Source organism: Tinamus guttatus, unplaced genomic scaffold (genome assembly GCF_059628265.1).
Source record: "Tinamus guttatus ecotype Peru unplaced genomic scaffold, ASM5962826v1 Tinamus_guttatus_pri_ptg001266l, whole genome shotgun sequence".
Classification (NCBI taxonomy): domain Eukaryota; kingdom Metazoa; phylum Chordata; class Aves; order Tinamiformes; family Tinamidae; genus Tinamus; species Tinamus guttatus.
In genome coordinates this window covers 24471-96559 of record NW_028289800.1, presented here as the reverse complement: position 1 = coordinate 96559, position 72089 = coordinate 24471, and the positions used below count along the sequence as shown (strand labels likewise).

Genomic DNA, 72089 nt, shown 5'->3' with positions numbered 1-72089 from the left:
CTTTCTCCTTTCTCCTTTCTCCTTTCTCCTTTCTCCTTTCTCCTTTCTCCTTTCTCTTTCTTTCCTCCTGTTGTGTGATATTTGTGATTCCTTGCTTTTTTTCTGCAGCCTTTCTCCCACATTGTGTATGTCTAGCGTGCGTGCTCAGTGAGGAGTGGTCGTACCTTGGAGGCATGTAACTTTTTGCATGGAGGTGTGTGTTGGCATTATAATGAGGCTATAATGAGGAAAAGTTCAAGCAAAGTCCATCTGAAGGGACTGATCTGCCGCCATTGTTGCCCAGCACCTGACATCTTATTGTACTATGATGCAGCTTATCAGCTGCATGGCACCACCAGGCTGCCACCTCTGCAGTGAGTACAACAGTGTTTGGCTGCAGGGTCTCCATTCTGCTCCACTCTTTGTTTACCTCTTATTAGCATGTGTTAGGAGGGCAGACTGTGTTGCCTAGAGAACCGTGGAGGAGCAGAGTCTGTGCGTACCAACCATCTTAGATGTGGCTACTGTGTCTCACCCCAAGGAAGCCTCTGTAATGCCAGAACTTCTGTTAGGCCCTAGTTTTTCTCTGATTTCCCCTTCTCAAGTAGTTCTCCCACAAAGGGCTTCTTATTCACTTATTCATATGCCACTACTTAAAAATAGTTTATCATCACATCCATGAATATTCAGCCTGTCCAGGACATGAGAGGGACAATCAAAGTAAAATAAAATAAAATAAAATAATTATAATAATTATACATTTATTTTTTACTAGATTGTAGCTGAATATGTTTAGAAATTTAGCCTTTTGCTCACTTTGTCATAGCTGGGAAGACAGATCCCATGGGAGGATTCAGTCACATGTTGCAGACTGTGGCCCAATCTTCAAATTGGATGAGCCTTCACAGGACTTCCTACAGAAACTAGAATCCAGTCAAAAGCTGTTCTCTCTAAACATATTGGACACTTCTCTGAGAAAAACAAAAAGCAGTGCTGGTCAATTCCTTTCTAACTTGGAAACTCTACATGAAATATGGTGTCACATGATTCAGTCTTAAGACTTCTTATGTTAACCTTATGCTTTAAATGTCTAAATGCTTTAAATGGGATGGCTGTTAAGTTGACTACCGTACCAAATGTAAGAGAGCAATTATAAGACTCTACTAGCGCTTTCGGAAAAGCCCAATTTTATTTTTTATGCTTTCTCTTGCCAAAGTATGGTCTAAAATTGAAGGGGGAAAAAAAGTGGTTCATATACAACCCACATATGCTTTGATCAATATATATTTCTCCAGATGCTTAGAAGAAGACTCAGGCTTACAAAATAGTACTTCTACCAGAAGTGCAAGTTCTGCCATTAGGAGTTGTCATGGTGTAGTCTGGTTGGAGATTTTGCTACTTCCAATCAGAAGGCAATGTAATTCCAGGCTACCATCTTGATTTTTTTTTTTAATGGCTGTGCATCTCTCTGCATTTTACAAATCCTAGGAAGGGTGGCTGTTCAAGGACCTGTTCGATGTGACCCTCTCCATCCCTGGCTGTTATAATGATGCAGGAAGAGAATCCGTGTGAGATGGCCTCCACTGAGCCTTCAAAGGACCACCTGGGCTATTCCCCTGCCCCAAATCTGCTGCCCAGGTACTCGCAGAAGCAGCATTATCTTCCCTATGGCTTTCCTCAGAGATTTTACACTCAATTTTTACTCCCAATCACAATCTAAGCATTTATTTAAAAAATTATTTATGCCCTCAAAATGCTACCTGCAAAAGAATGCAACAGCATCCATTCTCCTAGACATTTTTTTTGTTGTTGTTTTTTAAAAGCCCATTTTCCCCAGCAACATTAAATCTCTTTAATTTAATGAACCTTGCAATATTGCAAGGAACCTTTTCCAGGTTTTAGGTGGCCTGTCCACCTTGTTAAGTCCAATTAAAAGGGACGCGTCATATGGGAAAATGATGTCATCTCCCACTGCCCCTATCCACCACCCAATGGGTAACGGTGCAAGGACCAGAACCGACAGTTCCAGGAGATCAAAGTATAATTTGGTCCCCTGGAAGGTGGGTCTGGCCGTTGCAGACGGACTAGATGTTATTGGTCGGGAAAAGAGGTTAATAACTTTGGTACGGAGCTGGGGCAGAAAGGTGTTAATTAGGGGAGAAAAGCCAATTACATATGCCAATTCTCACCCCCCCGCGCAGGCAGATGACTACATCTGCCTGGCCCGACTCGTGAAAATATGTATTATGTCTACAGAGGATAGGAGGGCCCTTTGAGAAAAGACCCTCGCTATCCTCTTCACGCGGCTAGAGGAGAGCCCAAGGTCGATTAAGAGTGTCTCATTGCCATCATACCACTTCCCACGTGCTCCTAGCGGGAAACTCACAAATTCAATCTCCGAGACAGATGTTAACACTCGGACTTCCTCAACTAGATGTTTATATTTGCCCACCTTTTCTGCCGCTGCGTCACTCAAAGTTGACAACCCGCTTTCATAACGGACTGTAACGTCCACTACAATCGCACGGATCCCCTTAACCAAAACCAAGTCAGGCTTAAAGAGTTTGTTGGATTTATCCCTGAGATGGGGCTCTAAATATACCACCCACCCCAGTCCTTGTGCCTCTTTAGACAACAAGCTACAAAGAATGTTATGCCTCTTGATCCGTGCCTCTTGAACCGCAGGGCAGTATCCAATTATGTGGGCACAAGTCTCCAATTCAGCAGGACAATGCCTGCACCCTCTTACCGCACCCTCACCCAATCCGCGGGCCAAAAACTCCCGAGTAGGGTATACATTAGCCCGCAGTTGGATGGCTGTTATTAATTTGCGATGTGGGATACCTTTATAATGAATTAACCAATCATTACTAATTTGGTCATTTTCGAAGTTCTTAATTCCGCGGCCCTGAGATTTTAGATTAGTCCAATTCTCAAATTCTCTCTTCCTCCATCTACAGGGAACGGGATAGATGACTCTTGGGGCAACCTTCTCCCACTCGGACGAGGGCTCGCCAGCCGTCAAGGATTCCGCAGCCACCATTGGGAATTCCTCCGTCAGTGTTGGCACCTTGTCAGGACACCCGCCCGCCGCGATCCAAACCTTCCTCACCTCCTCCTGGATCCCTTCCTGGCGGACTATATTCCGAATGAGGGTGTCCTCAGAGTGGGCAATCCGTAACAATCTGCGAGCTTGGATGTTAGGAATTTGGCTCGCAAGACGGGGAAGTCCCAGTCCACCATCCTTATACCCCACATAAAGGATGGCGTCGCATGTACTTGGCGGCAGATGTAACCATCCTTTAACGGCGGATCTAATCACCTGGTCTAGGGAATGGAGGTATGTGACGTTCACTCCGGCGTGATCGGCACTATACAGCAGCCTTGGGATTGCATAAGTCCTCAAGATATCCACTTTCTGAAGTGGCTTTAGTGGGGCTCCCCCGATGTTTTCAATCCAGCAAGCCAGTGTCCCTCGTAGTTTGGGCTTGGATATCCCCACCCAAGGGTCTATCCCCAGGCCTAAATATTTCTCCGAACTACCTAGATCTATCATATTCAATTGCGTTTCCGCAATTGACCATGGGTTGCAGTCATTGATGGTATAAGAGTCTTTAGTAGGCCTGATAAGAAACCCATGGCACTTAGGGGCCTGTACCCGCAGCCCGGTAAGCTGGCAAAATTCCTCAACCGCTTCAATGTTTTGTCTCATGCCATCCCAAGAGTCACTGAGTAATGCCAAATCATCGGCGAACGCCAATGATGTCACCACCTGGTCACCGTACTTAAAGCCCACTCCTCTACTTTCCAGACCACACAACAGAGGATCTAACGCTAGATTGAAGAGAACCGGGGACAATGGATCACCCTGCTTCACTCCCCCGAGGATCTTAATCCTTTCTGTACACCGGCCTCTCACCTCCACTCTGGTTCCACAGTTGGTATATAAGTCCTCCAGTAAGTCGATAATATGCTTATCGACTCCCTTTTGGGCCAGGACCTGGAAGATGTGCTGATGGTTAACTGTGTTGAATGCCTTAGCTAAATTGACAAACATGACCCCGAGAGTCCTATGATCTTTCTTGGCACTTTTAATCAGTGCCTGAAGGAGTTTTAGATTTTCCGAGCAGCCTGGAGCTGCTATGAAACCCCTTTGTCGCGCATTTATTGGGCATGTCCGCCGGAGCCTATTGCTCAATATCCGGGAGAACAGCCTTAAAATGACGGACCCGATGGTAATGGGCCGCCAGTTGTTAATGTCCTCCAGCTTAGTGGGATCCGCCGACTTCGGTATTAATACCGTTCTAGCCGCCTTCAGCTCGTCAGGGACCTTCCCAGCCAACAGCCAGAGGTTGAATACCTCCGCCAACTGGCTGCCCTGGGGGTCAATACTAAGAACATCCCCCAGGGAGAGGCCGTCCGGTCCTGGGGCGGAGCGCTTAGACATCTCCGCCACGTTCTTCCGGATCTCCCCCGCAGAGATCATGAGCCTAAAGGCAGTATTGTCGGACATTCCCACACTACGGAATGAGCTTAAGCCGGAAAAGGGGGTCACCTCTTCCCATCTCTCCCTGTAGAAGGCGTAAACGTCTTTGGTCGGGAGAGGGCATTTCACTGCCTCGATGTTATCGAGAATGATACCAGCAAGTTCTTTATGAGGTCTCTTTATTAACAGAAGTGCATCTATTAACATCATGTAAGACAGCATGAATTTTTCACACCCTGACCTGAACCTAGCTCACAGAGCTTTTTCATGTAGTTGTGGTATTAAGAAAGAGACATATTTTAGAAGCACATAACACCTGCAATTGGGTCCATTCTGCAAAAGGTCTCAGCACTATAAAACAATCATCTGAGTTCTTTTCAGTCTGCCCCATTCCTGGCAAGAAGGGAACCTTGATACTTTTGATAGAAGGTACAGAACAGAATTTTCAAGGGTAAAGTCAGTGTTTTTAAACCATATCAAAACCAGATATATCCCAGTATATTAGCTTCTTACAGATGTAGACTCAAGAAGTCCAAATAAATTGCACCCCCCCCCTCTTCATTAGGGCAACATCCCCATGCATGTATGTGGGCATAATGAAGAAAAAAAAAATGCTTCAGCCTGGAAACCAGATGGCCAAAGTATAAAACAGAGGTCTGTAAAATCAGAAGAGGTATGGGAGAGAGTGAATAGGAGGCACCAGCAGTCTGCTTGCTTTTCCAGAACAAATATTGAGAGATATTAAATGAAGGTAGGAAGAGGCTGAAAACAAAATGAAGTGGTTGCTCATAGAACACACAGGTAAGCTGAAGAGCTCTTGTCATAAAATACTGTGGATGTCGTAAAGAAGCTAGATAAATTCATGGCAGGTGAACACACTGATGGTGGCTAAAAACTCAGAAACTGTGTGACTCAGGAAGTTTCCAAGACAGCGAATGCAGGCTGGGGGCAGGGGAAAAGTTATATTTATGCCACTCATTATTTCTTAAGGATCTGCTTTTTGGAGACAAAACATGGCTGGACGGATAGTAATCCAGAATGACCACTCTTAATCTTATCATATGAAAGACTAATGTATCAGTTAAATTTGCAGGACAAGATGATACACTTTTACTTTTTACTGAAATCATGGAATGACATGATTCAAATTACACTTTCCCATGTATATTTGCAATATCTGGACATACACAGTTACATCCCTATTCTAGAAAATATTTTAATTATTAATGAAAACAAGTTATCCTTCCTACAATACTATATCTACTGCCATTGTTGGTAATGGTACACTTAGGTTAGAAGGAAGTTTCAGTTTGCTTATTGACAAGGGGAAGTTCAGAAAGGTTTGGTATTTCCCCAGGACCCACAAGTACTGTCATGGTTGAGTACTTTTTAAAAACTTCATCTTTGAAAGCCTTTTCCTTATTTGATAGATTTGAAGTCTTTTTGTATGAGTGATTAATGTTATTGCTGCACAACTTTACCTGAGGTTTTCCTTGATGGTTTTGCACTACAAGAAGCAAATAAAGGATATTTAAAATAGAAGTACAACAAGAATCCATATATGAACTTAGTAGCTGAATTTATATTAAGTGTAAAAGTTACAACATTGCAATTGCTTACAAATTTAAGCTTGGATTCAAACATCGTAATAGGCAGGTTTGACCTCGAAACAAACCAATAGCCTAGTTTGACTTCTTGGCTAACAGAAAAATGGGATTTCACTCTAATTTCTCCATCAAACCTAAGCCTTAAGCTAACAGAAGGCATACCTTCAAGAAAGCAAAGAAAGGTATTTTCATCTAAATACTTAAAAGGCTGGAGAAATACAGACTCCAGAACCAAGCTATAAAAATTCAGTATCTGGAGGCAGCACCTCCTTATGATTTGCCTACTAGAGTCTGCTACTCCATCTACTTTCCCATAAAGGCATAACCTTTCTTAAAAAACACACTGAGAGTCTACTCAGAGTTGTTCAGAGACTCCAAAATTATGCTTGGCCTCAAACCATATGCAAGTAAATGATTTGCTTATCCTGCTTTATGTTCAAGTAACTGCATTGCCCCACAGAAAAAAAACTTCCAATAATGTGCATAACATACAACATTCATAACTGTATGCCTTTGCATACTGCTGGAGAAGATATGCTTTATAATAATTTCAACAGGGCAAAATATGAATAATATATGAATCACAGAATATCACAATGACAGAATGGTTGAGGTTGGAAGGGACCTCTAGAGATCATCTAGTCCAACCTCCCTGTTCCAGCAGGGACACCTAGAGCACATGGCACAGGGTGGCATCCAGGCGGGTTTGGAAGATCTCCAGAGAAGGAGACTCCACAACCTCTCTGGGCAGCCTGGTCCAGGGCTCTGGCACCCTCACAGGAAAGAAGTTCTTCCTCACATGGAGGTGGAACTGCCTGTGTTTCAACTTGTACCCATTACCCCTTGTCCTGTCACTGGCTACCACCGAGAAGAGTTTGGCACCATCCTCCGTACATTCTCCCCTCAGGTACTTGTACATATTGATCAGATCCCCTCTCAATCATCTCTTCTCCAGACTAAACAGGCCCTGCTCGCTTAGTCTTTCCTCATAAGATAGACGCTCCAGTCCCTTAATCATCTTTGTCGCTCTATGCTGCACCCTCTCTAAAAGCTCCACGTCCCTCTTGTGCTGGGGAGCCCAGAACTGCACCCAATACTCCAGGTGCGGCCTCACCAGAGCTGAGTAGAGGGGGAGGATCCCCTCCCTCGACCTGCTGGCAATGCTCCTCCCGATGCAGGCCAGGATCCCATTGGCCTTCTTGGCCACAAGGGCACATTGCCGCCTCATGGGTAACTTCTTGTCAACCAGGACTCCCAAATCGCTCTCTGCGGAGCTGCTTTCCAGCAGGTCAAGCCCTAGTCTGTACTGGTGCCTGGGGTTACTCCTCCCCACGTGCAGGACCCTGCACCTGTCCTTGTTGAACCTCATGAGGTTCCTCTCTGCCCAACTCTCCATCCTGTCTAGGTCTCTCTGAATGGCAGCACAGCCCTTGGGAGTGTCGGCCACTCCTCCCAGTGTTCTATCATCTTCAAACTTGCTCAGGGTGCCCTCTGTCCCCTCATCCAAGTCATTGATGAACAAGTTGAAGAGCACTGGATCCAGTACTGACTCCTGCGGGACACCACTGGCCACAGGCCTCCAACCAGACTCAGCCCCATTTATTGCCACCCTCTGAGTTCTGACATCCAGTCAGTTCTCCATCCACCCTACTTTCCACTCATCTAACCCACACTTCTGGAGCTTCCCTATGAGGATGTTATGGGAGATGGTGTCGAAAGCCTTGCTGAAGTCAAGGCAGACAACATCCACGGCGCTCCCATCGTCCATCCAGCCAGTCACCTCATCATAGAAGGCTTTCAGGTTTGTCAAACACGACTTTCCCTTGGTGAATCCGTGCTGACTACTCCTGATCACCTTCTTTTCCCTGACATGCCTAGAGATGGTCTCTGGGATGAGCTGCTCCATCACCTTTCCAGGGACAGAGGGGAGGCTGACTGGCCTGTAGTTTCCCAGGTCCTCCCTCTTGCCCTTTTTGAAGACTGGAGTGAAATTGGTTTCTTCCAGTCCCCTGGCTCCTCCCCCACCCTCCATGACCTCTCGAAGATGATGGAGAGCGGCTGAGCAATAACCCCCACCAGTTCCCTCAGCACTCTTGGGTGCATCCCATCTGGGCCCATAGATTTATGGGTGTCCAGTTTGCCTAAATAGTCCCTAACCCAATCCTCCTCGACCAGCAGAAAGTCCTCCTCTATCCCAATTTTCTCTCTTGTTTCCAGACTCTGTAGTTCATGGGGACCAGCCTTAGCAGTAAAGACAGAATCAAAGAAGGCATTTAGTAACTCTGCCTTCTCTGTATCCCCTGCTACCAAGGCACCCTCCCCATTCAGCAGTGGACTAACATTTTCCCTAGTCTTCCTCTTGCTGCTGATGTATTTGTAGAAGCCCTTCCTGTTGCCCCTAACATCTCTCGCTAACTCTAATTCCAAACAGGCCTTGGCCTTCCTTGCTGCAGAGACCATCTCTGTTAGTATCAGGTCTAGCAGCACCCCCTCCCCTCGTTGGCTCATCTACCACCTGCATCAAGAAGTTATCCGCAGTGTTCTGCAGGAACCTCCTGGACTGTCTGCTCCTAACTGTGTGATTATCCCAGCAGACATCAGGGTGGTTGAAGTCCCCCATAAGGACCAGGGCCTGGGATCATGAGGCTTCCTGCAGCTGCCTGTAGAAGGCCTCATCCACTTCCTCTCCCTGGTCTGGAGGCCTGTAGTAAACTCCCATGACCATGTTGCCCCTGTTTGCCTGCCCTTTAATCCTCACCCACAGGCTCTCAACTCACGCTTCGTCCTCCCCTAGGCAGAGCTCCATACATTCCAGTTGCTCTCTCACGTAAAGAGCAACTCCGCGACCTCGCCTTCCTGGCCTGTCCTTCCTGAAAAGCCTAAAGCCATCCATGGCCACATTCCAGCCATGAGAGCTGTCCCACCATGTCTCAGTAATTGTGATGAGATCGTGGCCCTGCAATCTCACATGCATCTCCAGTTCCCCTAGTTTAATCCCCATGCTGCGTACATTTACATAGAGGCATTGGAGTTGGGCTCCCAATGCGCCTCCCATTCCAGCTGGGGCAGCTGTAACTTGACTATGTGGGCCTTTGGTAGTTCTCATATTTTGCCGTTTACCCTCTCCAGGCTTAGGGCGCCCTTCACAGGCTCTGGAGTTAGGCTGCTTTGAGTGGCACAACAGGCCATCGCCTACCTTATCACTTGCTTCCCGGATGATACCCCCCCTCCCTGCCTCGAATCCGGTTTAAAGCCCTCTCGATGAGCATTGCCAACTCATGACCCAGGACCCTCTTCCCCTTTTGAGAAAGATGAATCCCATTGAATGCCATCATGCCTGGTGACATGTGCTAATATAATGTTTCTGGTTTGTGGGGTTTTGTTTTGTTCGTTTTCAAAAACACACAGCCATACTCACCTATTCTCTTGGTAAAAGCAGTGAATGAATATAGAACCTTTCCCCTGTCCTGCATTTTCAGTTAAAACAAAGCAATATTGTATGGTGTGTGATATCCAAGAATCAAACAGAGGACAAAGTGTGGAAGCTAATAAATAATGTAGCACTTAAATTACATAAGGTAGAATATTACATAGCATAAAAGTAAATAAAAGTTACTTCTCAAAGATACCTGCAACACAAATAAGGTAACCCATCTATTGCGATATTTTAACCTACAAAATCCAAAATATTTTCCCATTTGCATCAAAATCTTGCACAAGATAAACAGACATTACACCGTCACATCAATTAACCACAGTTTTCTATGCAGGTAATAGGCAGAGGCAATAATAAATCAGACATAAGCCACTGAGGGTGAGTCAGTATTTTTCAGTTTCTTTTTTTAAATTTGTTTTATGTTAAGATCATTGTGTATTCAGAACAGTTTGTTTAAACTTGATTTTGATCAACAATTTTACTGTCTTCTTAAAAGCTTACTGTTACATACATACCTTCCTACAGGAGCCTACATACCTTCCTACATACCTTTCTACAGGAGCCTTTCTGTATGTTTTTCATGGGTGGTAGATTATTTGATTAGGTATGTTACCTAAGATGTCATATTGTTGCAATGAGACCACGGGAACTCTGTAAATCAGAATCAAGGCCAGAGAAAGGGGGATATGTCAAGACAGAATGTTTTAAGTCTGTACAGCTGAGAATAACCAGTCCTAGTGGGATGATAAGGGAAACACAAACCCTCCAAAGAACTTTATGAGTCAACAAAACAAGGATGGCATTCAATTTAGGATGACCTCTAACTCATTAGAGCTTATTAACAGATTGACTCTCGCTCTCCTGCCTGACTAATGAGCTGGTGATAATATACCTCCCCCCCAATGGCAATTAGCCAGGGCATTGCAACTGGTATGTGATGCAGTCAAAATGTAAACAATGAAAAGGTTTGTGTAAAGTCTTTCCAGAAAGCACATAAATAAATACCGAATGGGGGTAAGAGATGATATGCTAGCTTTGTGGAGTTACCACCTAGTACCCACCTCTGCGCAGAAACGGAATAAAATAGCTCCGTGTGTATGTTGGCTCTCTGCACAGCTGGTTAAGAATGAATCCACTTTTGGGACAACAATATCTTGACTAGTTTGTGGTAAAGATGAAGTTGGGGGACTCTAACAGGAGAGTGTAAGCACTAGCAAAGAATAAAGCCAGTTCGCTTACTCCTAGCGCTACACATGGCCTTTTCCTCAGGCCCTGGTTATAGGAAAGGAACCATTCCCACTCCACACTAGGAGCTTTGAGGCCTGGAAGCTTCTGCATCAAGTTATTTGGACACAAGTGTCATAGAAAGGGAAAAAAAAAAGAAAAAAAAAAAAAAGGGGGGGGGCTGGGCCTTAGTTTCCCCTCCAGTTGCCGCTAGAGCGACAGGACCTCTATTGTAGATGTCTTTGGAGTCTGCTCTGAGCTGCGACAGTTCTAAAGGCTCAAAGCCATCAACCCCTTCCGCACCACTGCTCAACTGCCAGCTAGCACTGCCTATCCCTGCGCCTCACATGCAGACCTTTAACCTGGCTCTAAACATGTGCAAAGCCCGAGATCTGCTGAGCATGCTTGGATGTGGTATTGGCCATGTGTCAGGGTAGCACATACAAATGCTGTTTCCCAGAGTTTGCAGCTAACTTTTACCCAAACACGTCTTACCACTCACAAGAATAATTCATCACACCTTACAACAGTATGACTGCAACATCACTGCCTTTTTAAGTGTCTATTGCATTTTTTTTTCTTCTTAGGAAAAAAAACCCAAAGCAAAACAAAACAAAACAAAAAAAAAACAGGCAGCAACCTACGTGCATCAGAGATATGAAAACCTGCCATTTATCACCAATTCAGCTACACACATTGTAGAAGCATCAAAAACTAGACCTCTCCCATAGCCACTTCCCTCCCTATAGCCTCTCCTACTGCCAATGCCATCCAGTGGCGCCTGAAGACACCCAAATGGCCGTTCAGGGGAGAGGTGTTGGCAACAGTTGGCATTTTAATCCCTACCGTACCCACACCTGTACTAACTAAAGAAAATACCAGGAGAAAACCTTCCGGCCCAGTCAGGGCAGCACGAGGTGGCTCCCTGCTTCGCGCAAGTGAGCACTCACCCAGTAGCTTCAGCACCCAGTAGGCGTCCCACTTGTCCAGGCACAGCTGTCGCTCTATCTTGGCACTGATGTGCTGTGAGTCCTTCTCCTCTGCAGAGACACAGGAGCTGGCCATGGATTGCAGTGTGCCACCTCCCACCACCTGAAGGGAGGGGAGGCAAGGCAAGGCAAGGCCAGGCCTCTCCCTCTCAAGGTGCTCCATGGCGAGGGGCCGCCGCCTGGGCCCTGAGGAAGCAAGGTGACCCCAACAAATGGCGCACTTCACCTCCCTTCCCACTGCACACAGGAGGGCCTAACAAGCTGGGAACAGGCAAATACAAACCTCCTCCTGGCAGTTAATGACTACAATCACAGCTAGGCTACCACTGCAGTGGGTACAGGCCTCCTACAGCATTCAAAGTTCAAGGGAGGGCCCCACAGGCTGCAGTGCAGTGACACAGCTGCCCCCAGAGCTGGCTGGTGACCTAGGAAGGGGAGAGCAAATGGTCCTGGTAAGGAGGAAAAAAAAAAAAAAACCCACGTGCACACACACACAAAACACCACACATGGAACAAGATTATAAAAGAATAGTATTTTTTTATTTCTTTGGTGGATGATTAATCCACACTGAATAATAAAACTTTTCTTTGAATGCAAAGACAACGACGTATTAAATTTTAATGAATATATGCTAAATTGCTTAAAAGCAGATTGATCAGCTGCTTCCAATCTCATTCAGTATATTTCTATAAAGTTAAAAGTTAAAAATCAATACATTTAGTGTAAGCACTAAAATATGTTGAAAAGGAGAATGTGGGAGTCATCGAAAGGAGCAGGGGCTTAAGGTTTAGGACCAGAAGCCATTTTATTGAGCATCAGACCAAACATATATTCTCTGAGTATGTGAGCATACACTGTCCATGCGCTCCCTCCAGCCAATTCCTTAACTCTATTGCTATATGGGTCCAATCCTGCTAACGGACAACAGGTAACCAACCAGAGACCGGTGCGTCCAGCCTGTGTTTTAGGTTTCTCTATCTGCTAATCTGTTATTCCTACCTTTCACAGTTTCTCACTCCTAACGTTCACCGTTCCCACAGCTTCCCACGGTTTCTCAGTTTCCCACATCTCCCCCTTTTTTGTTTTCTAGGGACCCAAAGTGCAATAGCCAAGGAGTTGGCTTTAGCAACACTGTAAAACCTCCCAACAGTTCAGCAAGTTCTTCTTCTTCTTCTTTTCTTCAACGGTGATGACTAAATTTGCATTCTTCTTTAGAACAGTTGTTATCGTGCTTTCCACTAAGGTACGTATCAATTGTATGAGACATGACAAATACATACAAGGGCTTATGATTACAGTTAGCACTATACATCCCATTACAAATATTCATTTGAGTCTGGTTCCCCAGGTGCACCAAGGTTACCCACACATTCTCTTGAGGTTGAAGCGGTGGTGCTGGCATTGCAGTGATCGCTTTGGTTGCAGCAAGTCCATAGAGGATTAGTCCTTCGATGATTGTTGGAACTCTTTCTTGGGATCTTCTCCTCTCTCCGCAGCCATTGGTGTTGATAATGCCGGCTTTATCCATCACGCTGGTACCCAACGGTTTTGTCCTGCAACGTGAATACAAGCATACCCTCGACCCCAGGTTATTAGAGGTACTCATTAATCTTACGTAGATCTTGTAGTAATCGCCATTTCCCGCTTTTCTTTTTAATGACAAACACAGGCGTGTTCCACGGGCTGGTGGATGGCCGAAGGTGCCCTTGACGTAGTTGGTCTGCGACAAGTTCGCGAAGGTGGTGCAGCTTCTCCGCAGGGAGGGGCCACTGATCCACCCACACTGGCTTGTCCGTGAGCCACGTGAGGGCGGGAGTCAGCTGCGCGTCAGTGGCCGCTAGGTAAAATGCAGTGTCCTCACGCGAGCACCCCCCCCCCCCCCCCGCGCTGCGCTTCCCGTTTCCCCCCTTAGGCAAAATTCGCCCATCTCGATGAGTTAAAGAGCGGCATTGATGTGCGTAATGCCTTCCCTTTTCACAGCGGGGGCAGGGTCCCGATGCCGCAGGCGGTTCACGGCCCCGCGGACAGTCTCGCTTAAAGCGACCCATCTGCCCGCACGCATAGCAAGCCCCGGAACCCGCCGACCGAGTCGAGGCAAGAGACGCATAAGCACCGGCAAGCATCTGCAACGGATCGCCCGAGTTATCTTCCATTTCCTGCCCTGCTGCCTCTCCTATATCGAAATCACCGTCCTGCAACGCCTCACGCCTAACCGTTGCCCACGGATTCTCGATTCTTTCCCTTTTACGATCCCCACTCGTCTCCACGGGTGGTGGCACCACAACCTCCTGCAATCCCCCGTCTGGGGGGAGGGGAGGCTGTGTGTGAAGACCCGAGGCTGGGGCGGATAAGTATACATTGGTGGATAGCAGTCCTCCGCAAAGGTGGCAAAGACAGCAAAGATAGCAGAGATGACAAAAGTGGAGGTCTTGAATTGCTTGGAGGGGGTGGGGGAGGTGGGGGCCGTGCTCGCTTCTATCCCTGTTTCTGATGTAATTGCATATTCTCGCAATGCCTCACATACAATACGCCACGAGCGCAACAGTGATGATGCTGTGAAATCCCCTCGGGTAGCCCAGTCCCACAAAACTGCACCAAACTCGTCCCAAGCCCCGGGATCACATATTGTTGTCTCACTTAAAGCGTTACAATTGTCTAATCCCCATTTTGAAAGACATATCAAATCCCCGGTTTGGATATCCTGACCTCTCCCAGACCTATCTAAAACATGCTGCATAGTCTGCAGCAACTTTTCCTGCTCCTTTGTCATGGATCCCCGCATTGTCCTCGACAGCTAGGCTCCCACGTCCCAGTGCCAGAGCTTGCGAGGCTCGCACTCTCACCAGAGCTTCCAAGGCCCGCAATTCCCAGTGCTGGAGCTTCCAAGGCTTGCACTCCCCCGTGGTTCAGAGCTTCATTACCGTTTATCAGTTGCATCCGCGTAGATGTTGTCCTTCGGCCGTCCTGTGGAGTTTTCTCCACGTCATGATCTTCCCCGTTCGCCTATCTCGGTCCCTGTTCGGGCGCCATTTGTGGGAGTCATCGAAAGGAGCAGGGGCTTAAGGTTTTGGACCAGAAGCCCTTTAACTGAGCATCAGACCAAACATATATTCTCCGAGTATGTGAGCATACACTGTCCACGCGCTGTCCATGCGCTCCCCCCCCCTGCCTCCAGCCAATTCCTTGACTCTATTGCTATCTGGGTCCAATCCTGCTAACGGACAACAGGTAACCAACCAGAGACCGGTGCGTCCAGTGTGTGTTTTAGGTTTCTCTATCTGCTAATCTGTTATTCCTACCTTTCACAGTTTCTCACTCCTAACTTTCACCGTTCCCACAGCTTCCCACAGTTTCTCACGGTTTCTCAGTTTCCCACAGGAGAACTGAATCTTTTAAATTCCAAATGAAATGATGATGTTCCTTGACTGCTACTATTTCTATTTTTAAATGTTCACAAGGTACTTTCTATCTCTTGAGTAGTTTAACATCCAGTATATTCTCATCATTGTAGTCTGTGAAACCAAATTTATTTCAAAGAGATTCAGAATTTACAAGGCGGAAAATTGCTATCTAATTTCAGGGACAAAGTTGCAATTATTAGCCACTAAAAAAAGCCAAAGAAACTCAGACTCCATCTAGTTGTGTGCGGAAAATCTCGCTGTCAAGAACTGAATGTCCAAAAAGGAGACAGAGGAGTCCTAAAACTCTATTCGAATAAAGGGAGAGTCCACCGGGCATATCCCTGTGGGGTCTCTCCAATTGCTGGGGGACGCAGCCCCCCTTTTATCCTAATTTCCCGACCGAGGGACGCCCTCTCCTTTTCCCCATTGGCCAAGGTACTCAGAAGTTACAGCCTTCCCGGCCCGCCTACACCGAATTCCAGCCTTCCGCCATCTGTTCTCACCTGAGCTCAGCAACTCCTTTGTCCCCCTTGCTGAAGAATGTGGGGGAATTGCCCTATTTCCCTCCTTTGTAAAGGCCCCATCTCCTTGCAGATGGCTCTTTTTGTCCCACTCGCTCATGGCTCCACTCAGTCTCCCCTCCCTTTGTCCTGCTCTTCAGCCAAACTGTGGAGAAACCCCCTTATTGATGAATACAGAAACTTGAGCATTCCGCTCAATCCCTCCTCTTTTTCTTTTTTTTTTTTTTTTTTTTTTTTTCCCAAACTAGGTTATTAACTAACAACCTGCAACCTGCATTCAGTATGTCTAGTACCCATGAGTAGTCTTCATATTCTCCTGGACTCCCACAGACCCAGCAACCCAGAGTTTATTTTCCAGACCCACTCCCAGCCAGCGGTACAGATCTACGGAGAGTTAGCCGGGGCTTTCCATCCTCTTCCTTCAACTGAGAAAGTCCAGACTTCTGGAGTCTTGGAAATCTTAACTCTGGTATGATGAGTCCATCCATGCTCAGCTGTCTTGATTGATGTTTCTGTGGTTAGTAATACCTGATAAGGTCCTCGCCACTTTGCTAGCAGTGGTGCTTCTTTCCATTCTTTGACCAAGACCCAATCCCCTGGTTGGATATCATGGACTGCAAAATCCAAGGGGAGGGTCTGTGCGAGCTGGCCTTCCTGTCGGAGAGACTTCACAAGAGAAAGTATTCTGGCCACATATTGCTTTAAATATATATCACTTATCTCCACCTCCTTGCCAGGTTGGGTGTTAGCAGGATAGGGAATCCCAAACATTATTTCAAAGGGGGACAGCTGAATGTCTCCCCTTGGTTTTGCTCTTATTCTTGCTAAAGCTAATGGGAGAAGTCGTGTCCATGGCATCTTAGTTTCTAACACCAATTTTAAAAGATGCTTTTTAATGTTCCCATTCATCCTTTCCACTCTACCAGAACTCTGAGGATGCCAAGGGGTATGCAAGTCCCATTGAATCCCTAGGGCAGTCATGACACCTTGAATGACCTTTCCTGTAAAATGAGTGCCTCTGTCTGAATCTATTGCCTCTCTCTTTTGTTACATAGATTCCTCTAGATGTTGCCCTTAACCGTATTGACACACATTCTTTCTCAATGAGACCCTTCTCAGTATCACTGAGATACTGGCACAAAACCTGACAAAGACTAGGATCTTCGTCCGACCCTACAGGGGGCCACCTAAATCCCCCTGGTAACTTATATTCTGGCCAAACAAAACAACAGTATTTTATCATTAGTTCCTTGGTTATTTCTGGGGGAATGCACACGTTATCCCAAACCCCCAAAAGTCTCCCCAAGGGACTGTATGGGGATAAGTTAAGGTCATCATTCCTTTTCCCAGCACCCTCTTTTGCCTTCCCTTCGCTGCTCTCCCTGGATGTCCATGTCGGGGTCGCCACCCCTTTTGTTCCCCACTGTCCCATAGTACTCACCAGTGAGATTTCAATGGTCCTTTCCGTCAAACCTGGTCCTTTCCGTCGGACTTTAGCGTCACCCGGAGGTCCTTTCCGTCAGACCTAGTCCTTTCCGTCAGACTATAGCGCTACCCGGAGGTCCTTTCCTTCAGACCTAGCCCTTTCCGTCGGGCTTAGCGCTACCCGGAGGTCCTTTCCGTCAGACCTAGCCCTTTCCGTCGGGCTTAGCGCTACCCGGAGGTCCTTTCCCTCAGACCTAGTCCTTTCCGTCAGACTATAGCGCTACCCGGAGGTCCTTTCCTTCAGACCTAGCCCTTTCCGTCGGGCTTAGCGCTACCCGGAGGTCCTTTCCATCAGACCTAGTCCTGTCCCTTCCGTCAGACCTAGTCCCTTCCATCAGAACTAGTCCTTTCCGTCACACCCCTTGAGGACCCCCTCCCGGTCCTACCTGCAGATCCCCCTGATCCGCTTCTAGTCTGTCTCCGGACAGTCTTGGGAACCCAATCAGTCGTCCGGTGCAGGCTGCCGTCGAAGGGAGTCGATCACCAAAAGCTATGGTGAGGCGCGCCGTCGACTCCAATCGCCGTCTGCCGTTCCCGGAAGGTGGAAGGATCCCGGACGAGCCCCCAATTGTGCGGAAAATCTCGCTGTCAAGAACTGAATGTCCAAAAAGGAGACAGAGGAGTCCTAAAACTTTATTCGAATAAAGGGAGAGTCCACCGGGCATATCCCTGTGGGGTCTCTCCAATTGCTGGGGGACGCAGCCCCCCTTTTATCCTAATTTCCCGACCGAGGGACGCCCTCTCCTTTTCCCCATTGGCCAAGGTACTCAGAAGTTACAGCCTTCCCGGCCCGCCTACACCGAATTCCAGCCTTCCGCCATCTGTTCTCACCTGAGCTCAGCAACTCCTTTGTCCCCCTTGCTGAAGAATGTGGGGGAATTGCCCTATTTCCCTCCTTTGTAAAGGCCCCATCTCCTTGCAGATGGCTCTTTTTGTCCCACTCGGCTCATGGCTCCACTCAGTCTCCCCTCCCTTTGTCCTGCTCTTCAGCCAAACTGTGGAGAAACCCCCTTATTGATGAATACAGAAACTTGAGCATTCCGCTCAGTTGTAAAACAACACCTTTCTGGAGATTCTTTGAAAAGACAAGCATCATCTGTATGTCTTTGGTTTTCTCAAAGGTAATAAAATGCCTTATATACTTGATATACCAATAGCAATGTATATGTACCTGTCTGATGAAAGATGTAAAATTGCATAGCCTGTGAAAATTGCATCTCGTGTGAAATTCTTCATGTCATTATTTATATATTGCATTTCCCTGTATTGTATGGATCAATTTTTGAATGTGTTTTATTTACTGACAGCCTCAAGATGAGCCTCACTTCCTCTCTTTGCAAAAAGCCTCAGATTTTACCTTTATATATTTCCAAAATAATTTTCTTTGTTTAAGTGGTACAACAACATACACTTTCCTATTTCCTTAGTCAGCTTGGCACTTGTCTCAACCGCTGATTAACCAAATTGTCCCAAAATGCTGAAACTTAGGCTACTGAATCAGCTGAGCAAGAGTGAAAATGAGTGTTATTTCCCCACAGTTTCCTGGCTCACCAAATGCCTGAGGTGACACCAGGGAGAGGGAAAGCACCGTGTAGCAGAGACCTGGCAACTGAGGAGGAGCAACAGGAGAGCTGCTTTTGACAGCAGTAAACTACCAGATTGGGTCAGCTGCCATACGCAACATCCCTGCTGCTGAAAGCATGAGCGTTACTGAAGAGCTGGCAACCAGGTACTCTGTGTCATACAACGCTTTCTCACTGTACAAATATTCTGAGCCTCCTAACTGCTTGGGACAGTATAGTACAAAATGGTTCGGCAATCAGGTGATGTGATCATAGCATGTGATGCAATTTTATATCATGGCTGTGCACAATTTATGACACAGATACAGCTCCTATATCTATTTCACATATCTAAATATCACAAATGACACTGCATTTTTGTTGATGTTATCCTCACTGAGACATAAAGGCAAAATAAAACCTTCCTCACAGATCCCTCTCCCTTACATTCTTCAACAGGAAAGAAAAATCAATAGTATTTCACTGAAGTCCTTACTTAGGCAAATTATTTGGATTCCAATAATCTTATTTAAACTGTTGTAATCACATAATAGAGAAGAGACTCGTTTTTGCAAGTAGCCTGAAATTCTATTTCTTCAGTAATAATGATGTGAGATCCATTGATTGTTGTTCAAGTATGAGACAGACTCTTGAAAAGCAACATGTAGCCACCTTTCTGTTATGCCTACCATCATGTAGGAAAAAAAAAAAGTCACAGAAACTGTCTGTTCTTGTCTACAAATCCTGAAAGTTTTTGCATTAATGAGACATTGGTTATTATTTCTTTTCCCTCATGCTTCTGAGTTTATTGTACACAAGTCAAAAAATCTTTAGCAATACTGTCAAATGACTGCCTTCACATTACTGAACCTGAAATGTTTTGAACTTTCTGGCTATAATAAAGATATTTAGGAAATTTTAATATTCAGACAATGAGGACAGAGTATATATAAATAAAAAATCAATTACTGGAATAACAAATCCATCCAGTATTTATCATAGCAAGAAATGTTCTGTGAGAACAGTAAGCCCAAATATATTTCAGAAAAGATAAATTTCAAGGAATGGAGATACTATAGTACAAAGTTATGGCCAAAAATACTGTATTTTTAACCAGCAAGATTTTTGAAGGGCAATATTTATGCATTTTTTTTTCAAAAAACTATTTTGTCCTCAAAACAATAGACAATGCATGACTTTAAATGTCACTTTAAGAACAGCAAATATTATCCTTGTTTTTTAAATACTGAAACTTTAAAAATGTATCTGACATCCCTCCCTAAATATATTGGTCAAGTAAGGATTTCCTGCAGTGTGGTAAATGACGAATCCAGCAACAGACTTCAGCTTAGAATATATTTTGAGAGAAATAAAAACAGCTTTACAGAAAATTTGATCTGGCTGACTATATCTTGTATTTTTAACACTATCTTCAGTATCAACTGTATCAACTTTGCCTGAATGACTCCTCTTTTTCTCTCTTCTCTGCAGCATGGCTACTATGAAAAAGTATGAGTGAAAGTTGTCATAAAATCCCTTTAGCTAGCTAAATAATGAACCTCAATGGGTGATTGATTACAGGAAAATTTCTTTTTTGACTGATACAACTCAAAATAATATATGTAAATAAAAGCCAAAAAGGAGATTCAATGGCTCTTCTTGCCAAACATATGGTTTGGCAAAATCTCTACTATAACAAATTGGACAGGGACAGATGACCTTAGTCGCTTAATGCATACTAAATTTTAGAATTTATGGTCTATGTCAAAAAAGGGATTGTATTTACAAAAGCATTAATGTCTAAAATACAGTAGTTAATCACCTACAACAGGCCATTTTATTTGTCTAACTTCATGATGGTACCTCTAAAACATATTTATTTTATTGATTTCTTAACTAGAGGTAGGTCATTTGTAGGCCTTGTTAATATACTGTAGACACTTTGTTAGTTTACTAAATGTAATCGTATGAAGGATAACCATGCACAGAGCTCCAAGAATATCAGCACATATAATATATATATATATATATATATATATATATATATATATATTTTCATGTGGGTCACCACGCCTTTGTTTTCTCCTATTATTTCATTCTTTTGTGAAAAATGCATCACAAGGGAAGGGTCATTAGGTTGAGTAATCTGAAAGTCTTTTGCACTAAGGTGCGAAAGGGTGGGAGTCTAGCAATGTCTCTCTACGCAGCCCTTTTGCCCCCATTTAAAGTTTTTGCAAATCATGCAGTCAATTCTGACTGATACTCAGCATAAAATGTCTCTTCTCCACTTTCAAACTTAAAAAAGTGATTCACAATCATGTGACAGTATGATTAAAAATTACAGTTCATACACCTTGACAACCAAAATTGTCTCAATTATAAAAAGTAAACTGCTGCATTATTCTATATATGTCAGGACAGTGCCAATTAATTTGTGAAAAAGGCAAGTTTAAGGTTTCAGTAAAACACACATTACAGTTTTCTTGTGCTGGTGAACACCTAGAATACACAGGTTCCCAAGACGTTTTCTCCTTCCCTCCTCCCCCATTTATGACATTCAATGAAATCACATAATTTTGGCAAAATTAAAAGAGCTTCTGTCTTGTTTTTATCTTAAGCTTCATGTTTGAGGCACACATTTCTGGACTCAAGTATTATAAGGCATAGTAGAAACCTCCAATTTAAACAACAACAAAGGCATATATTGCAAGTGGGAAAAGCTGTGTCATTTAAAAAGGAAATGTTTTTGTAAACTGTCACACTACAATGCTGTGTTAGGTGATTCATGTAAAGCTTCCCTTGGCATGTTGGATATTTTTTTTCAGAACATGCTCAAATGATCTAAACATTGCTACAGGTTCAACTTGCCTAAAATATACCAGAAGTAGCCCAGTGGCACACACTCTTGAAAACTTTTGCAACCACAATATAACTTTAAAGCATGAGTAAACCTCTGTTTTGGTTTTATGCATAACTTAAACCCACATTCCCTCCCCCTACCCCCAATATCCCATAACAAAACAAAAAGGAAAAAAAATCAAAACCTTTGTTAGATACCACTGACATCTGGTTTTTTTTTTTTGCTACAGTTCTACTAATAGCACTAAATCCAAGGTGGCCAATCTATTCCTGAATTAAAAGAAGGGATATTATCACACGTCCCAGAGTCAACAGTTGATACAGAAGCTCTGTTGTGTTTATAGCAAGATCGGGACCAATTTTATAATGCCATATATAACAAGACTAACTGCTCTGATCATGTACTTAGAATATCAGCGTTGGTTCTTATAACCTACATCTATCTGCTTTATCTTTATTGGATAAAATGCTCTGACTCCTTCAAACTGAGTCATGCTAGTGACTGTTGTTGTTAGATCTATGGTTTTGAAATACTGTTTAATTCATCTGATGTTCTGTATTTCTTCATGGTATTTTTAGGGAAACATACTCATTAGTACTTATGCACAATGGCTTGAAATGTCTCTAAATTCTCTTTTCTAATGAAAGCTATTAGAAAAGTTGAAATTAACCTAATGTGAATCTGCCAAATACAAATTAATTTTATATATAAGATCTTATGTTCCTATCCTAAATATCATGTCACAAATTCTAACAAAACTGGTTTCTACATCTCTATAAAGCCCTGACAAGATTTAAGCATTGTTTTGAATGGTGGAGGTCCTCTGGGTGTCACAAATTTACTTCTACTCAAGACTATGCAAATGATTTTATACAGCGCAGTGCTAGTACCATTCTGTACTACAGTATTTTTTTTTGTTTTGTAAATAAAAAAACAACAGCAAAACCCTAGTCAGAAAAACTGACAAAATTTACATTCTTCTCTCTTAAAAAAAGTAAATAAAATAACATTATTTAAAATGTAAATTAGCTATAAGACATACAATACAATTATAGATACATATCAATACAGCACATTCATTTTGCCAAAAAATAATGATTACAAAGCCAATATAGATGCTGCCATATATATATATATATAGAGAGAGAGAGAGAGATGTATGTACAATGATTATAGCATTCATAATTGCACTATACCTACAACCAGTTTTAAATTACATGTTATTTTATAAGGGAGGAAAAAACAGCAACTGTTCTTGTTCTTGTTGTTTTGGAGTTGGGTGGGTACTCTATTAATAAGCTATTCTTTTTTCCACCTCCCCTCTGCTGCTATGAGGCAGCAATTTCTGTGTTAAGTGCACTCTAGTGCTACTTGGCATTGCAGATAATCAATCCAATTACATGTTCGACCTTTAAGTTCTCTGTACCTTGCTAGCAATCACGTATCTGGTCAAAATATAACTTCTTTCAATCTAAGCTGCAGAATAAAGGCTCATCAATGTGTCCTGTATTTTTGTTGTTAAAAAAATGCACATTTAAATTTCAGGAGTAATTTTTTTCCCTCACCATTTCATTTACATTAATGAATCTTTCTAAAGAACATCAAGAGAGGCTATTTTGTGCAAAGCAAGAATCTGTTAACAAAGGTTCCTGAATGTGATCACTCATCAATAATTTCATGTTGTACAACTAAAGGTGCCTTGATATTATTACAGAAAACATTCTATGTAAACTCATGCCATCTCTGACATAAGGCGAGAGTTAAATTACCTTTAAATTAGTATACCATATGTATGTGCATGGTCCACCTAGTAGCATATTCATTCACATTGTTCTTTTGGGCATTAGAAAATGGAATACTTTCTAAAAAAAGAGAACATATGATCTGAAACTATTTTTGTTTATCATTTGACAATTAATCAGGTCAGTTCCCAATCTATCAATTTGGTATTTTAATCATTATCTTTTGTTTCAAGAGTATCAGTTTTATAAAAAGGCAGATTTGGCAACATTAGTTTTATACAATAAAAATATTTTTTCTACCATGGAAAGAAAAACACTTTTAAAAAGCCTTAATTTAAGAAAAAAAAGCCCACAACTGAAAAAGACACTGTTTCAGGCTGTAGCCACTGGGGAAGATGTAGTCTAGGACATTTTTGTTTGGCATTAATGAGTAAAAGCAAAGAGAAAAAAATGGCACGTGGCAATTAAAGACTATCATGTTCTATCATGTTCCATGTAAATCCCAGTTTTGTGTCTTAATATTTCATTACTGTCTTCTGCGCATCCTTCTGAGCTGCAAGAGTATGTTTAAACATAAAATCCATACACAATCGTAATTCTATTTTGTGATCAAATTATTCTAGTCCCCAATATGAAGACAGAATGAAAACACTCATGTCAAGAATTTAAAAATCACAGTATCAATACTCTTGATCCTTTAGAGAAAGTACATACTGTAAAATTAGAATGTCTGATGTCTTCAATTCTGATGATAGTATTTTCCTGACCAAATCACTCAAAAGAAAATATTTTACCCAGGAATGCAATTGGGAAAAAAAAGGCCATTGTACCTTTAAAATGATAAGAGGGGAGGGAAAGGAGGGAGAGAGAGAGAGTCAGGGAAAGAGGAAATCATCTTGATTTTGTTGCAATAGCAAAAAACTGCTATCCTTTGATCCTTCGTGGGTGTACAACTGAGAATTTAAAACATTGAGTCAGAAGGTTTTGCCTAAAACATGAGAAAATGTGCTGTGAATGTACTTCAACATCTTTTGGTTTTCCTCCATATAGTTTAAATAAAATCATAATATTAACTACAAACTCTGTGGACATTCACAGAGTCCAGGCCAACAATAAATTAGTATTATGCACATTGTTTTCACAGATAATACAGTCCCTCTTGTATATCTTCAATCACGCAAAGGTGGTCTTGGAGAGCTTCCTATGCACAGTTAGACCAGGTTGTACTCCTTCAGGTTTAACTGTAGGATCGTGTCCTTGACAGCAGCAAAGACGAAACGGATATTCTCTGTGTCTGTAGCACATGTGAAGTGGGAGTAGATAATTTTGTCACTGTCTGGATTCAGGTCTACGAACATCTTCAAGATGAACTCTCGTGCTGCTTGTGCATCCCGTTGTGGTCCTGATAATGAAGGAGAGTCAGTTTTTTTTAAGTCAATTCAATATTTGAGCTTCTTCAACAGGAAATTTAGGAGTAGAAAACAAAAGAAAGACTTAATCTATGATCCTCATATAAGAGAAGGAAGAACTTTTTAATAGTATATACTACCATTCACTGGCTATTTTCTTCCCAGTAGTAACTATTAAAAATAAAAATGGAAGGAAATTCCAGAACTTGACCATGTCAGAGGTATTCAACTCCTGCTGATTATCCCTTATAATGTTTAAAATGGAGAGATGAAATGGATGATCTATAACCACACAAAATGAGTAACAGTTAGTTACTTTATACCAATAAATATTTTAAATTGTGAGGACTGGCCATTTTTCAGTCTACATCACCTGAAGAAAATTATTTTAGCACTACAACATTTACTAATTTTATGAGTTTAATAGGTAGCATAATAAAGTACAACCTAAACTGGTCTGACACTGTCATCAATAGAACTTCATTTACTTTAGTGATAATAAAATACACATACTCTAGTTAAAGCTATTCAATTGCAAAAAGTTAATGTTCTAACAAACAAATCCATTATTATCTAAATTACATATGATAATGATTCTATTAGATCTAAATTAAGGCTGCAATTCTCAGAAGGACGCAGTCTATGTTACCAGACCACATGTTCAGCTTTACACAAGACAGCAGACAAAATAATGACTTCTGATCTAGAGGAGGAAGGATTCATTCATGTTCACAGCCAAAAGCGCAGCACAGAAGCAGGAACATTAGCCACAAGCTGTCATTTTCTTATGCTGCAATTCTATTCAACTAATTCAGTGTAATTTTCATAGGTCATTATCCCCTTGGCTCTCCCTGTTCTGGAACATAAATTTCTACACAACATGCATACGTCACTTTTTGCTGTGCTTCCTCTTGCTCTGTCTTCTCATTAATCCTGATCTTGTTACATAGCGATATAAAAAACACTGGTCAGCTGTTACATAGTTCTATCTTTTAGTAGTTATGAAATTTACTTTGGAGGTCAGCATGTGCTCACCTATCTTTCAATAATTGCATAATAAAACTTATGTTTTAATGCTTAAAACATACAATTGCTAACATTCCTATTTTGGATAAGGCTGCAAAAATTAAGTAGCATGGGAGGCACAAAAGGGAAATCACATGCTTTCTGGCATCCATCAGTTGCAAATCCTTGTGGAGGGGATAGATGATTCTGCAATATAGTGGTATATATACACAGACACACAGACATACTTATACATATGCACATACAAATGCATATATATGAAGACTACACATTTGCTGAGATGTAGAGAAAGGCATGTAAACAGATCATAATTTCTCTGACTAACTATTGCCTAACTATTGTTCACAATTTTTACAGCTCCTAAACACAAGTCTTTGGCCTGGCCATACAAATTCTGTAGAAACAGAAGAAACATTAAATTTCACTACTATTTTTTCTACTCTTAATAAATTTGCAATAGTTCTAAAGGAGACTGTCAAGATTTTCAAAGACTGTTAATGATTTTTTCAAAATAAGTCATTTACTGTTTTAATCAACTTCCTAGAATTTTGTTAAACAATTTTACAACCTACACTTAGGTAGTGCTTTCTCTTTCAGAATGTACCGCAACACTGCTTGTATCCAAATTTTCTTACCTAATAACAACCCTGCTGATTATCAGGTAAGTTAAATTTTTGTTTGACTGGATTTGAAGCATGTAAAATCGAGGTTAAAGGAAAATTTGCCATCTCGGGCATTAAAAAGAAAAAAAAATTAAAAAAAAGAGTCAATGTTAGATTTATAATGCAAAGTGATTACCATCTAATATGGAGACTTAGAAAAGAACTGCCATCAAGCCAGTAGCTTTGATGTCCATTGATCCCTATTTAGCAGTTTTCAAAGGGTCTGTCTACATGATGCTGTCAAGTTCAATGCAAAAAGTACTACAATTTGGCTTGGATAAACTAGTTTGGTGAGTGCATTCATTTTCTTTGGAGATTCAGGAGGGGAGTCTGCTCCCGTGCACTGGTACTTTTCTTGTCCTCCCAAGTGTGTCCCACTCTGTCTTTGCCCCTCTCCCTCTCCCAGTTCTTCATTCCAGTTCCAGGTTTTATGACATGCTTTTTATGACAAGCTTTTATGACATGCTGTGCAGCAGAGCCACTTTGTTTAATCTGTCCAATTTGCCATCCATGGCTAGTGATTCTCATCCCTATGCCACTCTCTCCATTGTGCTACCACACAGGAAATGGAAAGAGAGAAGCAATACAGCTGAAAAATGCCCAATTCTGATCAGTTCCCCAAATCTGCCCAACTCTCAGGCTCCCAAACAGGGCACTGGAACAGGGGACTGCATGGTAACAAAGGTGAGCTATGAGCTGTGTAAGCCCACCTTGCTATCTGAAGAAAGCCAACCAAACTGTAGCCTCATCTCTTGCATTCAGTCCAGCAAGATTGGCAGAATTGAAGTCAAAGACTCTTGAAGACTTTCAGGTCTTGACTCCAACTGCTCTACTGGTCCAAACACTTTTTTCCCCCAACCAGTGGCAAAGGACAGGAGGAAGAGGGTTTCTCTGAGCTCACTGGTTGAATTCTGTTTTATTTTATTTTATTTTATTTTATTTCATTTTATTTGTGGACCAGCAATTCCCACAGGTGTATCTCCACTTGATTGATGATAACAGAGAGGGGCTTGTAAAATCCTGTTTTCTGTATAGCACTGTCAAACTAACCTCACACTGATGGATAAATAAGCATGGTCTGATCCTGCGGGCTGTTCACTGTGAACAGATAACTTCCTCTTGAATGGGAAAAAAAAGCTGTAACTTTTTCTATCATTACTCTCCATTTTTGATAAGAGATTTGATCTTTTCTGCAGCTTTCCAATCTCCTGCTCACCCCCTGGTGGGACAAACAAGATTCAAAAAAATAAACAACAACAGACATATTTAGAGGTATTTCGTCCTTCATTCTTCTTATTATTTGAATTTAAGATTTTTCTTTCTCTGTTACCAAAGCCTTCACTCAGTTACCTTAAAATACTTAACATTTCACCTCAGGAGAACTTTCTAAAAGTATAGATTCCTTAGAAAGAGCTATGTGATCCCCATAACGTTTTCTGAGACAAGCACATTAAACTTCACATAAGTGACAAAATTAAAGGAAATATAAAATAAAAATGGTACAATGAAAGCATGGGAGGAGTGATACTGGCTTCTCTGAGTGTCACAGAGAACTTATAACACTTCTCTTCAGCTTTCCAGCCACAAAACAAAACTTCACAAAAAAAAAAGAGTATGTAAGACAATGTGTAAAAATGAGAAATGCATTTTATTTATTTTTAGCTTTTATACTTCAGTTCAAAATCTCACCCCTGGTTTTAATCACTTTTATCAAGTCCAACTTATGAACAAGGATAAAATGTGGCCCATTGCTAGTATGATAATATTTATCTAGGTTCAACAGCTTTACATGTGAGGTATTGCCATCCCACTCATAATTAATAAAAGTCTAAATTAAATCCTAGCAATCTAAAAGAGCCCCCAAGATTTCAGTCACATTTTGAAAATTTGGATTATTAGAAATTTATACTTTTGATTATTTTTCCTTTCATATATTTTATTTAAAAAAAGATGGCAAGCCACTCAACTACAAACTAACCATTTGATGTATTAAGCACATATTTGCAATGAATATTCAAAAAATGGGTGATAATCTTTGCCCTAAGAATCTCTAAGTGAAACTTTGTTGTTATTTTAAGCAAAATATACTGAAGGATCTGTCTGTCTATCATTTGGACAAGGCTATTACATTTTGATATTAAAGCAGTGTAAATGGAGCATGAGCTCTGGTGGCAATATACTTACCATCATACTCTGGGAAATAATCAACTAGATGGGAGTACATAATTTTCTCCTCTAAGAGATCTTTTTTATTTAAGAACAGAATGACTGAAGAATTCTGGAACCATGGATATGTGATAATTGTCCTAAAGAGAGCTTTGCTTTCTTCCATTCGATTCTGGAATTATAAAAAATGAGAGAAATTTATGTGGTAAAATTTAGAAAAAATATATGAAAATACTTTTTAAATACATTTTTAAATCAATGCATACAATTCCAATTTATTTGATAAACATAACCATTTCATCTTTTGAACCTTCTTACTGAAAGCATAAGGTTTAACTGACTCAATTACAATTCATAAGCAGGCAATTAATTAAATATGTAGGCAGTTTTCCTTTTGCAAGCTCAACCACTCAAGTATTCTTTAAAACACAGGTCATGAATATGAGAGCTATAACAAGTACTGTTGTAAAATCCAACAATTATGACCACCCAACAAATCTGTGGGTATTGAAATGCATGCAGTTCAAGGCAGGGGAACCTTGTTTGTTTTATGTGCCTTTCCCAAACTTTACCAGAAAAGAGATCAGCTTTAAAATAGTTACAGATGTTTTGGCATTTACCCATTGATAATCTGAGACTATTTCCTCAACATGAAAGGCTGATGACAAAAAAAAAAAAAAAAAAAAAGTACAAATGGTAAATTTGTTTCTAATACTGTTGCACTAGTCTTTACTTCAATTGAATAATTGCTCCTGAAAAGTACTTTGCGTTAAAGCTGAAATAGATATGAATGTTTGTAAGGGCTTTCTGACACTGCAAACTTACATTGTGCTTTGATGCAGTTCTGAAGAACTGTTAGGTTGACATGATGCAATTAGTACATAGTCAGAACATATTGAGTTCAGCACCAGTCTACTTATTTCGTTATTAGGAAAACTCTAAGACAGGCCTGATAACTACTTATAAATTTTTTTACAAACTGCCCTCTGAAAACAGCAGTTTGATTATCCAACAGGGCTCCGGAGAACAACAGTAAGGAGGAGAATCCCACAGATTCTAATGTTGCTAAGCCATGCAACAGTATGTCAGAAAACTCAGTTAATTTTGCAGTAAATGCTATCTTGACTTGCATTAATTTGCATTTTAAAGTGACCTGCATAAGCATGGAGATTAGGAACTCTAAAAGAAACCTAAAAATTCAATTTTGTAGAAGTTGATAGTTTAACCATCTTGTATCATCACACTATCTTAAGCAGTTTATCAAACTTTATAGCCTGCTGGAGTGATGGTTGAGAATAATTAGCCAAATTTCTGGATGGAGAAACTAAGGCAAAGGAATAAAATCCTTGCTTTATTGCAATCAGTTGTTATGATTTACTTTGATTTCAATGGTGCAAAGATTTCATCCAGAAAATAGAAAAATCAAAATATCAGCAGAGCTGAGCATAAAACCTAAGTCCTTTGATTAACTGTTAAAGAATAATCAGATCATGTTTCCTCTCAACATTCTATATAGACATCTTGTCTATATAATACCCTATACAAAAGCTATATAGCCAAGGTGATAGAAACTACATAGTGATAATTCTCACTTTGATAGCTTGATAAATAAAGACAGGGAAGACAATGTAAACTTACAAGCCACTGTTCCAATTCTAAATCTCTACCTGAACTCACTAACAATCAGTACCTTCTATTCTTGACATTCATAGAAAGTGAAAGAGCATCACCAGTGGATTAGCAGTATGCTCTTCTTTCATAGCAAATTTATGAGCTATTGAAAACTTCTCAATAAAAGTGCACAGAAAACAAAACCAGAAATTACTTCTTTCTGCAAAATCTCTTCGAGAGCTGCAACATTTTCATCTATAATGCTGATACTTCTTTCATATTCATAGCACAGAATTGCATGAATAAAATAAATATACAATTTTAGATAAATTTATGACCCTTATGTGAGAAAAGCTCCAGAAATTTGGTTTTGCATAGACAGTTATTAGACATGGAATGTATTTTCATTTTCTGTCTGGAATGAAAAGGCATGCAAACTAAATCCATGTTGATATTGTGCTTAAAACAATTTCTAGCATCTTATCAACTTCAATCAATCTTATCAACCTTTGTAATTGCTGCAAATCATAAAAATCCCAGGAGACATATACAATAAAGAACAAAATACTATGCATCTTCAATGTAAAAAGAATGTCTTGCATTATACATCAATTATGAATTCCATATAGTATGAATTCCATTCTATACCACATAATTACTTTTTTTCCTATTACATATTTATAAATGTTTCTAGAGGCCTTTCAGACTTGACTTCAGGCATCTGCTCTAAACCTCTCCTGGATAGGATATCTACCAAAGAGACCACTCAACAGATAGAGATGAAGCAGGTTTCCATGATTTCAAAGAGAGTTCAGTTAAGTCAAGACCAGTCTGAGATCCCAAGAAAGAAGACTTGCTCATAAGAAGGTGATATAGAAGATGTTCTTCTAAAAAATAATGTTATATTATAGGAAATAATTATTGCCTTGGGAAATCATTTAAATATATTTTTAGCCTCATGGAGCTGAAAGAAAGGCCGGTTGCTTTAGAAAAATACATAGTTCAGGATGTCAGTAATTGAGGTCAATAAAATTCTACCAGATTATCACAACTTCCTTCTCTTCATTGTGTTCTCTAGTTTAGTCATAAGCTTCATTTCATACTGAAGTCACTTGCCTTCACAAGTCACCCAGTCAATTATATTTCCAGAAAGCGTCAGGCTAAGTCTGAATCCATCCCCTGATTCTGGGAGAATAAGTTTTAAAGAGGCAGTAGGCAATAGTCCTAGCTAACTTTGTGTTCAGTTATCCAGTCCTAAACAAAATTACCAGGAACTCAGGGGGCTGTAAGAAATGGTAAAAAAGCATAGTACATTGCCAGAGTCCTCTGAAAGAGAATTATTTCCTAAGGTACAGAGGATCTCTATACAGTGATACCAGCAGAGGCTATTGGAAAGTGAGACAGTAAAGTCTTGCATATTAACTGGATAGCTCTCAGGAAATGTATCTATCTCAGTATAGGGATTATCTCAGGGAGCACATTACTATAGGACAGCCTACAGCATCTTAGGCTGCAAAATAAAGGAAACAGTACTGATTAAAACATAAGGAAGGCTGGAGAAACATTTTTGAAGGAGTCTGGCGAAGGGTGATAAGCTGTCTAAACCAGCTGAGAAAAAGGTCACTTTCCTTAAGATCCATAACTGAGAGGCCAATGCATTTCCTTAATGCTTCTAAAGGAAAAGGTCACACAATTCTGCTGTCTGTCCTTACAACAGAGGGAAGACTTCATATATCACCAGTTATCCTCTCTGAATACTGGACCTATTGCAATCATCTGCAGACAACTCTGCCTTCTCGAGGGATGTATGCAATAAGATGATAGTGCAGGAATGTCAAAAGGACAGCTCAATCACTTCCAAGGATTCAATGCAGATTTTGTATTATTTGTATATTTAAGAAGAGTGTCTTCCAAAGCCTTGTAAAGATATTAATTTTAAAAAGTACACTGCATGTTTTCTTGTATCAGCTGGTCTAATAAAAGATATTGCCTCCTCCTATAGACCTTGCTTGTTTTTGTGTTTGCATATTGTACACAGGAATTCTCTGAAAGAAAAGTGCTAGGTATATATGACAGTATCATAAATTACTGGGCTGTTATTGCAGTGATATGTCACAGTAGAACCATATTTTTCATTCTTTAAAGAGAAGACAAATGCTCTCTGTATATTGACCATACTTTTATCTTATCTTGGCGTGTAGTTTTAACAATAATAAACCCTATAGGACCTAAATCTTCTATTCCTTTTTTGAAATCCTCACCTTTAGGTGGGTGGGTCTTTCCAAAACTGGCCCCTCAGGAAGTGAACAAAATGTTTATCAGTTGCCTGAATTAAAGGAGATCTCACTGTCTTTTTCTCTTTTCTTGTCCTTATGAAGAAGGTAGACAGGAGCTTGTTAAATACATATTAAATTCCCAGCAATTTTTAAAAACTGTCCCAAAAGTCACCACTGAAAACCTGAAATTAAAATGTATCATTATGAAAGACTATTAGCCTCTGGCTTCTATGCAAAGGCCCATATACTGAAATAAAACTGGTTTTTGTAGTTTGTATTTGACAGAGGAGAGACAGAAAGCTTAACAGAAATAAAGGCACAACAAAAGAAGCATGGAGATGAAATGTTATAGCTTAAATACTAATATAAAGTGATGGATTGTCTAAGAAAATATTGCCATTTTATTTTTTTAGTTTAAGTACTCTTTTTGTTAAACTTTTCACTAAACCATTAAGCATATTTATAATGAAGAGCAAGTGCAGTAAATTTATTTGGGGTAGCTGATAAATATACAACTTAAGCTCCAAAGATAAATATTAGGAGATGCAGGCTTCTTCCATCCTGCTCTGTGCAACCTGATGCAGCCACTACTCCAATTCATATGCCCCATCATGTAACATGGACAAAACAAAATACAGCGGGCAGACTCCATGCATGAACTGAGAGTCGTTAGCTATAAGCAGATTGTATAATCTTGGACAATCTTATTCAGTGTCTTACCAAACATTAAGAAAAAAGGTTCTACTTAATCACAAATGATGACTGTCCAGTTTTACGACTAGAAACATGTTTTTATGAAACATATCAGCACAAATAAAGTAAAATTTCATTCTGCCATGTATCTCTTATTTAATAAAATATTTCATGCTGATATGTTTGTATATGACTGTTAAACATTAACACAAATATAATTAGTCAAACAAACCGTTTTCTCACATCTTTAGCCAAATCCAAACTCTTACTCTGCCTCATTTTTTAAAAGACAAGAAAAAAGTTTACTTGCTTCCACGTATTTTTTTTAATCCTGTATTTTCAGTCTCATGTTAAGATGACTGATTTCTATTTTGGATGCATATGTTAAAATTCTCTCTGCTATTTCTTGCTCTTCTTGCATTCTTCTTGTATTACTTCTGCAATTACAGAAATAACAGAATTGGTGTAATTTATTGTCATTTGCCTCTAATAAGTCAAATCCTGAGAAATACCTGAAAATGACTAAAAGAAGTATTTCAAAATTTTATCTACTGCTATCCACTGAAGGGACAAAGGAGGATTCCCAGTGCTTCAAGAGAAAAGACTGAGTACAATATTAATCTGAAAGAGCACAGAATCAGTAGGGGAACATTTCATGAAACTAGATGTCTTTTATGATTGTCTAGGTCAGCATCAAGTGGGCATACTGTAAGTAACATATAAAACCCAAAAATGCAGTTGTCATTTTTTATCATAAATTATTAGCAATCTAAATAGTTTCTGGTAACAAAACTATAACTTCAAGCATTTTGAGGGACAGAATTTCATTGAAAAGCCGAGAAATAACTCAATGAGATAAACAGAGATATATATTTTTAGTAACAAACTGGCACTATGTATATATCTATGTGCTGATAACAGATGAGTGCATCTGAGTGGCATTCAGAGATAATTGCAGATGAGGAAGAACTGACAAAACAGAGCTTCAGAGAAAAGCCCTCAAAGATCACAGGGTAGAGGCTAATATTTCAGAAGTTTAGCATCACAGGGATTCCCAGCATTATTTTAACCTGACAAAAGTTTGTGCATTTGAAACTTTGTGTGTGTGTATGTGTGTGTGTGTGTGTGTTGGGAAGTCTACATTCATTAGGAATGTCTCCATTCTCTAAATAAGGCTTCAAGTAATTACTTAAGTAGCAGCACTGTCTAGCAGCACAAAGATCCTACAGTCTGGCTAGAAATATAATAGGGCTGCTGGATGTAAAGCTAAATTGTGAAATAAAAGACAAAACCAGGAAAGTGATAGGTAAATGCAGAGATCTACACTATGTATAAATAAATAAATAAATAAATAAAAATCCAGTATCACGTGAGAGAGAACTGAAATGGTTGTATAAATATTGTAATGAATAACTCAGTTATGTACAGATCTCAGGAATGATTCCCTTATTCTCTTCACTTATCTTGAATCTTTCTGCAGACCAGCCTGATTAAAAGAACCACTGGTAGAAAACTCTAAAGATATCTCTGCAGCCAAGAACTGTATTTTGTACCTTGCAGAAGAACTCTAATCTATTCAACAATTAAAAGTTACAATATTTAACTTGAAAATTTATTGCAATTTTATGTACCCATCAGAGACAAAGACAGATCAAATGGCAGCTAAATTCCATTGAAATCAATATTTTTCAACAACCATCAAATCACAAAAATACTGCCCAAAAATATGGTGCAAACATTGCTGTCAAAGTATTTTTAAAATAAAAAAAAATGTTAAATTGATTTTTGATGAAATATCATGCATGCTGGAATAATGACTTTTTCATAAATGTCTACATATTACTGAGGAAAAAAAAAACAGGTTAAAAACTTTTAAAATAAAATTATCTTTGAATAGGGCCATTTTTGGTCAGTTTTGACACTGGTTACTGGGAAAAAAAAAGGCAGTCTTCCTCCCCAGCAGTCACTGCCAACAGTAACCTTTACCAAGAACACTTCTAGAAGCCTCTGCAAATGGTCCACACTCATTCAACCTCCCACTTCTATTGTGAACCGCCCATTTTAACATAGAGGACAGGCTCTGGCTCTTTTTTATGCAAATGCTTCTCAAAACCAATACTTTACATTCAAAAGCATCCCTCCTTTTATTCGTATTTATGAAGAGAAAGGCATTTCAAATCTCTACTTGAAAGATATTTTAATATATTATTCTTAGCAATTTTTCTCATATTTATGCACCAAATCACATGTTTAGCTATGTACAAACTAGACACATAGTTGAGAGAGAGAATGTCCTTTCTGATTAGTTTGTTAGAGGAGTTATAGTAAAAGTTTGACAGCCATGCATTTCTTCAGGTTCGAAATCTCCAATTCTTTAAATTGCAGATTTTTGTCACTGGGGCGCAGTTTGATGAATGTATCATTTAAGCGTCATTCTACACTGGGTTCTGAAAGACAGGCAGTCTGAACACTCACCTCATTCTCTATGCATAACATCCCTTTACAGAATAGTTATAATATATTCTCCCAAACTTTAAAAACTTTTAACTTCTCCAAGTGTATGAGGTCAGAAACAGTGCCCAACTCAAACTCACACATACTCAGTTAGTAAATGTCCTCGAGAGCCTAGTGAAATTCCTCAACTCACTGTATCCCCATCTGATTTATAATCCAAATGTATATCTCTTGAATAAGCAAAACAAGGATAGAAACAGATTTACAGCAGAAAGTCAACAATGCACTACACTTTGCACTACACAAACCAGAGTCTTAAGAGCTCTGAAACATTTTCACATGATACAGAGTCATGCATATAACAATGGATGCACTGAATGGCAAATAATAATTCTTACAAATATATGTTCATACATGAAATGAGATTAATGAAACAATGCCTTAACTAAAAGGAATCAGACAGATCATTAACAAAATGCAGCTTTCTTTGTAAAATCATACTACAAGGTAAAAGACTTCAGGCAATATCATGCAGTGGACTAGTAAGAAAAAGAAAGTAGGCAAGCTTACAAAAATCATACTGCTTAATCAGAGTATGAAAGCAATGCAAAGTGAGCAGCAGAACACTAAGTTGTTGAGTCAGATCTCTTAATGTGAGTGAGAAGCAAACAGATCAGATGATTAGATTCTATCATAGTATCATAATGATGTTATCCATAAGAAAGTAGGACATTTACACACTATCAGTTTGGCACTGGAATTTTAATACAATTTAAAGGTGATTTGAATTTTTGAGTATGTGAAAAAATCCCCCATGACTGAGGTGAGAAAGAAAAAATCCTATTTTTTCAAATTTCTAAATTTAAGGTGAGAACTAACATATTTAAAAGCTTCCCATACTTCCTCCACACCACCATTAAGATAAAATTGCTTTATGTGGAATATAAAAATCTATTATTCTCTTGTGCTTTTTGGGACTGGAATGCTTAGTGATACAAGGATGGGAATCACACAGTGGTTGAGGTTGGAAGGGACCTTTGGAGATCATCTAGTCCAAATCCCCTGCACAAGCAGGATCACCTACAGCATGATCACGTCCAGGCGGGTTTGGAAGATCTCCGGAGAAGGAGACTCCACAACCTCTATGGGCAACCTATGCCAGTGCTCTGTCAGAGTCAGGAAGCTTTTCCTCAAATTCAGGCACTGCCTTTGCTTCAGTTTGTTGATGTTGCCTCTTGACCTATTGCTGGCTACTACTGAAAAGTCTGACCCCATCCTCTTAGAATCATAGAATAAAAGAATCATTATGGTTGGAAAAGACCTTCAAGATCATCGAGTCCAATGGTAAGCTGGTAAGAGAGCCTACCAGGGGAGGAGCCCAGCTGGACCTGCTCTTTGCCAACAGAGAGGACTGGTGGGAGATGTGGTCATTGGAGGCTATCTTGGGCATAGTGACCATGAAATGACAGAGTTTTCAATTCTCAGTAAAGTCAGGAGGGGTAACAGCAAAACCGCTATGTAATTTCTACATGGAAAGAATAGTCAAGCATTGGAACAGGCTGCCCAAGGAAATGGTGGAGTCGCCGTCCCTGTCAGTGTTCCAGGCACTAAGGGACAGGGTTTAGCAGGCATGGTGTTGAAGGGTTGGACTTACAGTTGGACTCGGTGATCTTGAAGGTCTTTTCCAACCATAATGATTCTATGATTCTTGACACTCTCCCTTCAGATAAGTATACACACTGATAAGATGCCCCTCAGCCTTCTCTTCTTCAGGCTGAATAGGTCCAGCTCTCAGTCTCTCCTCATATGAGAGATGCTCCAGTCCCCCGATCATCTTTGTAGCTCTATGCTAGACTCTCTACAGTAGTTCCATCTCCTTCTTGTACTGGGGAGCCCAGCACTGGACACAGTACTTCAGATGTGGCCTCACCAGGCCTGAGTAGAGGGGGAGGATCCCCTCCCTTGACCTGCTGGCAACACTCTTCCTAATGCACTCCAAGATACCATTGGCCTTCTTGTCCAGAAGGGCACATCTCTGGCTCATGCTTTAACACCAGCACACCCAGGTCTTTCTCTGCAGAGCTGCTCTCCAGAAGGTCAGCCCTCAGTCTATACTGGTGCCTAGGGTTATTCCTCCCCAGGTGCAGGACCGTGCACTCACCTTTGTTGAACTCCATGAGATTCATCTCTGCCCAACTCTCCAGCCTTTCCAGGTCCCTCTGGATGGCAGCACAGCCCTCTGGGGCATCAGCTACTCCTCCCACTTTTGTATCATCAGCAAACTAAGTTGAACAAGACTGCATCCAGCCCTGACCCCTGGAGGACACTGCTAGGTACAGGCCTCAAAAGGAGAGGCCTTAACTCAGTGTTTTGGTAACAAACAAAATCTAGACACACAGGACACAGCTTACTGAAAGCCAGAATTAACCTGCCCAGATTCGTGCTTAGCTCCATGACGGGCTGGATCCATTTCAGAGCTAGCGGAACTTTGACTTTTGCTGTTTAGCATAGAGCATTCATTCTATCGATATGCTTTACTGGACCAACAAGTTGAATCCCCAAATATTTATATGAAAAAACACAAACTTCTACTGAAGTTCTCTAAAAATTCACATTTTAATCAATTCTTTGCAACATTTTAAATTTAAAATGAATTTTAGTGAAGTTATTTTTTTCTTTAAAATGGCTATTTTAGTCTGATATTTGCTTACCTCATTGTCTGACTCCACGAGCACTTGATCATATTCACTAAGGGCTACTAGGAACATGATAGATGTGACATTTTCAAAGCAATGTATCCATTTTCTTCTTTCTGATCGTTGGCCTCCTACATCCACCATTCTGGAATATTAACATCTATATTAACTCCATGAATAGCTTAACAGATAAACAGACATCCACATATGGATCACCAAATTCAAGAATTTAGTGTTTTTAAAAAAAATAGGTCTGTTTTTTCAGTATTATATGCTTTGTGAATTTAAATTATTATGCATCTCAAAGCCCTCAACATTTCTCTGAAAAACTCTCATGATTCTTAACCATGATTTTGGAATGTTGCAAAGTTCTGCCCTGTATATTCAGCAGAAAAAAACATGTGCACAGAATCAAGTTGGAGGTATTTGCTGGTAGGATGTACTCCCAATTCATCACGCATCTCAGTTTAACTAGACACTCGGGTGTCTAACTTGCAGTTGTAATTGCACAGTTATTTTTAAAGCAATGATATTCGCACTCAAAATGAGCTGTGGGGAAAAGTATTTGTTGGAATGATGTGAAACTTTTAAAATATCATTTCTATCTAAAGATCAAGTGCAATAGTTGTACCTTCGTATTTCATATTTTACATGAATTAGGAGGACACATGACTATCATCAGGTTATTATTCATAATGCAAATTTCATAAAAACATTTTATGGAAAAATGAATTCCAGTTTTCCCATCAGTAATATACCTTTAGAAAAAGACAAGTTTATTTGTCTCTTATCCTCTTGACATCTTTAAAATCAGTTGCTAATCATACATGGACAATACCACAATAATAAAATGACTAACTCTAAGTTTAAAAACATGGAATAATTTGTATTTATGTACTTTTAACCAATACCCTATACATGGTATTACTAATGTAAAAAGAAACAAAAGAAACAAAGCAAATGAGTTTCATAAATATTTTTCTACCTGAAAATGACGCTTTGTAAGTCGAATGGATATTCAATGATTCCTGTTGTTGGGACTCGAACTCTAAGCACATCTTGCTGAGTTGGCAGGTAGGCCAGGTCTGCGATGCGGTCCAAGTCATTAAGATAGCTGTAGACAGGGAGAAACAACAGGAATACGAGACAGTGACAACATAATCCCACTGAGGAAAAGAGCAGGGAGTTTCTGGGAAAGGAAATGGGGTGTGATAGGAAGGGCAGCAGAACAAAGAGCACTACCAGGCATAAAAGAGGGGAGGAATTATAAAGGTGTGCTCCTTCCTTCCTTCCTGTATTTTTTTCATAGCTTCAAATAAATTCTACAAAGGGGTAGCATGATTATTCCATTTCTCATATAAATTAGCTTGGCTTTCACATGTGGAATCACCAAAGATTCAGGTTTTTCAGCAATTTAAAGACAAATAATATGATAAAATGTGTGTAACATGCATTTCTTTATATTAACTCTGCAATATCTGTACAGATACATGACTAGATAAACAAATATCTCTCACATAATACTGAGAGATTTAGCAGAAATCATTATCAGTTACAAAATGGTAGAAAGATAAATAGCACTCTTTGTAGATTAAAAAAGGCAAAAAAAAACTCAACTCAAAACAAAGCAAAAACACCCACTGACAAATTAAAAAACTCTCTAGATCTTGTTATCATAAGGGAGTATTATGATCATCTAGTTGGATCTCTGGCACCTGAAATTCCTGCATCTGGACTGAAACTTCTGATCACGTTAATATGCTTGCAGCACATGAAATACATCCCAATCAGTTTGCAAATGACCTGAAACTACAATAAAATTGCTTGTAGGGGCTAGTTAGCTATAACACACAACTCTCCTGTTATTTCTTAATGGTGGTTTTCAACCATAAAGCATCAGCATAATGGAGGTTTTAATGAGAGAGTCCAGCACAGGGCTACGAGGATGATCAGGGGCCTGGAGCATCTGCCCTATGAGAGGCTGAGGGAGCTGGGCCTATTCAGCCTGGAGAAGAGAAGGCTGAGAGGGGATCTAATCAGTGTATACAAATACCTCAAGGGAGGCAGTGAGGAGGATGGGGCTGGCCTCTTTTCACTGGTGGCCACCAACAGAACTAGAGGAAACGGCCGGAAACTGAAGCATCAAAAGTTCCACAGGAACTTAAGGAAAAATTTCTTAACAGTGAGGGTGACGGAGCACTGGAACAGGCTGCCCAGAGAGGTTGTGGAGTCTCCTTCTCTGGAGATCTTCCAAACCCGCTTGGATGCAGTCCTGTGCCACGTTCTCTAGGTGACCCTGCGTGTGCAGGGGGTTGGACTAGATGACCTCTAGAGGTCCCTTCCAACCTTAAGCATTCTATGATTCTATGAAATTTCATAGAAGAGAGGCTTTAAAAAAGAGGGGTGACATAGCAGCATGTGATAGCCTGTTTGGATCCAGTAATTGCACATTACATGAATTTAGTGCACCAGTCAGTTTGATGTCTCACTAAGGTACATATCTGAGAGAAAGATTGCTGCAGAAAATTCAGTTTTTGTACATTTGGCTACTTCCAAGCACAATAATGACTAGTTGGCCAAAGTTAGCCATTGATAAGATAAAATATCCTAAGGCTGCCCTGATTCATTCCAAGAGAGGTAGCAATGGACTCTGTAATTTTTCAAACCACTACATATTCGAAGCTCTGAACACGTTCTTTTCTTCATGGCTCTTATTCAAGGTGCTCTATTTTAAATAAACTCAAACGAGGAATAATTAGACTACTTCTAGATGCTCTGAATAATTTGTTATTAAATAAAGTTACTTATGAACAATGGCAGAAACAAAGTGGTTTCGGTTCTACTTTATGGCAAAAATACAGAAGAATTAATTTGTTAGATCTTGGAGGGAGCCAAAAATAGTATCAAATTTTCCTCACTATGATTTTATTCATGAAAGATTAAGCTGATAGTAAATGTTGAATGTGAGAAAACTGCACATATTTAGAAAGATGCATTGAACTATATATCTGAGACACATTATCATATTCAGAAGCAGCTAGTCTGAAAATATTTTCTCAGAACACTAACTAGTTTCTGTCAATAGGAAAAAGACCTTGAGAATCATAGCATTTCATCTGTCCTTAGATGTTTTACACAAATGGACAAGCTGATCATCAATTTGTTGGGAAAAAAATGAATCAACAAATTAACAAAATCCATAACCACTACAACACAAAAAGCACAAAGACCCTGAAACACCAATTGGCCTCTTTATTCCTCTCTCATCTCAAAAAAAAATGGTTTGGGTTTTGAAAAAAAAAAGAGTGCAAAGAAGCATTGTAGGTCATTACATACTACAGTGGTACTCAGGAGAGCAGGAGCATTTCAAGAGAATAAATTTGTAGGTGGCTCATCCATACCATCATCTTGCTGCGTTCCTTTGGAAAGCTTCAGCTGTAGTCTCCAATGTGCAAGCCCAGTTATTGTACCTCTAAACCACAAGCACAGTAGTGCATATCTGACTGATTTTAGAAAGATAATAACTTAAAAGGGCATCATTAAGCAGTCAAATCTCATTTGGGTTACTGTTTACAGGGCAGATAAAGATTTTTCTGTCCTAATACAAATCACTGATGCTGTTAAGATCAAGCAGCACTAATTTATTCTTCAAAAATACATACCTTTTCCTTAATCTCAGGTAGGTCTGCACTAAACAGAAACCATCTTACTCATTTCACCACTAGCACCTTAAAGAGTCTATACAGCCCATAATAGAGCCTTTACACATCCTTACATAGTCTCATTTCTTTCCCTAGATGTCTTCACTTAACAGATGTAAGGATGTAGGGCTTTCTAAGAAATCTCCTAAATTATGCATTCAAAACCAGAATCAACGAAGCAGTGTCAAAAATATTAAAGGGAGCATGCATAAAATTGTTTTGAAAATCTTTGTTACTGACAAGTCATAACCAGTACCTGCAAAGTGAAAAACAGAACACATCATCTGCAATTTATTTTTGTTTTAGGAAAATGGCATTAGCCTCTGCCACTTTCTTTCTAACTTAACACTTAATAGATATATACATATCACTGCATTCATTTTTTAAATTGACTACTTAGGTTTTTGTTGCACAACCTTACTTTTACTTCTATTTTCATGTCTTGAGCATGGGGCAAATATTCAATTAAATTATTTTAAAATAAAAAAGAGCTTTCTCCTCCATAAGTTTTGCTTTGTTGTTACAGTTTTTTTAATGTTTATGTTGAAGAATACTCATGCTGAAATTCAGGTTTTAATGGAGTTTGTACAGTCTTCCTCTGAAGCAAAGGAATAGAGATTTATTTATTTTAACTTTCTTCATATGACCATATTTTCTGTTCAATTACTTTCAGGGTTTTGATGAAGATCAGCCACACTTCCTGTTACCATATTAGTACATATAGCTTTACATTCTTCTATCAATTACACTATTAAAATTATCTAGTAAATATGTTTCTGAATATCAGACTGATACTTTTGTGTATGCAATTGCTCCAAAACCTATTCCTGTCCAAGTGATTTGGACCAGTGAAGAAACACTATTGAATTTGTTCATATTAAGCCAGCTTATTTGCCTCATAGAGAAATGGAGCATGGGTGCAAACTGCCGTGGTGCTTCCCTGCTGGTGAGCAAGAGATAAACATGTATAAATATCTGAAGGGAGGGTGTCAAGAGGATGGGGCCAAATTCTTTTTAGAGACAGAGAGAGAGAAAGAGCACAAAAGCACGAGATACTGTTGCGTGCTGACCCCCCATGGGTCAGTATTGGGTCCAATCCTGTTCAACTTATTCATAAATGACCCCAATGAGGGGACAGAGTGTACCCTCAGCAAGTTTGTTGATGATACAAAACCAGGAGGACTGGCTAAGACACCAGAGGGCTGCTATCATTCAGAGGGACCTGGAAAGGCTGGAGAGTTGGGCAGAGAGGATCCCCTCAAGGAGTTCAACAAAGGAAAGTGCAGGGTCCTGCACCTAGGGAGGAATAACCTGGGTGTCTTGGTGGACAAGAAGTTAATCATGAGCCAGCACTGTGCCTTTGTGGCCAAGAAGGCCAATGGAATCCTGGGGTGCATTAGGAAGAGCGTTGCCAGCAGGTCGAGGGAGCTGATCCTCCCCCTCTACTCAGTGCTGGTGAGGCCACATATGGAGTACTGTGTCCCGTGCTGAGCTCCCCAGTATGAGATGAACATGGAGCTACTGGAGAGACTGCAACATAGAGCTACAAATATGATCAGGAGATGAGAGATTGCAGAAGAGAGCGAGAGAGTGCAAGGGAGCAGGGAAGAGAGTGAGTGTGCAAGAGGGAGGGCATGAGAGAGAGTACGATAGCTAGAGGGAGAGAAAGCGAGAGACAGTGAGAGAGAAAAGAACAAGAGCAAGAGAGCAAGAGCATGAATGAGAGCAAGAAGGGGTGAAAAAGAGCACAAGAGAGCATGAGAGAGAGAGGAGTGAGTGCTGGAAAGAGAGAGAGAGGAGAGCGAAAGAGTGACAGAGGAAGAGGGGGAGGAGAGCAAGAGAGAGGGGAGAGAGCACAAGAGAGAACGAGGGAGCACAAGATTGCTCAAGCAGGAGGAGAGAGAGAAAGAGAGCACATGAGTAAGAGAGAGAACAAAAGCAAGAGTGCAAGATCGAGAGAGCGAGCGAGAGTAGTGAGAACTGCTGTGTAAGACCTGTCGAGGCGTCAGTGGCTGGCAGAGGATGCGGTAGCAGCCCCAGCGCATGAAGGTACATACAAAAGAGTAGGTACATACAAAAAATTTAAGCACGTAACAAGCATGCACAGGATATTTTAGCAAAAAGGCCTAACAAAAACAAACAAAATTGCAAGCCCGCAGGAGCTTCACCACATGCATGCATACTGTGAAATGTTGCAGTTTGAAAGCCGTAGTGCTGGTGGGAGGGGAAGGAGATATCAAATCAGTATCAGATTGACAAACAGTCTGTGGACCGTAGGTCCGATCACTTTCCTAGGAGCGAATCGAGTTCTCAAATAGTGTGATCACCTATAAGCTCGACTCTGGCAGTATCGGATTCACGGACAGTCCGTCAACTGTAGGTCCGATCGCCTCCCCCCAAACAAGTAGTCGAGTTCACAAACAGTATGATTTATTCAAATGCAACATTTACAAAGCAGGTTTCAGATGTCAGTACAGGAAATGCTCTACTAGAGCGTGGGGTTTTTAGCTAGCCCTGATGGACAAATGTGCAATCATCACTCACCCCAGAAGATGGGAGAGGGCTCTCGGTCTTGAGTCTCCTCAGGCGGCGTCCCGACACAAGGATAGGAAAGGGGGATCAGCGCATCAACTGATCCAGAATTTATGATGGATTCTTCCCTCTCACTTCTTAGTCTCTTCAGGCAGCGTCCCAGCGCGAGGGGAGGGAAGGGGGCTCAGCCTGTCGACTGACCCAGGAGTTACGGTGGTTTCTTCCACCCAGACTTTTCATCCTTAGTTCACCTTTTATACTTTTCTTTACATTCAGGTGGAGCTTGAGTGACTAGAGTCATACTTAATATTGTTATTGATTGGTGAAAAAGTTTCTCGCTTTCATTTAAAGGTACAGTCAATCGAAAATCTAGAGCGCATGCTCAGTGAGGAGTGGTCATACCTCGGAGGCGGGTAACTTTTGGGAGGGAGGTGTGGTTTTCACATTATAATGAGCAAAGTTCATCAGAAAAGAGTGATTTGCCACCTTTGCTGGCTCAGCACCGGACTTGTTATCGTGTATCTCCCATTAGACAGCCACTGTGCGGCTTATCAGCAGCCCAGCACAGGGAGTGCAACAGAGTTTGGCCACGGTGTCTTCACTCCGCTCCATCCTCCGTTACTCCCCTTTGCAGCTGCGAGGAGGGCAGATTGCGTTGCCTAGGGAACTGTGGAGGAGCTGAGTCTGTGCGTACCAACCATCCTGGAAGTGGCAACTGTGTATCACCCCAAGCAAGCTTCTGTAATGCCATAACTTCTGTTAGGCCCTAGTTTTCCTCTCAGTTCCTGCTTTCAAACAATTCTTCCACACATATACGCACAAATTTGGTGATCAGCTTTTTTAACAGAACTGCCATTTCAGTATAAACTAGAAATTGCTAGACCCACGCACTCTTGCAAACAAACCAGAAGACTTCATATACTTGAGCTTTCACAGAAAAAAATAAGTGTTGCCAACAATTGTCAAAAACAGGTATCTTCTTTGCCTATTAATGTCAAAATTGAAAACCATAACAATGATATGGATATTGAGACTATCCTGGCAAATGACTTTTGGACAAGTCCAAACCCAGAAAACTACTTATTACTGATAAGTCAGTTCTGCAGTTAGCAGCCACTGTGCAAACAATTTGGATCAGAACTACATGGCACTGAATTTATTTTTACCATCTCCTAGCAAATGTCTTGTTTTGATGAGTCATATTGTAGCTATAGCCTCTCGCGCAAATGGTATTTACTCAGCTAAGCTTTATACAAAAGAACAAAACTGGGAAAATTGCACAGAATTCCTTAAAAAATGCATAGGTACAAGTAAATTTATAGTACAGACCAAGTTTAAAAATCTAATTATATCTGCAATTAGTTTTGTAAAAATGAACCTGAATGGCTGCTGAAGTAATTTTCAATAGGGTTGCTAGAGCAACTGGCACAAGGTTCATTGCCAAGGTAATGTGTGTGCAATGAGCTACTGACAGGAGCACTCTCCTGATGTCAGGGAAGGCTGCCACTGTATTGTAGCACACACAATCTGCACACAGACATGCAGCAGAGACAACCTTTTGTTTCCTATTCAGTGCTGAGAAAGAAGTATTTATTTTTAATGAATTATATATGCTCTATGTCAAGGGCCAAAACAGAAGCCAAACTTCAAAGAAGCTATGAGGTGCTAATGATATCCTTTCAAGACATGGTGTTTCAAAGGTACTGTTTGTCTGTATTTAAAAATAAGCAGAAAGAACAGGGTAATAGGAGTAGACTAAGTAGCTCTCTATTTTCTCGCATGTCTTTCTCATATAGTAATCAGGCAAAGAAGTGACAGGACTCCTAACCTTAAGAAACAAATTGGAATAGTTTTAGCCAGTAACCCTTGTCAGAAAGTTAAATATAACCCCTTTAACCATAATCTTGCAACTCAAAGAACTCATTCAGCCTTAATTAATTTTCCCAGAGTTACACTGCCTAATAAAGGAGGACCATCAAAGATTATTTCAAATTAGTTTGAATGAATTTTTAAAAGAACTTTAAAATGAACAAACATAGGCCAAGCACTTCAAAGGAGCACCCCCCTCCAACCATGAATTGCATGGTTTATGTAATGAACAGCTCTTCAACAGCTTTGAGATCAGATTTATGTTGCAAGTAGTCAAGTGATATCATACCACTTTCTTGGGAATAATTCAATCGGAAATTCTGTAATTCTAACCTGAATTTAGTATATAGCCTAATTTAAATATTGACACTAACAAAAGGGTCAGTCTAATATTAGTAAAAATGACTTGTTAGAACACAGTCAGCAAATAGTGAGACTTTTTCTTAATATATATGAGGAGGATGGTACTACAAGGGAACAGGGACAAAAACCCAAGAAACTATAAATTTTACCGTTTAACAAAAAGTTTTTTCAGGAGAGTTCAGTACAATCACTGCTACAAAAGGCAAGGTCTTACCAGTATCATTTCATATGCAAGTGGTTTCATTGTGTTCAACCACATGTAAATGCAGATACAGCATGTCTGACTTTTTCCAGACATGATAATAATAGTAAACATTTACATCTTTTCCGCCCTAAAGCTCTTCTGTTTAATGCAAAAATCTGTTTTCTTAAAGTTACAATAGTTTATAGGTGTAACCCTCTACAAAATGATCTCTCTCATATGCATGTAGTGACAGTTCAAGTGAAAATAAAACTCTAACCAAAGCTCATGACTAAGATTACTTAAGCAAAATATTTAATCAAATTTGCTCTATTTCTGCCTTTGAGGCCTGGATGTTCTAGAATTGGGTGGAGCTATCCTTACTTTTTTTTTTTTCTTTTATGTGTTGTTTTTTGCAGAAATTTGAAATAGCTGAGGAGACTGCCCTAAACTAGCATTAATTTTGACCATATGCTGGAAAACAATAAGCTTTGAAAGGGAGAAGGGTTTTTATTCATTTTTGAAAATACATATAACTTTCTTGTCTCCCAATGCCACATAAATAAAACATCAAAGCTGTTGTAGCAGGATTTTTCCTATCTCAGAGAGTTGCCAGAATAACTGAGACAAGTTCCTCTGGTAACATGCAACACAGTAAATAATAGAATCAATTTTCAGTGTACTAACACAAGCCATGTACAAAGCTAAATGTAAACAAGTATTGGCAGAATTTCCATGGAGGCTTGTGTTTCTGAGCCTCTATTCCACCGGCAAAAAGTTGAATCATGTTTACCCATTTCTAGGATTATCTAATCTTAGTCTGCAGTAAATATAGTAAATCTAACATTTTTGCAATGAGCGGGGAAGCAAGGTAGGAGGTGGAAAGAAGACTGCACTATGTTCTTTTTATTCTTATTCCATCCAAATCTAACTTCTCTTAATCTAACTGCCTCTCTCAATTTAGAATTCCTACAAGGCTAAGGTTAAAGCCCAACATTAGCAGAAGACAAAAAGCAAGTCATCAAACCCAAAAGGCTTTTGCAAACTTTTACAATCCCTAACCCTACCCCTGCACTGTGGTGTTGGTTTACATCTGTCTCATACTGCGAATGAAGCCATAAAGGGAAGTCATTTAGTGGCAAAATAAGTGGGTAAGTCACTCAGTAACATATATGGAAAGTGAATCATCTCTATTTACCTGATATGCTCTTCATTTTAGCATAGAAAAGAGTCTAGAAATTACTTTAAAAACAATATGAACACCTTACCTTTGTGATTCTGTGATTCTGTAACCTTTGGAGCATCCAATGGTAAAGGGAGAGAATGGAATATAGTTGCCGAGCTACCAAGAGGTTCAAATCAACTCCCACCTTTCAGGAAATTTTATTTCTTAGACACTATCCTCACATCTTCTAGTAAAAACACATCTAGATGTATTCCTCCAGTGTGGGTATAAAACATGTGGGTATATATGCAGTGGGTATAAAAACATCAGAAATGTTGCTAACAATGACAAAGCAGGTCAAAAGATGACAGAAAGTAAAAGAACAGGACATATTAGAAATTAGAAAGAGAATTCAGAAACAGTAGCAGAAACAGAAAATCTAGAGGAAGAGATTTAGAAGACAATGTACACTAATAGTGAAAAAAAACATAAAGCAATATAGGGAACAGATAAAAACAATGATACTGTAAAAAAACATGGTGGAAAAAAAGAACACTGAGAAGATGGACAGACTCACGTAAAGGATTAATTAAGACTAAGTGTAACATATTAGAACATATGCCTAAAAAGATGTAAAAGAAATCTGGTGGGCAACAAACTTTTGTTTCAGTTTTATACATTAATGTGGGAGGCCAGACACGACTCCTGAAGGCTTCAATATGAGTCTAACAGAAATCGCTTTATTCGCGTTACAGCACTCTATCTACTACATTTCTGTTAAGTCATCTAGCCACGTGTACATTGTAATTGGTTACATACTACTGTCCACGCGTCTTCTACTGTACTAGGTTGGCTGTAGATATCGGGGCACGCGTTTACTTGATTAGCCTGCACACAGTCCTCTATTCTGCACTGATAAGCTTGTTTACAGGTTCTTCCTCTCCTACTTCTATTCTTCCAGCTGGTGACTTTCCCACGATCTTTTCGCCTTGGTCTTAGTCCGGCTCATCGTATCCGTCTTCTATCGGGAAGCCTCCGTTACTTAGATATCCTCCCACACATCAAGTCAGAAGAAATCACTTAAGTCTCAATAAGTTGATGAGTAATGGGTGCTTCCTTCATTTTAATTGCTTTGTGAATTTTGTTTATATGAACCTATTATAGCCTATAACCTATATGAACCTATTATATAAAACAATTTGAAAGTATACTGTCAGCCTAATTTGTCCCTAAAATTTTCTATTTTCACACCCTAGAGATTATCACTTATATGTAATTTCCTATGATATTCTGTTAGTCTTTTTACCACTGAAAATAAAACACGACATTGTCTAAATGGGGAGCATGAGAACCCAATCAATAGAAAAGATTCCACTGCCTTTTACACCAAAATATGCATATACGAATAATAGACGTGATAGTTTAGGAGGGTAACCAGCTCCATGGGACAGTAAACTGCATAGGACAACTAAAATCCTGTACATAAGGCAGATAGATAGAGCACATGCAGAATGGGGTGTGGTAGTAACAGAGCATTGGAGCAAATCCGAGTAGACCTAATTTACGCACCGGTAACTCTCTAACTGCTTAAATTACATTGGCAAGATATTAATAAATTTGTCTTGCCTTAATCACATATAAAGGGTTGTGATACATAAGAATCCTCAGACTGCTGCACAGATAAATCTCATCCTAGAGCTGCTATGCTCCAATGACTTTAGTGTGAGCTTCAAGTTTATTCAATGTTTTTCAATGAAAGGCTTCCATTCATGCCACCCTGACAAATGGAAACTGCAATGATGCAATCAGATTAATTTTCATAGCTGATATAAAATTTACAGTGGAGACCATAGAAGTTTTTGACACAGCTTTAATAACCGTGCTGCCACACACTGACCAAGTTCCCATTGGGGCCAGGCACGCAGACTCCGCTTTGTTCACAATGCCCAACTGCTCCCCGGGCAGTAGCTACTCAAGGTTAGCGCAGCAGAGCTGAGGAAATAGCTCTAGTAGGTTTAAGGGGCCCTCAGGAACAACGAGTCGAGTCCCGCCTGGGCTCCCAACCCGTGCCTCCAGCAGCCTCGCCTCCCATCGGCAACCCCTCCTCACGCTTCCCGGGGCTCCTCGTGCAGTCGGTAGTGCGAGCCCTGTTTAAATAATCTGCCCCGTTTAAGCCCTCACGAGCATCTCTCTCCTCCAGTATGCGACCCTCTCTGGCCTGCCTTGCGGTTGGTCACAGTTGGCGCAGTCGACGGGACACCGGTGGGGAGATGCCTCTTTAGGGGCGAGAGGGCTTGGGAGAGGAGGGGCACCGCATTCCCCAGGGGCCCACTGCGGGTCGGTGGGCCCCTGCAGCTCACAAGCCGGCGGGGTGGCTCGCCTCTGCAGAATGGCCAGAGCTGAGAGCGAGCCGGGGGATGCCCAGAGCAGCTCGTGGAGCCGGTCGCCAAGCTCTGACTGAAAAAGCAGGGCTGGCGGTGCAAAAGGCAGCAGGATCTGGGGCGGATTCTGCTGACTGTGCTCCGCGGCCAGGATGAGGCGTTGCTGGGGCACTCCAGTGAAAGGAGCGCTTGGAAAGCGCCCTCGCAGCTGCTAAGGAGGCTCGCCAGCTGACCCAGGAGGTGGCAAGGGCAACCGCGTGTCGAGCCGAGAAGCTGCAGCACCGGTCTGCCCGCATTGCAAACCGCCGGCGATAAGCAAGGGCCGCGAGGGGTGCGTCCCTGGCGCTGCGAGCACTGGTGCGAAAAGCAGACTGGGATGCGGAAACTTGGGGCAGCAATGTCTGGGCCCCCGATGAGCCCCTCAGCTCGGAGTTGGACACTGAGCACGAGGGGGCAGAAGCTGCCCGGTCAGTGGCGGAGCAGCGGCTCACGGGACCGAGTGCAGCCCTTCTGCGAGGGACCACAACTCCTCCGATTTTAAAGCATCAGGGCTGCAGGCTGTGCTGGGATGCTACTGGCAGCAGCTCCGTGAAGGCTTGTTAGAGCAGCTGTTGAGGCTGTGGGATGATGGGGCAGAGACGGTTCATTTTCCTAGAGAGGAGCGCGAGAGGATGGGGGCTCTGCCCCAGGATCCCCAGCTGCACAACGCCCTCTGCGCCCCGCAGTAGCAGAGCCAAAACTTTTCCCCCTCCCTAAGGGAAGGGATGCTGGGTACGGCACCGTTAACCCGGCCGACCGCCACAGGTATCGATGGCGGGCTCCCCGCATGGACTGCTATCGTGGCAGGGCTAAGCCAGCTGCAGCCATCAGCAAAGGTGCCCGGAATCCATTCCTGCAGTTTACGGGACCGGAGCAGATCCCCACGAGCAAAACCATACGGACTAAGGTGCTGCGACCTGCCCCACTCCCTTAAAGCGATGGAGCTACCTGTGATTGGGGGGCGGGTGGGCACGGCAGGGGAAGCCGCTCGGATGGCAGAGGCAGCCTCTGTTAGCAGGGATGGAAAGTTGGGAAGCAGGCAGGCAGACGTGAAACGGAAAGAAAGAGCGAGCCGCGGCACTATGCTCCGAGACCTGCTGCGAGCTGATGTGCCGTGGCGGGAGGTGGACAGCAACGCACACCAAGTCTGAGAGCAGGGGAAGCCCAGCAAGCAGCCCGGAGAGCACAGGGGAGGGCCAGCGACACCTGCTGCCCCGCCTGCAGAGTACACGGAGTGGAAGCTGCCAGCTCAATATTGACAGGGAGGTGAGTCTCCCCGGCCCCCATCCAAATTAGACGATATGTAATGGGGGACCATTGCCCCTTTTATGACATTTGACATTTACTGGCCTAATGAGGGACAACAGCGAGTAATGGCGCTGGTGGGCACGGGGGCGGAGGCTACCATTCTGCATGGGATTGCATCCTGCTGGGGCTGCTTAGTGACTGCGAGTGGCGTCAGCGGGGTGATGTGCAAGCCACGCAATTAAAATTGGCTATGGGCAAATCGCTCCTGGCAAAGACAATCGTGTTGGTGGCCCTGATTCACGAGCATATTTTAGACATTGATATACCCCAAGGGAAAGCAATTGCTGCTCCGTGGGGCCCCTTTTCTTTTGGGTGGCCCTTATACATTAAAACAGCTACTACTATTTTGAGAGAGCACCCTATAAATGGGACCCAGTGGAGCTCCCGGTGCCTACTGCTGTTGTTAACACTAAACAGTACCGTGTACCCGGAGGGCATGAAGAGATAACAGATACCATCCGTGGCCTTTTGACCAGTAAAAAAGAAAGATGGGTCCTGGAATGACTGTGGACTACTGCAGCCTTAACAGCCTAACTCTGATGTTGACTGCAGTTGTGCCTGACACAGTGTCCATGATGGAACGATTGGCCACCAACTAGGACATTGGCATGTGGCAATATATTTGGCAAATGCCTTTTTCTCTCTTGCCATCGCACAAAAGAGCCAAAATCAATTTGCAGTTACCTGGGAAAGCTGCCGCTCTACCTTTATGGTTCTGCCACAAGGTTACAAACATAGCCCCACCATTTGTCACCAGCTGGTAAGTAAGGACCTCGACCGGGTCACCCTGCCCAATAAGGTAGCAATGGGACACTGTATTGATGACATCTTGCTAAGCGGTCCCACTGAAGCAAGCCTTGTTGAAGCAAAGGCATGTGTTCACCAATAGAGTGTGGGTAATGAACCCGAAGAAAATACAGGGCCTCAGCAATGAAGTCGTCTTTCTAGGCATGCTCTAGTCAGCTCCCCAGAGGAAAATACCACAGAAAGCCATCGAGACCATTCCCCTCTCCCTGAACCAACGTCAGTGGGTCAGGCCCTATCCTTCCTAGGGCTTGGGGGGTACTGGCGGACCTTTATCCCGCATCTCGGATACGTTCTACAGCCCATACAGACCATAGTAAGGAAGCAAGCTGCCTTTGAGTGGGACCCTAAACAGAAGGTAGCCTTTGCTCAAGCTAAAGAAGCTTTAAGTCAGCATGCACTTCTGAGCCCAGGAAGAAGAGGAACCCCTTTTGAGCTGGAAGTCACCATAGTAGGTGACATAGCCTCACAGGGTCTGTGGTGACAGGCCTGGACTGGTAAAGAACAATACACCCCAGTGGAACAGCTTCCCTGGCTGCAGCCTGGGCTCTTCAACAGACAGAAGCTATCACAGGTCCAGACCCAGTGGTAGTGCGGACTCCTTTGCCCATAATGGGATGGAGTCGAGATGAAGGACCACTACCTACAAATGGTACTGCACAAGTCCAAACTTTGTGGAAGTGGAAGCATTATCTGCAACTACGCATGATGGCTCCTAAAGCAGGCATCACAGACACTCATGTGCGCCTCTTAGGGGCTATCACCTTTGAGGAATGACCCCTCAAGGATAATTGGCAGTGTAGCCCTCTAGCCATGACCCTAGCATCCCCATGTGTAGAAGCTCCCCCATACAATCAGCTGACAGCGGATCAGCAAGAACGTGCATGATTCGCTGATGGCTCAACCTCATACAAAAGAGCAGAGAGGTGGTGGCAAGCTGTGGTCTTCAATCCAGCTTTCACAAAGAGATTCTGTATGAGATTGGCCCAGGACTATCAAGCCAGTGGGCCAAACTTCGGGCGGGCTATCTAGTGCTCACCAAGAATGAAGGGCCCTTATTTATATACACTGATAGTTGGGCAGTATGCAATAGTCTTAGCATATGGATGGCAGTACAGTATCCATTAGGATGGGCTATCCATGGCAAGCAAATATGGGGACAGCCCCTATGGCCTAGTATCTGGGAAGCCTGCACCCAACATCAAATTGCCATAAGGTGTGCAAATGCCCATACAACTAGTAATTCTGAAGAAGTCAAGTACAATGGTGAGGTAGATGCTATGGCAGCAGTTAGCATGCTTATTGCACCTGGGTTAGCAGATTGGATTCATCATAGAAGTGGCCATCTGGGTGGAGATAGGACCACTAGGGCTAGCGTTCGAGGTCTTCATAACACCATTGTGGTGCAAAAAGAGGCAAGATAGTGTTGCCTTCCCTGTACCCACCTAGCTCTGCAGTGGTTGCAGACCAAAAAGGGATATATTTGCAGAGGACAAAAGCCTGAGGAGGTGGGGCAAATTGATTATATTGGACTCCTACCAGAAAGCCAGTGTCACAGATATGTCCTGAGTGCTGTGGACACCTGCTCTGGTCTATTGTACACCCACTCTTGTGCCGCAGCTACCCAGGCTCACACCATGAAAGCATTAGAAAACTTGATTGGGTTATATGGCTCCCCGGTGGAAGTCTGAATTGATCAGGGCACTCATTTTATAGGGAATGACATTCCAAATTGGGCTGAAGAGTGAGGAACAGCCTGGACATATCACATACCCTACCATCTGCAAAGGTCAGGATTAATAGAGTGAATGAACAGGCTGCCTAAAGAGCATCTGTGCAAACTGTCCCCTGCTGGTACCCTCACCCAGGAGGGCAGGGTTGGGTCTGCAACTGCCACACAAATAAACAACCCTAGAGCCAGAGAGCCATCATCTTGTGAGTATGGGGTTGGCCACCACTACACCTCAAGGGTATTATGGTTGCCTGGTGCCCTGTAATAGTTGAGCTCTCTGGGAGGCAGATGTCATTGCAGGGACCATTGACTCAAACTACCTTGAGGAGGTGAAGGTTGTGATTCATTACACCAGATCCAAACCCCTGCAATATACACAGGGAGACTACAGAGCCTAACTGACATGTGAGTGGATGGTGGTCCCCACTATCCAGGAAACAGATTCCTTGCAGCCCACTCAGCGACCAGGTGGTTTGGGGTCTGCAGGACATACCGTGTGGGTGCATGATCCAACTAACTCCAATCAGTCAGAAGGGGAAATCATTGCCGATGGGCCAGGAGACACTCACCTGTTATGAAATGGGAAAGTGTCCCAGTCAATGTTCCCTCTAAGAGACTCTCGCCCAGAGAACTGTGACCTGATGGATATGCCAAGCGGAGCCGTGACATTGCTGCTCTCCATCCCAGCCTCATACTAGTTGGGACATCAACGGAACTACAGTAAGCACATCAAACCCAACACCCACAAGATAAAGAGCCTACTTCAAGTACCACACAACATAGGGTCCAAAGAGTCAGTGCAGGACAATCCCTGGCAGTGACTGTTATCGTGGCTGTCAAATGTAGGACCATGGGGAAAATGCATTATGCTCCTGGTTCTGGACTGATTCGTTTTGTGTGCATACATGTTATAATTTACTATATACATATATATACTCACTATGATTTAGTCATTTGCACACCTCAGCTGTTAGTTGGGCTAATACTGGAAAGGCATTTCTGAACCTTGTCCACACACTGGTGGCCCCAATACCATGTCTCTGTCAGTCAGGGGGTGGAGTGTAGTGAGAACTGCTGCAGGAGACCTGGTGAGGACCCAGTGGCTGGCAGAGTATGGGGTAGCAGGTTAGAACAGTTCTAGTAGATTTAAGGGGCCCTTAGAAAGAACGAGTTGAAACCTACCCATGTGTTAAACCCATACCTCCAGCAGCCTCCTGTCGGTGACCACCCTCCACCGTACCTAAAGCTCTGCATGCAGTCTGCAGTATAAGTTCTTTATTAAACTTATCATGTTTAACCCCTTATGAACCTTGAGTGCCTGTGTCTTCTGGTATCTAACCCTCTCTTGTCCACCTTGCGGTCACCGGGCCTATCATAAATCTTTGACATTATGCTGGAATCTGCTTCAAAGGTCCTTTAGCACTGCTTAGTATATCCATCTGATATTTTTAACTTTTTAAAAGAGCCTGAAACAGAACATAGTTTTGGATTCATTGGGCTAGGTGAAACAGCTGGGAGGGAGTAGAAAACTAGGGAAGTGTTATAACATTATTAAGAACCTGGGGGGAGTGAAGTTGATGGGCGAGTAAAGAGTTAACAACCAAAACTGCTGAATTGCACAAACTCTGCCAACATGGCAGAAGAGCGATGGAGAGACTTTGAGTACTCTCCCCAACAACAAGATAGGGAAGGGGGCAGTCTTGTGGAGGCAGGGCGGTCCTGCTTCGCTAAAATTTGCAAACAATACCTCACTGGCTAAAGAACTGATACACTTGCAAAACACCCAATAAGGGACCAAAACCCATTTCGCTGATGGTGCAAAGAGCAGATAATCTTTTGGAATTTGCCTAAAGATTCTGGAAGGATCACCTTATAAGGATGACCATAGCACAGTCATGTACTCATTCCCTAAGGATATAAAGGACAGAGTCTAGCATCAGTGAGTTGAGCAGGGATCAGTAACGACACTCAACCAACTCCTCCGGCTGGACCATGAGTATCCCTCCCTTTACCTGGGACGCTGGGTTACGGTAACTCCTTGCAAGGTTGAGAGGCCCCTGTACACTCAGGGTGAAGAAAAGCTCTAGCTTTTTTTTTTTTTTTTTTTTTCTCTCTCTCCTTTCCTGGGACAAGCAGTGTACTCTGTTTAATTGCGCTAATTGCTAGTTGCTATGTGCTAATCAATAATTCCATCCGTATAACAATCACGCCAGTCAATGGTGGATGTTGTTATCACAAAGATCTTACACCGGTGAATAAAATCAACTAACTAAAGCTCAGTGGTAAAATAATCCAGCCCCTCTGGATTCTTTTACTCTCTCCTTTAATGAGCTAGCACAGCACAAGTTCTTCAGAAACAAAAGATGGTAGATATTATTTCAAGTGTTTCATATATATTCAATACAATCCAAATTCAAACCTGAAAACAAAATAAATAAGGAAGCTTCATCTGCTACAGTAAGAAAACTCACATGACTCTCTGAGGATTCTGCAATACTGCTTGACCTTTCTCAAGATCACTTACTGTCACACCACTATATACTTACTATTTAGTTGAATCCGATAACTGATATTCCCGTCGTCTGTCATAACATTCCTGGATTCCAGGGTCATTCCATAAGCTTCTTATTGCATCTACATAGGGGTTTTCAAACATTGACACCTTCTCTACATCAACTTCTCGAACTAACTGTGCATGAGCCTAATTTGAAAAAAAAAGAAAACAATAAAATTTATTTTCTACAGTTAAAGATAGATCATATACAGTGAACATGATTATTAGGAATACTCTTTCAGACTGACCATCTCACCAATGTGAATATACAATTTGAAAATCATCTATCATTAAGAATTATCTATCATCTGTAAAGATGGAAAAAGAGACAAGAGGTATAGGGAATTCCAGCAATGAGAAAGACCAACATATGGTTACCTTCATGCCACTAGACGCTCAAACAAAATACCCACAATCCACCCTGTCAACTGAACCATCCATTACAACCTAAACCTGTGCTACTTGGACAACATAAAGATAGAAAATACAATGAAAATATAGATTATTTAAAGATGAATATTTTACCAAAATCTGTATTTGTGTGAATGAGCTTAATAATAATGCAGAAAAGAATCTGTAACATTCATTTATAGGGTAAAACCTTAAAGAAAATGGTAAATGAATAGAAATAAATAAAAATATTGAATAAACTATAAATAAGCAATGATAAAGTGTCTTCAAACAAAGAAAAATAGTAATGGGGATGATATGAGAGAAGGGGAATTGATAAATGGGTGCATGGGCCCGTATTTCCAGAGTAAGCTTATACTAATACAGTGTTAATTAGATGAAACACAAAATGGTCACATGTTTAATTAAGGTAATTTTAAAGAAAGCTTCCATTCACTTGGTTTCCCAAGGTTTGCCTAATTTGACTTTGAAGAAAATAGAGCAACAAGTAAATTTCAGGCCATGTAAGTAGAGAGACACACAGAGCGTTGGGTTCCAAAGTTATTGTACTACTAGTTTTAAAAAGGAGATAGTCTCAGATCATTACATTTTAACTTGTATTCCAAATGTTTCTGTTATAACCAAGCAACCATAGGTTTTAATCAGAATTTCTGATCAGGGAAATCAACGTTATGGCATTCACGTTCTGGTTCAGATAAACCCTTAGGATTCCCAGGGAATCACAGAATCCCAGAATGGTTGAGGTTGGCAGGGACATCTAGAGATCTAGTCCAAAACCCCCGCACAAGCAGGGACACCCAGAGCACATGGCACAGGGTGGCATCCAGGTGGGTTTGGAAGATCTCCAGAGAAGGAGACTCCACAGCCTCTCTGGGCAGCTTGTTCCAGGACTCTGGCACCCTCACAGGAAAGAGGTTCTTCCTTATAAGGAGATTAAACTTCCTATGTTTCAACTTGAACTTGTTACCCCTTGTCCTGTCACCGGCCACCACCAAGAAGAGCCTGGCCCCATCCTCCCTACAATCACCCCTCAGGTACTCAAACATGTTGATCAAATCTCCTTTCAGCCTTCTCTTATCCAGGCTAAACAGGCCCAGCTCGCTTAGTCTTTCCTCATACGATAGATGCTCTAGTCCCTTAAAATCATCTTCGTGGCTCTCCGCTGGACCCTCTCTAGAAGCTCCACGTCCCTCTTGTGCTGGGGAGCCCAGAACTGCACCCAATACTCCAGGTGCGGCCTCACCAGAGCTGAGCAGAGGGGCAGGATCCCCTCCCTCGACCGGCTGGCAATGCTCCTCCTGATGCAGCCAGGATCCCATTGGCCTTCCTGGCCATGAGGGCACATTGCTGCCTCATGGTTAACTTGTCAACCAGGACTCCCAAATTTCTCTCTGCAAAGCTGCTTTCCAGCAGGTCAAGCCCTAATCTGTACTGGTGCCTGGGGTTACTCCTCCTCAGGTGTGGGACCCTCCACTTGTCCTTGTTGAACCTCATGAGGTTCCTCTCTGCCCAACTCTCCATCCTGTCCAGGTCCCTCTGAATGGCAGCACAGCCCTCGGGAGCGTCAGCAACTCCTCCCAGTTTGGTATCGTCCGCAAACTTGCTGAGGGTGCCCTCTGTGCAGCAATTGTGCAAATAATTATAATACATAGAGACATATAAGCAATAACACCATTGTTTCTCAAGCTAGTTAAACCAGTTAGCAGAGAGACAACAAAAATGACAAATACTGGATTGCTTCTTAGAGTTACTCCTGTTGTAACTTGAGTAAAAAATCACTAAAACTAGCAGCAAGGCTTTCGACCCTGTCCCTCACAGCGTCCTCCTGGGCAAGCTCTGGCAATGTGGGTGAGATGAGTGGACAATGAGGTGGATTAACAACTGTCTGGATGGCAGAGCCCTGAAGGTGGTGATCAGCGGTACGGAGTCTAGTTGGAGGCCTGTAGCTAGCGGGATCCCCCAGGGGTCAGTCCTCGGTCCAGTCCTGTTCAATTTATTCATCAATGACCTGCATGAAGGCACAGAGTGCTCCCTCAGCAAGTTTGCTGATGACACAAAACTGGGAGGAGTAGCTGATACCCCAGAGGGCTGTGCTGCCATCCAGAGGGACCTAGACAACTGGGCGGTGAAAAATCTCATGCAATTCAACAAGGCCAAGTGTAAGGTCCTGCACCTGGGGAGGAATAACCCCAGACACCAGTACAGGCTGGGGAATGACCTTCTGGAGAGCAGCTCTGCAGAGAGGGACCTGGGTGTCATGGTGGACGACAAGTTGACCATGAGGCAGCAGTGTGCCCTCGTGGCCAAGAAGGCCAATGGAATCCTGGGCTGCATTAAGAAGAGCATCCCCAGCAGGTCGAGGGAGTTGATCCTGCCCCTCTACTCAGCCCTGGTGCGGCCACATCTGGAGTACTGTGTCCAGTTCTGGGCTCCACAGCACAAGAGGGACGTGGAGCTTCTAGAGAGGTTCCAGTGTAGGGCCACAAATATGATTAAGGGACTGGAGCATTTGTCGTATGAGGAAAGACTAAACGAGCTGGGCCTAATTAGCCTGAAGAAGAGAAGACTGAGAGGGGATCTGATCAACATGTACAAGTACCTGGGGGGAGCATGGGGCCAAACTCTTCTTGGACAAGGGGTAATGGGTACAAGTTGAAATCCAGGCAGTCCCATCTCCATGTGAGGAAGAGTTTCTTTCCTGTGAGGGTGCCAGAGTCCTGGAACAGGCTGCCCAGAGAGGTTGTGGAGTCTCCTTCTCCGGAGATCTTCCAAACTCGTCTGGACGCCACCCTGTGCAGCATGTGTCGAGGCTCACTCTGTCGAGTGTCGAATGTCGAGGCTCACTCCACGAGTCGGCGTGAGCAACACTTTAATATGAAGCGGGTTTAACTCGTGTCGAGTGCCAAAGCTTACTCCACGAGCCAGAGTGAACAACACCTCTATACAAAGTAAGGTCAACCCCCTCTGCTATCCTCTGCAGCAGAGCTTTATACCAGTGCATGTGGGCATGCGCTAAGCAGCAGCACTCTCATTGGTCAGCTACAGGTTCCCAGCTGATTGGTGCTCCTCCCGGTGCTTGGTTGCCAGGCGTCGGTCCAGTTCCCCATGAACACGTTCTTCTCTTCTAGGTGAATCCCATTACTCCAGTTTCTTATATTCTTACTAAGGCCCCAACATGGCCCCAACAAGCATGCTCTGGGTGTCCCTGCTGGAGCAGGGGGTTGGACTAGAGGATCTCTAGGGGTCCCTTCCAACCTCAACCATTCTGTGAAAGGCCGAGAGAGCTGGGCCTGTTCAGCCTGAAGAAGAGAAGGCTGAGAGGGGACCTGATCAGTGTCTATAAATACCTCAAGGGAGGCAGTGAGGAGAATGGGGCTGGCCTCTTTTCAGTGGTGACCACCGATAGGACTAGAAGAAATGGCCACAAACTGAAGCACCAAAAGTTCCACAGGAACTTAAGGAAAAAATTCTTGACAGTGAGGGTGACAGAGCACTGGAACAGGTTGCCAAGAGATGCTGTGAAATTTCCTTCTCTGGAGATCTTCAAAACCCACTTGGACACAGTCCTGTACCACATGTTCTAGGTGACCCTGTGTGTGCAGGGGGATTGGACTAGATGATCTCTAAAAGTCCCTTCCAACCTTAAGGATTCTATGAATTTAGATCCCCTAGAAAAGAGAACTTTTTTGTTCTTCTCTCAGCAGTGACCATTTTAAGCAATGGTTTATTTCAGCTCATCTTCAGAATATTTGATCCAAGTAATACTTCCCTGTTTACAGATTCATGAAGAAAACCATAGGGTTTTGCACTTAGAAATATATAGCTATCAGGATAGAATAAGTGAAGTGATCTTAGCTCAAAGTAAGTGAAAAATCAGAAGATATTTCATACATTAACATTCCTCTAGCGTATATTACATTGTAACACAATTTGTGAATTTGAAACAAAACAAAAACGCAAAAAACAACGATAAAATAAACAAACCCAAAAAAACCACTATATATTTTAGTACTTATTACTGTTACTAAACACCATTAACCAATATATGAGTCTTTCTGTACTGTAATCATTTAGGGAAACTCCCAGCCTGGTCAAATAAGAAACTCGGAAGTTTTTCCACAGTTCCCATTACTTGTTAAACGCACTGAAGATGGAGAATAAAGCTGCGCAGCTAAACATAACGTATAGCACAAAGAAAAACTTATTTAGTAGTAAGCATGATCTAAGCAACTTTTGAACACAACATTTAAAAAATTGCAACACTTTCAATGCTAGATGAAATAGTCTCAAATGTTGTGTTATTTTTCCAGATCCAAGTTTTCTGAAACATGAGTAAAAGATGTAATTAAAACGTCTATAAATTCCTCGTTAGAATGAAGCCTCCTTTTAGAGGGGTGGATGGGCTAGATAAAATCCAAGGTTTTGATGATGACAGGGAAAAAAAAAGAAAATAAAGAAGTCTGAAGCAATTTCTACTTGTCTTTTGGTGATTCAGCATGTGAAATGAGCCAGAAGAACCTGTTAGAATAACACAGTTTGGAATCAAGCAATTCCAGATACGAGTGCAGAATTATGCTCTTAACAAGAGCCTTTACTGTGGCAGGATCTCTTCTGATAGTGTAAGAAAAATGCCTCATGCCTATGTAAAGGCTAACTGGTAGCTCTTTCAAGTGTCTAAGAACATACTAAGATGTTCAAAGTCAGCAAACACCTGAAATAAGAGCAACTCTTGATAGGTGAAAGGCTGGTCATTAAAGATCTTGCAGGAGAACTAGGAAATTTATATAAATGTTGAAATAAAGAGTTTCAAGGAAATATGAGAACTACATTCCTTATTTGATAACATTTCCTATATTCTTCATTGTCCTTTTGAGAATATTAATCAGAATAAATAATTATTGAACTCTACAGCTGAGAAATGCCTATGTTGGAAGTATAATCACCTTTTAGGTCTACTTACAAAAAAGATTAGTCATATTAAATTAGTAGAGAGAGAAAACTAAGCAGGGTCCTATATTTGAACATAAATCACAACCATCTTATTTCTGTAGCCTCTATGCTATCCCTCTATTATTCCTTTCCATTGTTTCACATGTTTTCCATTGACCTAAATATTTCCTCTTTTATTCTCACCCTCTGTCCCTAGTCTTCCAACTTCTTGTAAGGTACTGCCCAAACTTGTTATTTGTGTTAGTCCCCATACTACCTATAAACACATCAGCTTTCAAAGGTTGCAGCTTGGCAATACAGAAAAATAGAAATCTGCATGGTAAAAGCATCTATAACTAATGTTTACCTACTGTGATACTATTACAACAGCATACTTTATATAAAAACTTACCTTTGATTTGTTTCCTATATTTTTTTTCAAGTTTGGTGACATAAGAAACTTATCTAGTCTGTGTACCTACATGTTGGAGATTGTTGCGCATAAGACCTTTTCCAAGTCTTTCTATCTTTGAACCTTAAAAATGAGGGGCTTCCAAGCACTTCCTGACAAAATTACTCTACATCTTCCTGAAACACAGCCTAATCTTACATTCCTCAGTGGGACAGAGCACTGGATTTTTTTTTTTGTACAAAATCTATCAAAACTTTGCAAGAATAACATTAGCTACATTTTTTTCAAGGAGTTTTCCCCCAGACTACTTCCTGTGCATACCAGCTAGCAGGCATACTTCTATAATGATTAAGCACCACAAGACTGACAATAAAGTGAAAACATTAGTGTTGTCTAACTGTATATTTTCCTTGACCTGTATATATGGTTTGGATCAATTTGCAGTATGTTCTTTGAAAAAAAAAAATAGAAGGCTACTTGTAAAAATGTTACCTCTTGCTTTCTCAACATTATTTTTTATTTTTGTAATTATAGAGAATCACACATAAATTTCATTTTTGCTGATGAAATATATAGACTCTGCTATTTGCCTGCAAATTAGTATGAAAATTAATTAATTTTACTACCCATGCACATACTGAACAACAATCTAACAATCAGCAAAATGACATGATGAATAGATTCAGACGTTTTCTCCTGAATCTTTATGCTTTAGTTTATACGAACTAATTATTTTTCCTCTAATTTCTTGAACATTGACTCATAAATACCTGAAGCCTTACCATAAATTGCACATGCTATGCAATTTGGAGATAATGATATGTAATGCTACAAGGCAGCCTGAAATACTGATCTTTTACTTCAATTGGAATCAGGTCCAAACTTTATCATTTGCCTTACTCATATAGCATGTAGAGCTGAAAGCATTTGCTGCGCTTTTAACTGATATAATCTGAGATAATGGTGACCTTTTCCCTCCCTTATCACAATAGTGAAAAATTTAGAACCAAATTAACATAAAATACTTTTAATAGAGATAATTTAGTATTAGCAGTTTCACCCACTCAGTTCCAAAATTACTTTAACCACAATTATTTAAAGCAGTGTGGGGAAAAACAAACAAACAAACAAACAGAGTGACTCCCTCGCTCCTTCGTTTGTAAGAAGATACACAACCGTTGATAAAAGATTTTCATAACAACTTGTAACTTCTCAGGAATAAGTTGCAAATGCTGTAATATGACATCCTCTTTGAAAAAGTGACTGTGAATGTCTATACTAATAAAGCAAATCATTATACAACTTCGAGATCACTGTAAATGAGTGTTAACAAACCAGAACAATCAAAGAACAGTAAAGCTATGAAGACTGAGATTACCTTTGCAGGTAACTATTTTAATCCATCTCAGCCTTTAATATCATACCTATGAACAACAGCTATAAAACCAGCTATGCTATCATAGCCTAACTGACCTGGAGGTTCCTGCAGAGCACTGATGGTAACTTTTTAACACAGGTGGTGGAGGAGCCAGCAAGGAGAGGTATGCTGATGGACCCGGTACTAACAAAAAAAAAAAAAAAAAAGACTAGTTGAAGATGTGAAGGTTGGGGACAGCCTTGGCTATGGTGACCATGTGATAGTGGAGTTCGGGATTGGGCAAGGAAGAAGAAGGGCAATAAGTAGGATTGCAACACTGAAGTTCAGCAGAGGAAAATTTGGCCTCTCCAGAGAGCTACTTAGAATCATAGAGCCATAATGGTTGGAAAAGGCATTTCAGATCGAGTCCAACCGTAAGCTCCTCAACACCATGCCAGCCAAACCATGTCCCCAAGTGCCTCATCTACACGTTTCTTGAACACTGACAGGGATGGTGACTCCACCACTTCCCAGGGCAGCCTGTTCCAATGCTTCACCACTCTTTCCATGTAGAAATTCTTCCTAATGTCTAACCTGAACCTCCCCTGGCACAACTTGAGGTCATTTCCTCTTGTCCTATTTTTGGTAGTTATTCTGGAGAAGAGATCGCCCCCTGCCTCACTTCACCCTCCTGTCAGGTAGTCGTAGAGAGCAATAAGGTCTCCCCTGAGTCTCCTCTTCTCCACACCAAATAACCCCAGCTCCCTCTGCTGCTCCTTGTAAGGTCTGTGCTCCAGCCCCTTCACCAGCTTCATTGTCCTTCTTTGGACACGCTCCAGAACCTCAGTGTCTTTCTTGAAGCGAGGGGCCCAAAGCTGAACACAGTATTCGAGGGGCAGCCTCACCAGCACTGAGTACAGGGGAACGATCCCTTCCCTGCTCCTGCTGGCTCCACTGTTCCTGATACCAGCCAGGAGGCTCTTGGCCTTCTTGGACACCTGGGCACACTGCTGGCTCGTGTTCAGACGGCTCTCGACCAGCACCCCCAGATCCTTTTCTGCCGTGCAGCTCTCCAGCCACTCTGCCCCAAGCCTATAGCGCTGCATGGGGTGGTTGTGACTGAAGTGCAGGTCCTGGCACTTGGCCTTGTGGAACCTCATATGGTTGGTATCAGCCCATCGATCCAGCCTGTCCAGATCCCTCTGCAGAGCCTTCCTACCCTTGAGCAGATCTGCTCTTCCTCCCACCTTGGTGTCGTCTGCAAATTTGCTGAGGGGGCACTCAGTTCCCTCATCCAGGTCATCGCTAAAGACATTAAAGAGGACAGGTCCCAACACTGATCCCTGGGGAACACTGCTCATGACCAGTCGCCAGCTGGATTTAACCCCATTCACCACCACTCCCTGGGCCCGGCCATCCAGCCAGTTCTTCACCCAGCGAAGAGTCCACCTGTCTAAGCCATGAGCTACCAGCTTCTCCAGGAGAAGGCAGTGGGAGACAGTGTCCAAGGCCTTTCTGCAGTCTAAGTAGACCACGTCCACAGCCTTTCCCTCATCCATTAGGCGGGTCACCTGGTCACAGAAGGAGATCAGGTTGGTCAGGCAGGACCTGCCTTTCAGGAACCCATGTTGGCTGGGCCTGATCCCCTGGTTGTCACGCACATGCTGTGTGATCGCCCTCAAGATGATCTGCTCCATAACTTTTCCCAGTACTGAAGTCAGGCCTGTAGTTCCCCAGATCTTCCATCTAACCCTTCTTGTAGATGGCCATCACATTGGCAAGTCTCCAGTCATCTGAGACCTTCTCTCTTGACCAGGTGTGAGGGATGTGCACCTTCCCCAGCTCAACCTGACTTCTCGCACATAACACCTGAGTAGGGCTAACTACCACATTATCTGATGCTGGTAGTTGCCTCCGTGATTTCTTCCCCCACCCAGACATTAACCATCAATAACAGTACTGATAGCCCTATCCTGATGGGGAGATAAGGCTAATTATGTGTACACCAGCCAACAGTCATTTCTGAATTGAAAGAATGACTATCAGTCAATCTTCTTATCCCATAAATATGGGGACACCCCAAGAGCCCATTGAGCTCTCCTGGCACAGCAGTGGGCTGCACACCAGGATCTTCCCTTGAGCAGGGACCCCCTCGAGGATATTCCTCAGGGTCAAGAGAACCTTCCCACTAGAGATTTGTGGTAAGTGACTATAGTGCGCTCTCTTTCTGAACTTGTAAACTTTACATTGTAACTGTGCACAAAATCCCTTAGTCATAAACCGTTGACCAGGTCTGGGACTAGGACCGGATCCAGCCGCACTCGGACTCCTCTCAGGAGGAGTTTGGAAAGCAAGGGGGTCCAATCTGAAACTTGTGACCCAACGGGAGGGTATCCTTGGTAATTCTGTGTATTTCTTGTCCCCCATGCAGTAAATAAGAAGTGACCTTGCCATAGAATATCGTGAAACCGTTGTCATTATCAATAAAACCTATTACTATTTCTTTCCCACGAGTGAAGTGCATTGTGTCACTCACCCCCACCACCACTCGTTCCGTGACACCAGGACCGCTGATAGATGATGGACAGCGGCTTGGCAAGCACTTCCACCAGCTCCCTCAGAACCCTCGGGTGGATCCCATTTGGTCCCATAGAATTGCAAGTGTGTAAGGGGAGCGTGGGTTAAATGAGTGGACAGCAAGGTGGATCATGAACTTGCTGAATGGCAGAGCTCAAAGGGTTGTTATCAGGGATGCAGAGTCTAGTTGGAGGCCTGTGGCCAGTAGTGTCCCCCAGGGGTCAGTACTGGGTCCAGTCCTGTTCAACTTGTTCATCAATGATTTGGACGAGGGCACAGAGGGCACCCTCAGCAAGTTTGAAGATGATACCAAACTGGGAGGAGTGGCTGACACTCCCGCGGGCTGTGCTGCCATTCAGAGGGACCTGGACAGACTGGAGAGATGGGCAAAGAGGAACCTCATGAGGTTCAACAAGGGCAAGTGCAGGGGTCCTGCATCTGGGGAGGAATAACCCCAGGTACCAGTATAGACTGAGGGCTGACCTGATGAAAAGCAGCTCTGCAAAGAAAGACCTGGGTGTGCTGGTGTTGTGCATGAGCCAGCAATGTGCCCTTGCGGCGAAGGCAGTCAAGGGTATCCTGGGGTGCATTAGGAAGAGTGTTGCCAGCAGGTTGAGGGGGGTAATCCTCCCCCTCTGCTCAGCCTTAGTGATGCCATATCCAGAGTACTGTGTCCAGTGCCGGGCAACCCAGTACAAGAAAGACATGGAACTACTGGAGTGCACCGAACATAGAACTGCAAATATGATCGGGGACTGGAGCATCTCTCCTATGAGGAGAGACTGAGCTGGGCCTCTTCAGCCTAATGAAGAGAAGGCTGAGAGCAGATCTTATCAACATGTAGAAGTATCTAAAGGGAGGTTGTCAAGAGGATGGGGACACACACTTTTCAGTGGTGGCCAGCGATAGGACAAGAGGCAACAGCCACAAACTGAAGCACAGGAAGTGCCTGAATTTAAGGATGAACTTCTTGACTGTGAGGGTGACAGAGCACAGGCTGCCCAGAGAGGTTGTGGAGTCTCCTCCTCTGGATATTTTCAAAACCCAACTTGACGTGATCCTTTAGGTGTCCCTGCTTGTGTAGAGGATTTAGACTAAATGATCTCCAAAGGTCCCTTCCAACCTTAATCAATCTGTGATTCTATGATACTGCTTGATTACCTATATGAAAGTTTAAAAGCGAAAAACAAACAAAAAACAAACAAAAAAAAAACAAAAAAAAGAAAAACAAAAGAGAAAAACAAACACACACAACACACACACACACAAAAAGAACAATAAAAATATATCAGAGACAGCAGCAGTGAATTCCTTTCCACAGTTTTCAGCCCGAGGCCAACACAGCCCACTATCTTCCCCTCCAAATTACTGCCTCTGACATTAGTCTCACAAGATTAGTCTAGATTCAAGGCATTCTCCTCCTAATTTCTATATGGCTCCTAAGTCATCACTGAAATTGAGAGTGTGTGAAGTCTAAATGCTTATTGGAATCTAAACAAAGAGCAAGCAGAGCTAATATAAATGCAGATTGAGTTTGTGAGCTCAGGAGATGTGTACTTGTTAGTGAAATGCCTCTGCTATAGCATTTACAGTGAATAGAGATTAGGCATGAAGAGAAGCAGTTTCATTGACGCTAACAATGTAACAGGTAGACACAGTTCCACAGACTTGATCTATTGCTAAAGCAACTGATTCAGAGGAACAGTGAAATGACACCATGAACACCTCTGTTCCTGACAATGTCTTTATTTCACAATTTATATAACAGCACCCATTTCTTATGGTGAAAACCTGTTAGATTTGTAACAAGTATCAGCCACTTCCATAACTCCCTTGAATTGCTTGGCTTAGTTCAGTTTTCAAGGCTATTTTATGAATAACTTGAGCTCTAAGCGAAGTACTATTACTCTGCTAGCCTCCTGCTTTTATATTTACAGAAATAAGAAGCATGACTTGCATGCACACTGAAACAGTGCTGTCTTCCTGAGTTAGTGGCCAGAAAGCCGAGTTGCTTATGCTGCTGTTCCTAGCCCTGTTGAATACCAACAGAAGGAATCCACAAGTTTATCATCAGCCTCACCATTGCCTTTCCATCAGTAGCTGTTAATAAAAAAACATAAAATAAAAAGTGCTAACTGCAATTACTTAAGGGAAGCTCTGAACTAGAAAATTGTTCTAGACCAGAGCTTTTAAGGAGGAAGAAAATCTAAACTACACACCAAAGCCAACCAGAGAGAGAACTTCCTTGGTTTGCTGTGGAAACTACAGTTGAGCAGAACTGCAACAATCATCACTTCATAATCAGCACTTATTATAAAGGGGACTCCAAGAAATTCCAATCTAGCACCATTACTTGCCTAACACCTCCAGCAGCTCTTCACTAGGTGTTGTCAAGATGTTAAGGAACTGTGGAGATATATAAATATATAAAATCTAATTCTGGTTAGTTAATTTTAGTTCTCCTGCTAGGTGGAAAAAGTATGAAGAGTCCCAAAGATGACAAAGTTGAAAGGAACTGGTACATAAATGACTGTGACATGAAAGTTACGTCAATTGTCAGAAAGAGTATGTCTGCCAGAAAGCAAAAGATTAGCTAGACAGTGACTCTCATTAACAAGGCTACACATTAAATAACATTAGCTATTCCTAGCTTGCCTAAAATCAAATATTCAAACCAACAGCAGAGGATATGGATATTATTCTTTAACCAATATATCATTAGTGAAAAACTTCTATAACAAACTACATTAATCACTACTGCTCATGTAAACTTAAAAAGCAAAACAAAACAAAACTCCCCCAAAACTCCAAATCCTCAAAACACACACACAAAACCTCACTGTTAGCAAACATATCTATAATTTCCTGGTATCTTCATTAAAATGAAAACATTTCAGCAGTTACAACCTTGGAAGAGGACTAAAATTAATTAGTTCCATCTTGATTTGAGATGCTAATTTTTCCCTGCTTCTTGAGTAGTACAGACAAAGGAAAAGAGGGAGAGGGAGAGAACAAGCACAAGCATAAGGACCAAACCTCAAAAAAACCCACATTAATATATTAGAGTCAAACAAAAGCCACAACATTCCGCTGTCAAAGACAACACTAAGTAAACTGCAATTACTTACATGTAGCAATAACTCTCTGGATATTTGTTCCATCCTTATTTTTCATTTTAATAAATGAGACATTCAGTAACATCAACAATTCTTGTTCTTCACTGCTTTAGCAAAGAAAAGCCTCAGAAAATGGGCAGTATCTTACAAAAACTATGTTCATCCAGCTCATCAACTAGCTTTGGTCTGAAGCAGAGAAAAACTCTTCCTAGTTTTAATTGGCTACAATATAGTAAACAGACTAGAGAAACAAATCCACAAATTCCTTGAAGTGAACTGAGTTCTTGAACTGAGATTTTTTAACTGACACTGCTCTGCATGCTGAGGATTGAAATTTAACTCGAACACCAAGCATTAAAAAAATTAAATCAATCCTAAGTAGGACTTAAATGAGTCCTATATTTTGGGAGAGGAAGATAATCAGTTACTCACCCTTTATATATTTCAAATATACTGAGCCTGATTATGCAACCTTCATTCATGCTAATGAATCCTTACATGAATACTCTGTTATCAGTTTGAGCAAGTGCTCATCAAGATGATCAAGAGGACAACCACTGGACTCATCATAAACAATGTTGAGTCACAAAAGCCTTCAGGGGAGAAAGAGAATAACTACAGACTAAATCTAGTTAAATTCATACTAAAAACTTTAAAGATTTCCTCAAGTATTTGTTCAAATTACATTTTAATAAAAAGATTTTTACATGACATCTTCCACTAGACTTGGAGGCATGCTTGGAGGGACCCTGATGTCAAGGGGCAGCCTGCCTGAAGAGTGAACACATGGCAAAATCCTTCATGTTGTTAGTTACAATATTAACTACATCTTTCATTTTCATTGTTTTGTCAAGGTAAATGAGTAAGAAAGGCTTTGACCATCCCCTTCTAACCTAAAAGTATTGGGGCTTCTGGGTGAGCGATCAAACACTCAACTGCCAGGAAACATCTCATAACAGAAAATTTGTAAACTACCCCTTCCTATTAACTGCAATGCAGAGCATGCAGCAGCTGAATCACAGGCAACCATTTTGGGGTGGTGGTGGTGAATAAGCCTCCCATAAGCAAAAAGTAGGGAAGTGCATATTAAATATGTAAGTCTTGGGCAAATCTGGGGCTGAGTGTTTTTCCTAATAAGCAGCAGTATACTATGCTTGCCCTGCAAACCCCACCCTGTCAGTGCATCAAACTGAAATGACATATGGACTATTGTGTGACTATACTATCTGCATGGAACTCACATGCTCATTCCATACATTCTGTGCACCAGTGCTGACAACACAGATGGGGTGGAGAAAAATGAGTTAGGCTCTTTCTACCAGGCACAGACAGGCTGAGGGAGAGACAGGCAGAGACAGGGAGAGACAGAAACAGGCAGAGGCAGGCAGAGACAGAGGCAGGCAGAGGCAGGCAGAGGCAGGCAGAGGCAGAGAGAGGCAGAGAGAGGCAGAGAGAGGCAGAGGCAGGCAGAGGCAGGCAGAGGCAGGCAGAGGCAGGCAAAGACAGGCAAAGACAGGCAGAGACAGGCAGAGACAGGCAAAGACAGGCAGAGGCAGGCAGAGACAGGCAGGCAGAGGAAGAGACAGGCAGAGGCAGGCAGAGACAGAGACAGAGAAAGGCAGGGACCGAGACAGGCAGAGACGGGCAGAGACAGAGACAGAGAAAGGCAGAGACAGAGACAGGCAGAGACAGAAACGGGCAGAGAAAGGAAGAGACAGAGACAGGCAGAGACAGAGACAGGCAGAGAGAGACAGGCAGAGAGAGACAGAGACACAGGCAGAGACAGGCAGAGGCAGAGACAGAGACAGGCAGAGACAGAGAGAGGCAGAGACAGAGAGAGGCAGAGACAGAGAAAAACAGACAGGCAGAGACAGAGACAGGCAGAGACACAGGCAGAGACAGGCAGAGACAGAGACAGACACAGACAGAGACAGGAAGAGACACAGGCAGAGACACAGGCAGAGAGACAGGCAGAGACAGGCAGGGACAGGCAGGGACAGGCAGAGGCAGAGACAGACACAGGCAGAGACACAGGCAGAGACAGGCAGAGACAGAGACAGGCAGAGACAGAGACAGGCAGAGACAGACAGAGACAGACAGAGACAGGCAGAGACGGGCAGAGACAGACAGAGACAGACAGAGACAGACAGAGACGGGCAGAGACAGGCAGAGACGGGCAGAGACAGACAGAGACGGGCAGAGACAGAGACAGGCAGAGACAGGCAGAGACGGAGACAGGCAGAGACAGAGACAGAGACAGACAGAGACCGGCAGAGACGGAGACAGGCAGAGACAGAGACAGACAGAGACCGGCAGAGACGGAGACAGGCAGAGACAGAGAGAGGCAGAGACAGAGAGAGGCAGAGACAGGC

General features: G+C 42.1%; 1 protein-coding gene across 1 annotated transcript; it reads right to left on the bottom strand.

The window, feature by feature from the left end:
- Positions 1-23060: 23060 nt before the first annotated feature.
- LOC104577811 (guanine nucleotide-binding protein G(q) subunit alpha) lies at positions 23061-57188 on the bottom strand. The gene is made up of 5 exons (XM_010225312.2): positions 56908-57188; positions 39272-39400; positions 38302-38431; positions 28575-28728; positions 23061-24695 (listed from the first exon to the last, which is right to left on the bottom strand). The coding sequence occupies exons 1-5, from the start codon at positions 57015-57017 to the stop codon at positions 24505-24507; spliced, it is 714 nt and encodes a 237-aa protein (XP_010223614.2). The 5' UTR covers positions 57018-57188; the 3' UTR covers positions 23061-24504.
- Between the last annotated feature and the right edge of the window lie 14901 nt (positions 57189-72089).

What these genes read in the sequence shown, in the direction of transcription:
- LOC104577811 (XM_010225312.2), bottom strand. Translation starts at nt 57,017, where the DNA reads ATGTTTGAAAACCCCTATGTAGATGCAATAAGAAGCTTATGGAATGAC. An exon ending in TTATCGGATTCAACTAAATA is followed by an intron (nt 39,401 to 56,907) that starts GTAAGTATATAG and finishes CCCTGTCTACAG; the next exon opens with CTATCTTAATGACTTGGACC. An exon ending in TCGTGGAGTCAGACAATGAG is followed by an intron (nt 28,729 to 38,301) that starts GTAAGCAAATAT and finishes TTATAATTCCAG; the next exon opens with AATCGAATGGAAGAAAGCAA.